This window comes from Somniosus microcephalus, chromosome 27 (genome assembly GCF_052327205.1).
Source record: "Somniosus microcephalus isolate GS21.2 chromosome 27, FLI_Smic_1.0, whole genome shotgun sequence".
NCBI classification, from domain to species: Eukaryota; Metazoa; Chordata; class Chondrichthyes; order Squaliformes; family Somniosidae; genus Somniosus; species Somniosus microcephalus.
In genome coordinates, this window is record NC_141013.1 from 24,342,269 (window position 1) to 24,404,429 (window position 62,161).

Consider the following 62,161-nt stretch of genomic DNA (forward strand, 5'->3'; position numbering starts at 1 on the left):
TCTGTAATTCTAGTCATTAGGTGAAGAAGTGAGCAACTTACGTGGGGTTTGGGAGAACTGAATCATTTTGATTTATCCTGGAAACAGTCCTTTGGGTGACTTCCTATTTCTGTATGATTTATAACCAACCAATATCTATGGAACTGTTTTATTTTTTTTGTTCAGGTGTGACAAAAATCTATTGCAAAAATAATCAAGAGAAATGTTTGGAATCAAATTTCCGTCTCCCTCAGGAAATTATGTAAAGAAGCTTCTTGGGCATAGCTGCGAAGAAGGATGACAAAATAACATCCATTTTCTAGAAGCATAAAAGAACTTTCAAATTCTAAACCAGCAGGTTTGCTCATTTGGACTGAAACCAAAACTAATTTGAACCAGTGAAGGCCACAGACATGATCAAACGTGAACGCCATTCCACGAGTGGCCAACAAAAGGAATGATTCAAACAGAGCAAGTCCAATGATAATCAATTTCTGCCCCCTCTAATCTCAGCCGTGGCTCAGTGGGCAGCACTCTTCGCCTCTGAGTCAGAAGGTTGTGAGTTCAAGTCCTACTCCAGAGACTTGAGCAGAGAATCCAGGCTGACACTGCAGAGCAGTGCTGAGGGAGTGCTGCACTGTCGGAGGTGCCGTCTTTTGGATGAGATATAGAAACATAGAAGATAGGAGCAGGAGTGGGCCATTCGGCCCCTCGAGCCTGCTCCACCATTCAATGAGATCATGGCTGATCATCCAAATTCAGTACCCTCTCCATATCCCTTGATCCCTTTAGCCTTAAGAAATATATCCAACTCCTTCTTGAATATATTTAATGAATTGGCCTCTACTGCCTTCTTTGGTAGAGAATTCCACAGGTTCACCACTCTCTGGGTGAAGAAATTCCTCCTCATCTCAGTCCTAAATGGCTTGCCCCTTATCCTTAGACTGTGACCCCTGGTTCTGGACTCCCCGACCATCGGGAACATCCTTCCAGCATCTAATCTGTCTAGTCCTGTTAGAATTTTATAAGTTTCGATGAGATCCCCTCTCATTCTTCTATACTCCAGCGAGTACAAGCCCAATCGACCCAAATATTAAACCGAGGCCCCATATGTGAAAGGTCCCACGGCACTATTTCGAAGAAAAGCAGGGGAGTTATCCCCGGTGTCCTGGCCAATATTTATCCCTCAATCAACATCACTAAAACAGATTGTCTGGTCATTATCACATTGCTGTTTGTGGGGGCTTGCTGTGTGCAAATTAGCTGCTGTGTTTCATACATTACAACAGTGACTACACGTCAAAAATACTTAATTCATTGTAAAGTGCTTTGGGACGTCCCGAGGTTGGTAATAGGTGCTATATAGAAAAGCAAGTCTTTCTTTCTTTCTCTAGGAGACCAGCCAAGAGAACCAACTGAGAAACCTCTCTCAGCCCTAAAGCTGTGAAGGGCTGGAAACTTTCCCATCCACCTCGGACTCCTCGCCTGCACGGTTCCCACCAAGAGTTAAAATCCAGCCTTTAGTCTTTTCCTCTTCTCGTGTTTATGCAGCGACTATTCTAAACAGAACTTTGAATCAACAGTGATTCCATTACCAGAAAAAGTAGGCCATCATGCTGTTTACACAGAGTGATATTGCTTCGCAAATCCCATTATTTTTATCTGACCTCTGTTTGCCAACCATTGAAGCTGCAGGTAACAGCTCACTTTCCATCTTCACCATCATTTGTATTAAATTGCAACAAAGTTGCCTTGGCTATTTTATCACAGCATTTTACATAAACACATTAGGAGAGGTATAAGCTCTACTGACAGAAACAAGCCTTCGCTATATCACAAGTCTATGGCAGGCAAAGGGTACATTTACTGATAGGACCTCTAAAACATTTGTGCTGTGTTCAAAATAGCAGACATTTAAAATGAGATCTTTACTATAGTGAAGGACAAATGGCTTTTCTTAACCATTCTGTTTACATAAAGATTAACTGTGCCTTGAACCCCCAGCTGTTGCCTTTAAGTGTGGCTGCGATTTGTATTCCCATTTTTAATTTTTAGACCTATCAGACCTTCAGAGATCACTATCCCACTGAACACCGGTGATCGCAAACTATAAGACTGCAGTATGTTGTCTGACAGGTTCAAGCCCTCTCCTTGATGAGACAGACATCTTGTGCTTTGAGATTTGCCACCAGCAAAGAGCCAGCACAGCCACGATGGGTCGAGTGGCCTCCTTCTGTGCCATAGGCTCCCACAGTTCCTCCTCTCCTCCCAGAATTCATGGTCATGTATCAGCAAAATTCTCAAATGGTTTTTAGCGCACTTTTGACCAATCCATAACCATCGGATTGCTTGAGAATGAAAAATATTCACAATGAGTGTGAATTAGTTTAACACTGTTTTTAGCGCATGAACAGGACACTCAGAAATGAGTGCAGCGACGACCATGTTTCCTTTATGCAGCAGGGAAGAGCCAACTGTTGAAATTTATAATAAAATTAAAAAGAAATACACAGCTGTTGTTTTATATTTTAAAGTTTGTAGGCGATGGGAGCTGGCACATGAGAGAAGATAGGAGTAAAGCCCACCTGAGAAAGAGAGACTCATTCCATAATAATCCCAGACAAGGTAAGGTAGGCCTTGTGTGCTCCTGCCCAACTAACTACCACCCTTCCCCCCATTACCATAGGCAAAGTAACACCCTTATCCCAAAGCAAGCAATACTGCTGTATCAGTGTGTACAACTGTCAGATGAGGAGAGATTGGGTCGACTAGGCCTGTATTCACTAGAGTTTAGAAGAATGAGAGGGGATCTCATTGAAACGTATAAAATTCTGACAGGGCTAGACAGACTGGATGCAGGGGGGATGTTTCCCCTGGCTGGGGGGTCTAGAACGAGGGGTCACAGTCTCAGGATACGGGGTAGGACATTTAGGACTGAGATGAGGAGAAATTTCTTCACTCAGAGGGTGGTAAGCCTGTGGAATTCTCTATCACAGAAGGCTGTGGAAGCCAAGTCACTGAATATATTTAAGAAGGAGATAGATTTCTAGACACAAAAGGCATCAAGGGGTACGGGGAGAGAGCGGGTATATGGTATTGAGATAAAGGATCAGCCATGATCATATTGAATGGCGGAGCAGGCTCGAAGGGCCGAATGGCCGACTCCTGCTCCTATTTTTCTATGTTCTATGTTTCCTTCACCACGACCACCAATTTTCTCCCCTTCTCTCGTGAAAGAGCTGACTATCGCTGGGCTACAGTATCATGGGTACCAGTGGCTCTCCAGTACATCGCCCAGTCCACCATTCTTCATACCTCAGCCTAAACAGTGAATGCTGGTTGGCTAATCAAGCATAAGTGCATCACATCAAAACCCATTGCTGTTCTTAACTCAATGTGGTCCAAATTCAACATTGTTGTATCTGTTTTAAGGGCCTGAAACAGGCGCAACAATAACCAATGTAGCAGGACTGAGGCCCACGCTTGATCTGCACCGCCGTTCGGGCCATTGCTAAATTTGTCGGTGCCTTTTATTTTAGGCGGGCACGTATCTCCTTTCAAAATTCAAATAAGGCTCCTGTGGCCATTTCACAGCAGAATTACTAACTCCATTTGTAACAGTCCGAGATTGCGCTGCGCAAACTCCAACTAGTACTGCTGGGCTTGAGCTGCCTAACCAGCGTGCCTTAAAGGGACTGCTGGTGGTCGCTCAACAAATGGCCCCAAAACTTACAGGAGTGGAGTTTCTTGTGGAGTCACAAGGAGCAAAACCACTGTGGGCCACTGCTGGCCTGCCCTCGCTCCCCTCCCGATCGTCTCCCACCATCCTGGACTTACCTGTGAGCTTCGGCAGAGAATGAAATTGGTAACGGCCCTGACAGGCGTGTTGCACCGAGCTGCCTGATTGGTGCACGCAACACACTTGAATTATGATGGTGAGAGCCGAGGATGAATTTAGTTTAGTCCTCGGGCCTTTCCATTCTGGCATGCCTGCCGGAATTGTGCCTGGTTTTGGGTGCTAACCGTCAGCCATGGCTCAGTGGGTAGCACCCTCGCCTCTGAGTCAGCAGGTTGTGGGTTCAACATAGAAACATAGAAACATAGAAGATAGGAGCAGGAGTAGGCCATTCAGCCCCTCGAGCCTGCTCCGACATTCAATGCGATCATGGCTGATCATCCAAATTCAGTACCCGGTCCCTGCCTTCTCCCCATATCCTTTGATCCCTTTAGCCTTAAGAAATATATCTAACTCCTTCTTGAATATATTTAATGTATTGGCCTCCACTGCCTTCTGTGGTAGAGAATTCCACAGGTTCACCACTCTCTGGGTAAAGAAATTCCTCCTCATCTCAGTCCTAAATGGCTTACCCCTTATCCTTAGACTGTGACCTCTGGTTCTGGACTCCCCGGCCATCGGGAACATCCTTCCTGCATCTAGTCTGTCTAGTCCTGTTAGAATTTTATAAGTTTCAATGAGATCCCCTCTCATTCTTCTAAACTCCAGCGAGTATAAGCCTAATCGACCCAATCTCTCCTCATACGTCATTCCTGCCATCCCAGGTATCAGTCTGGTGAATCTTCGCTACACTCCCTCCATGGCAAGAACATCCTTCCTCAGATAAGGTGACCAAAACTGCACACAATACTCAAGGTGTGGTCTCACCAAGGCCCTGTACAACTGCAGCAAGACATCCTATTCAAGTCCCACTCCAGAGACTTGAGCACAAAAATCTAGGCTGATGCTCCCAGTGCAGTGCTGAGGGAGTGCTGCACTGTCGGAGGTGCCGTCTTTCGGATGAGACATTAGACCAAGGCCCCGTCTGCTCTCTTGGGTGGCACTATTTCAAAGAAGAGCAGGGGAGTTATCCCCGGTGTCCTGGCCAATATTTATCCCTCAACCTACATAACAAAAACAGATTATCTGGTCATTATCACATTGCAGTTTGTAGGAGCTTGCTGTGCGCAAATTGGCTGTTGCATTTCCTACATTACAACAGTGACTACACTTCAAAAAGTACTTCATTGGCTGTAAAGTGCTTTGGGACGTCCTGAGGTCATGAAAGGTGCTATATAAATGCAAGTCTTTCTTTTTATTTTTTTCTAAAGAATTTACATGTTGTACACACATGCACACTTTACACCAGGAGTTAGTGGATAGCAATAGGAGCGGGAATCGCAGCTGATTTTTTCCCCCCTTGGTAGCAGAACCACCTGTAACCTCCACCACCCCCCACCCCACCCTGTCAAACTGCTGCCTCAGATCAGTGGGGATCGGGAGTTGAACTTGGGAGTTTCTAAATAGCCGAGTGCTATGCTGCATCGTTCGTTTACACACTAAGGGGGCGATTTTGTGAATGGGGGCGCGTTGGAGGCGGGACTGCTGCTTGGCGGGTTTCAGTCCCGCCTCCATCGATTTGTGGCCAACCCACGCTCTTTTCCCTTGATTGACCTTGTTAAGCCCGCCCAGCGGGCTTAGCAGGCCAATTAAGGGAAAGCCGGTTGCAGAGCACGTCAACGTATGACGTTTCATCTGTGAAAATTTTTTGACAGATGTATTGTCATCGTTTGACAGCTCTGTGAAGCTGTCAAACGCTGACATTCTCTGCAATTTGATGAGGTCTTGAATTCAAGACCTCATCAAACTTCTTTCTTTTACAGAAATGAGATGGTTGTTGCGTCTGAGAATGCAACACGGAGGTCCGAGGCTCTCCGCATACACACTGACTGAAGCCTGCAGGAAGAAACAAAGGTAAGTACACTTTTAAAAACACTTTGCACTTACCTCAGATACTCACCTCTACACTCTTGCACCCATCACTTACCTTCACAGCACACTTTTGCACCCCACCCCCCCCCGACCCCCGCAGACCCACTACTCGCCTCGGTGACCCTGGCGGGTTTTGCAGCCTTCGGGAAGCCCGCACTTGTGAGGGCAAAAATGGGATAATCCTATCTTCTGCCTGTTAACTACCTGTTAACAGGCAGTTAATAGGCTTTAATCCCTTCCCGCCTCCAAGGAGACGTGACCCAGCATGGGACGGCTACCCGCCTCCTGGGAAGATGGCACGGAGGCAAGTTGGGCACCCGCCCCCAAAATCTGCCATTTTCCCGGCAGTCCCACCTCCATACCCACCTCTCCAGGGTTGGCAAAATCGCCCCCTAGGCTTCAGCTTTTCTTTGAATCACTGTAAGGTCCTATAAAATGCCTTGCAAGCCAAATGCACAAACACGCAAAGCAATGTTAAAGTTCCAAATCTTCAGGTAAGCTTGAGTGGTTTTATCTTATCAGTGATGTGTTGCCATGTCTTGAAATCCATCGCCTCTCACTTGCCCATGAAATGCATTGGAGATTCCTCGGCTCATGCTACAGACACAGATAAGGAACATCTGATCTTACCGTACCTACTGACTCCTGAGCAGCTCAAAGCAAGTGTGGTGAGACCAGCGTTAATAGGTAATCTCACACTGATTGGGCTTTGTATGGGCGACAGAAAAAAAACACAGGCCATTGTGAAGACACATCAACAACAACAACAACAACTTGTATTTATATAGCGCCTTTAATGTAGTAAAATGGCCCAAGGCGCTTCACAGGAGCGTAATCAAACTAAATTTGACACCGGGCCACATATTAGGGCAGATGACCAAAAGCTTGGTCAACGAGAGAAGTTTTAAGGAGCAACTTAAAGGAGAAAAAAGTGGTAGAGAGGCCGAGAGGTTTAGGCAGGGAATTCCCGAGCTTAGGGCCTCGGCAGCTGAAGGCACGGCCGCCAATGGTGGAGTGATTAAAATTGGAGATGCGCAAGAGGCCAGAAGTGGAGGAGCACAGAGATCTCAGAGGGTTGTAGGGCTGGGGGAGGTTACGGCGATAGGGAGGGACGAGACCATAGAGAGGTCTGAACACAAGGATCCTAAAAATATCTCCACAGCCCATTGGAGCTGCTGGGATTTTTGTTTTAACAGAAACTTACTTTTAACTCAAATTAATGTGATGACACAACCAACATCACTCCTGCCAACACATTTTTAAACTTTAAAATTCAGCTGGCAGGAAGCAGAGCTCCACGCTTGGTCCAAGCATGGAGGCTCGTTTGTCAATCAGCTCCGTACAAGCCACAGCTGGCAGTAGAAGGCACATCTGCCGGACTCGCGTCACATTACACGGATACATGTGCTATCAGTCACTTGGCAGGTAACATCAGCTCGGCGTACGAGTTGTTATTGGTCCAACCGTTACTGTGGCAACATCACAAAACCGTTGTAACATTTTATTAATTGTAACTGGTAATAATGTTTCATGCTGTATGCTCCCCCATCATCCATCAACTTACAACTTCATGTGCCATGTGTATGTGGATTTTTAAACCTTACTAATCAGTGTGTCTGAGATCTGTAATGATAATTACAGAGCCACAAGTTAAACACTTTCTCAAACCAGAGGTGGCAGTTAAAGCAGGCATCACTATTGAGTGCTTCTAAATTGGGTTACTTGAAAAAGTGCAACATCCCCACCGACACCTGGGAATCCCTGGCCCAAGACCGCACAAAGTGGAGGAGAAGCATCCGGGAAGGCGCCGAACACCTCGAGTCTCTTCGCCAGGAGCAAGCGGAAGCCAAGCGCAAGGAGCGCACGTCAACCCAAGCACCCCACCCACCCGCCCCTTCAACCATCTGTGACAGAGACTGTAGGTCCCACATTGGACTCATCAGTCACCTGAGAACTTATTTTTAATGTGGAAGCAAGTCATCCTCAGTTCCGAGGGACTGCCTAAGAAGGAGAACCCAGTATTTAGCACAGCACCAAAGTCTCAGCTTCTGCGCTCAGTAAGCTGATCTCACTCAGGATGGTAATAGTGGCACTAGACCAGACTTTATTGGGGTAGAGTCTCTGCTGGACTGCGCTGGTATTTCCAGTGCAATTTGCCCCGAACCGGCCAAGCCAGCGTAAAAGGTTGCGACATTTCAAACGCAGGTTAGATCCAGCGCAAATCGAATTTCCGTGATCCTTCACGTTGGTTTAAAACACATTGCGCGGGAAGCAGGCCCCGCCCACAAAACTGGCCATGCCCCAAGAGCGAATTAATTACCACGGCGAGTTTCCGCTAATTGCGCCGTTTGTGGGCCTTCGAGAAGGCTCTTAAAATTAAGCTTTTTCTTTTAGGCGCAAGGACACTAATAGGCTCCTTTTAAAAGCTTTTAAATATTAAAAAACATTTAAATTTGCTAAGAAACTGACTACTGTACTCCAATAAAACTAGTAAATAGTTCGGTAGTTTGTTAAAGTCATTTTCAATCGAGGCTCAGTTGGTCGCACTCTCGCCTGCGGATCAGAAGCTTGGTCGTGAAAGGTGCTATATAAATGCAAGTCTTTCTTTTTCTTAAATCGGATTACTCACGGGTGATGGACCAGACAGCCTCATTAAAAATGCTTTTTTTTGGTGATTAACTCATTTTCAGCTGCATTCATAAAACTGCACCAGGTTACCACTCTTAAATACATCGAGGAATAGTTTCTAATGCAAATTATTTATTTTTAATTATGTTCTAAAACGCTGCCCGATAGCGCTAGTTCATGGGCGATTTTACGATTGTGATTGTGTGAGTGAGTTTGAGCCGAAATTTGAACCGTAACATTAATTAGGAAAATGAGAGCAATTTTGAGCATTATTTGTGCCCGGATTGTCGATTGCGCCCAGAGTGGAGACTCTACTCCAGAAGCATCCATTACCAAGTAAGTGCCTCTACTCTCAACATCCCTGGAATGAGACATGATCGCATTGAATGGCGGAGCAGGCTCGAGGGGCCGAATGGCCTACTCCTGCTCCTATTTCTTATGTTCTTAAAGGGGAAAGAATCGGTCAGTGGGTCTGCTCTTGATCACCATCCAGTGGCTCCTGCTGGAAGTGCAAGAGGTAATTGGTTGCGACTGCGCCAAGAGCCAAGAGCAAAGTGGTCCATCGGCAGTCAGGCAAAGTCACCATGGGATCGTATCCCAGATTGTCATCACTGTCAGGGGGCTGAGGGGAACAGGAAGGAGATAAAGATCTGATGGATTTTACAATGTGTTTCATCCTTCCAATTGGCAATAATTTACAGCAACTTAATATAAAATTGATGAGTTGGATCCACCCATAGATTGCACTGAAAAGGATGCAATAGTGATCATTCTTAGACAGCTTTATGTTTAATAAGCTTATAAGTTGGAATTGACATATATTTAACACCCTGAGTGCGGCCGTACTCATTTCCCAATGGTCACAGGCCCACAGCAGAAAACTGCCCATAATTCAGTGCTGAATCGATGATCTCACAAAGACGCCACAAGAATGTTTGGTGTGGGAAATGGAAATGTCATCCTGTGCAGAAGGGGGTGCTGCTCTGAATTGAGTAGTAAGGTGCATTTTTAGGCTCTGTACAGAAACCTTAATACGCCGGGCTGGATTGCCTTCTTGGTGGGGTGCGGGACAAATGCCATCTCTGTGGCTCACCACAAGCCCAGGCCATTTTCCTGGGTGGGAGGCTTTTTCCCTTCATTAGGAAGTACACTGCTAGTGGGGGGAATGGGAGAGGGTGGGGAGGGGATGGGGAAGAGTGGGGGGTTGGGGAGAGAGCAGGGAGGGGAAGAGGGGAGCGGGAGGGGGAGGAGGAGAGGGGGTGGGGGAGGGGGAGAGAGAGAGGGGAGGGGAGGGGTTAGGGGGAGAGGGGGGCGATAGAGGGAAGCGGAGGGGTAGGGGTAGAGAGAGGGGAAGGATAGAGGGAAGGGGAGGGGTAGGGGTAGAGAGAGAGGGGAGGGATAGAAGGGAGGGGAAGTGGAGTCACTGTTGTAATGTGGGAAACGTGGCAACCAAGTTGTGCACAGCAAGCTCCCACAAACAGCAATGTGAAAATAACCAGATAATCTGTTTTAGTGGTGTTGGTTGAGGGAGAAATATTGTCCAGGACACCAGGGATAACTCCCCTGCTCTTCTTCAAAATAGTGCCATGGGATCTTTTATGTCCACCTGAGAGAGCAGACGGGGCCTCGGTTTAACGTCTCATCCGAAAGACGACACCTCCGACAATGCAGCACTCCCTCAGCACTTCACTGGAGTGTCAGCCTAGCTTTATGCGCTCGAGGCCCTGGGGCGGGAGAGAGGGGAGGCGGGAGAGGACTCAGAAAATGTCGAATCTTGGTCAAAGAGTTAAGTTTAAGGAGCAGAAACTACAAATTACTTATGGTGTCCAGTAACCGTTATTAGTCCCTCTGAAGTCACACATTATATTCCTGGAGTTCCAGTCCTGCCTTCAGCAGTTAGAACCACATCCCCTCCCTCAGGAGTTTGATAAATGAATTCTGCAGTCAAGTCATTTTTTTTTACTAAATTCTACACAGCCTTCCAACCTGCTATTCCACCCACCATTTCATAATGCAGCCACCATGCCTGTGTCTTTTTTAAGGTATTTTCTTTGTTATGGTTTTCTCTCAGCTCAATTATAGATGGTTAAATCTATTTTTCTGGCAAGCCCCTAAAGCCTGCCTGCATTTGTTGACAAAGAGACCGTGAGGTGAATACTTTTCCAAGGTGATAGATTGGGCCATGCTGCCACCTGCTGGAAGGGAAGGAGTGCCGGCGACGAGCAGGGAGCGCCGCTGCTCGTTGTCCTCTTTTTTTAAACCCAAAAAGAAAAACCCTTAAACAAATAAACCCTTTAAATAAACCCGATAAATCAAATAAAAATTTGACCCCTTAAATCGATTATGCACTCCAGTCCCCGTGGCGCCCACCGGTCACGAAAGAGCTCGAGCTCGCCGGCGGACACCGCGTGCTCCATCTCCAGGGCCACCCGGCCGCGAACATGGCCGCGGAAGAGAGGGAGGCAATCCGGCCGGACGACCCCCTCGGCCGCCCGCTGCCTGGACCAATTAATGGCTTTCTTGGCCAGGCCCAGGAGCAGGCCCACGAGGAGGTCCTCCGACCTGCCCGCTCCCTGCTCGTTGTCCTGAGCCTGGGTTAACGACTGGAGTGAAACAGGTGCATCTTATCAATGGCAACTCCCAAAACTGCATGTCGGGTGGGAGGCTTTGTGCTGAGTGAACTGACATGAACAGGCCTTAATCTGCTTGGTATTTCTCCAGTTACAGGAGGAGTCAAATATCATTCTTTCATCTTGAAATATGTCCTGCAGATCTCCGCCAGGAAGAAGGCCAGAGCAGCAAGCAAGCCCCTCCCCTGTACAGTGCTGCAGTCCCCACAGCAATTCGGAACTACTTCCAACGCCACCTGCCTATAAAGTGACGAAACCCATAAAACATAGCGGAACAACCTTCGAAATGCCACAGCAAGGACTATCAGAAAATTATATGAGCCAAAGGTCCTTGTCATTCTAATGTGTGCATTGAACCTGAAGAAGACTGTGGGGGAAAATTTCAGTTGCTTTGCCCCTCCCGAGGGGGCGCTAACGGGGCGTAAATCCCCTAGCGCCTGGGGGCAGCGCTGCTAACGCCTCCCGCGAAGGTTAGCGGCAGCAGTAACCGGTAGCGCCCCGCGGTGTTGCGCCTCCGGTGATGACATCATTGCCGCGCACAGCACCCCACTCACGCCCCCGCCGCAAGCTTGGCTCGCGCCCGACGCTATGTCCGACAGGGTCAGGGAGGCGTTTTTGCGGCCAAGGCGGTGATAATTAAAGGGCAGGTGCCAGGCAGCCATTTTTTTGGGGCCGCCTGCCAGCACCTGCCCCCACTGGCCTCCTGCTGCGGGGTGCCGGCCGTGCTCTGTCAGCCCGGCGCTCCTCTTGAGTGCCGGGCTCTTTTTCCGGCACCCTGCTCCCCGCTGGTCCAGCAGGGCCCTGGTGCGCGCTGCGCTAGGCTCCTCCCCTTTCATCAGGGGAGAGAGGCCTGTAGTACCGCGAAGTTACGTGTCAACGCGCATGATGCTGTTGCACGTAGCGCCGCAATATTGAATGGGAGCGCCCCAAGAGGGAGTGGCAGCACTTCCGGTAGTGCCCAGCCTCCTGCTTGGGGCGCTAACATTCAATTTCGGGTGGGGGGGCGCTAACTTTTTCAGGGCGTTAAAAGTAGCGAAGTTAGCGGCCCAAAGGGGGCGAGACCCAATTTTTGCCCCATGTGTCTTTATCAAGAAGTTAATCTCATTGAAATAAATTGGTGGAAATCCACACAGGGATCAAGTATTGCATAGAATTTACAGCCCAGATACAGGCCATTCGGCCCAACTGGCCTATACTGCTGTTCATGCTCCACTCGAGCCTCCTCCCACTCTACTTCATCTCACCCTGTCCATATATCCTTTAAGACTTTTCTCCCTTGTGTACTTATCTAGCTTCCCCTTAAAAGCATTTTTGCTATTCGCCTCAACCACTCCCTGTGGTAGCGAGTTCCACAAGTCGACTGTGCACTTACCCAGCGTGCTGTTCATGGAGTCGGCTGTGACGTACGCTGTCCTCTGATTGTCAGGAATATTAAACAAAAGATAGAAATGGCCCCAAAGTAACTTACATCTAAATGCAAATACTTTCTGGAACCAACTCCAGGAGAATGAAGATTAAATCATTTATGTTTTTGGAGGTCAATTTCTGAGGATTTTAGCACGAAAGTTAAGCTGAGGCCTGTCTCGTCCTTCGGAAGAGTTTTCAAACCAAGCTCCTATTTGGCACTTCTGGAGATTAAGGTGGAACCTGAAGGTGGGCACTATTCAATAAAAGCAGGAGTTCTCCCAGCCAATAGGATTTCCCAAGACCCAGTACCACTTAAAACAAAATAGATTAATTGGTCAACAAAAGCAAAATACTGCGGATGCTGGAAATCTGAAATAAAAACAGAAAATGTTGGAAATACTCAGCAGGTCAGGCAGCATCTGTGGAGAGAGAAACAGAGTTAACGTTTCAGCTCGATGACCTTTCGTCATCGGTTAGCTGGTCGTTCATCTCACAGATGTTAATTGAAGGCTGCTGGTGGAGAATGGCCGTTGTGTTTGTCCAAATAACAGTCACGGCGCTTCAGAAAGGAATTCACTGTGTGAAGCGCTGTGGGATATTCCCATTTGAAAGCTGCTGCATATAAAGATGGAATTCTAAAAATAAATTGTGCGGCTTTATTGTTTTCCCGCTGCTTCCATTCCAGACACTTCCTAGTCCTGTTGCGGAGCACATTTCCTCTTGGTGCAAGATGCCCTTTTGCATGTCAGTGACACTATGGGCTGGATTTTTGTCAATGGGGCGCTTTTGGAGGCGGAACTCCCACTTGTCGGGTTTCAGTCCCGCCTCATCAACTTCTGGCCAATCCACGCTATTGTCCCTTGATTGACCTTGCTAAGCCCAGCAGGCTTAGCAGGCCAATTAAGGGAAAGCCGGTTACAGAGAACGTAAACGTATGACGTTTCATCTCTCAAAAATGTTTGCTCCTGTTGCACTTGATAAAGTGGAGTTCGAAACTTTGGGGTGAATTGGCACAGTCTGCGATTCTTTAAATAGGGTTTCAGTGAAACAGGTGGGCAATGGAATTTATCGAAATACATTCAGGACACGCATTGCATTTTCACTCCCATTTAAGTTTACATCCAAACATACGAAAAGAACAGGAAAAGGCCATCAGGCCCATCAAGCCTGTCCTATCCAGGCGCGACTCCACCACGATTACCACTGCCCTAATCACACCACCTGCCAGGAGAGGCGAAACAAAACTGCAGCCAATTCAGGAAAAACTCTGGGAAATTCCTCTCTGGCTCCCTAAGGCTGTATCGCCATTAATGATTTTATTCAAGAGTCAATTCAAGTCCTCGCATCCCACTGTATGCTTACAATATAGGCCTGTCAGAGCCTGTGAAATAACGCTGGCCTGTTCTGCCAAAGAGAAAAGAAAGAACTTGCATTTATATAGCGCCTTTCATGACCCCAGGACGTCGAAACGTGCTTTACAGCCAACAAAGTACTTTTTTGAAGTCACTGTTGTAATATAGGAATCTCAGCAGCCAATTTGTCCCACAAACAGCAATGTGATAATGGCCAGATAATCTGTTAGTGATATTGGTTGAGGGATAAATATTGGCCAGGACACCAGGGCAAACTTCCTTTTGAATAGTGTCCTGGAAAACTTTTACATCCACCTGAGAGAACAGAACAGGCCTTGGTTTAATGTCTCATCTGAAAGACATGACCTCTGGCAGTGCAGCACTCCCTCGGTACTGCATTGAAGTGTCAGCCTAGATTTTGTGCTCAAGTCTCTGGAGTGGGACTATGAACCCACAACCATTCTGACTCAGAAGGGAGAGTGCTACCCACTGAGCCAAGGCTCAGTGCCATAAGTTTGGATGTTCAGTTGTGGAAGGGGCTGATAATGCATGTGGGTATGTTTAGAAAACAACACAGGGGGATTAAGGAGCATTGGCAGTTAACCGCCATCTGATCATAAATCTTTTTGGTTGAAGCAAAAATCAATGACGTGCTGCACTTGAACCTTCTTGCTATCTACAAAACGTTTCATCGTGAGTGAGATGTTCACCTGCCGCAGCCACCTTGCCCTCTTGGCCTGCCCTGCTGTCTCTTTTCCTTTCACCTGGATCTCATGATGATAATAAAGAATTCACTTGCCGGCTCTATCAAGTTAATTGGAGCCACGTTCTATTCTGTTTATCGAACGTCCTGAAGTTCTGGCTCAAACATGGGAATGAAGGTCCAAGCTGTTCCGACTACCCTTCTGCTAATGTGTGGGATTCCTCAGGGCTAATGATCAACATGAATATGGAACACAGACTCTGTGAGAAACTTCAGTGAAGACAGGTTAGTAACCTTCAGAAGCAGACAACTCCAGATACAATATGAGCTGTTTCTGTGACAGGCTGGCCACTGTCGTCTCTATGGATTTCCCATACAGGTCTCTCTCTTTGGAGGCGAGAAATACTAAATTAGACCAGTCTAATGATCAGTTAGACAGCCGTGAGTGGCATCATGTACCCGCCTCACCTTACTCCAAGCTTGATGTCTAGTTATCTTCGCAAACATATTAGTTTGCACAAAGCCAAGAAGAGATCGGAATTCTGAGAATCAATTTCTGACAAAATTGGGGGAGGACAGAAATTGACAGATGTAATCCTGCACCTCACCAAACATAGCTCCGTAATGCTCTCAGCAATAAACTCACAAATATTTGTCAAGAGATAAAATTAGGGGAGTGGGCACTCATGGAAGAACTTTTCCGATGGGTTATATAATTAGAGTGTTCAAAGACATTTCAGCCACTTTGCTCCTGCACACGGAAACTGCAAAGACTCCAAAACAAACCTGTCAAACATTTTTTGTTTCTCCATCGTGACAGAATTTCCTGCTAAAGCACTTTGCACAGCACGCCTGCTCCTTTTCATTTCCTGTCAGAAACATGCAGTTGCTTCAGTTGTGAAGGAGACGACCTGCTGAGTTCAGACCGTATTCTTGTCCTACCTCCCTGCACTCCAAAACTTGTTCCTACCGCTGGCTCAACGCTGGATTAAATGTCATTAACATTTAGCTTTATTGAATCTCTATTCGGGCTTCATTACCTTAAACATAATTTGTTGTATGGGGAGATGCTTCCAATCTGTCTGCAGCCACACAGTACTGTGTACCCCTATTGTTTTTATATTAATATAAGTTAAATGCAGTTTTATGTAAAATTGGGGAATGCATTCACCACCCACTTTAGAAACTTGGTTAAATGATACGGGGACCACTTTTCTGGATGCACATTTTGTTTGGTGGGTTAGCTGGTGATATAAAAGGTTGCATAAACTAGGTAAAATATCTAAAATGTTGCTCCCAGGGCAGTGTTGGATTCAACTTGACTACCTCTCAACATTAGAAAGCCACAGGAGATTCGAGCTGTTAACTGATTCATATTTCCATACACTTGTTCTGCTATTGACTGGGTTTTTTGAAATGCGGTAATAGATGTAATAGGGTTAACAGAAACGTGTCTGCAAACAGGACAGGATTGGCAATTAAATATTACAGGCTATAATGTATTTAAAAAGATAGAGAAAGAAGAAGAAATAATGGGGTAGCTGCATTAATCAGAAATAACATAATGGCAGTAGCAAGAAAGGACGTGTTGTGTATGTACCTTTAAGAGAATAACTGGTCTCAGACTGCAGTACCGGCAGTGACCATCCCTGTATAAAAGGCGCTAGTGAGTCTCTGTTTTTTTTAGTTTCACTATTGACTTCCACCAGTAAAGACGTGTTTTGTTTAACTCCTGCTGTCCGTGTCTCAATCATTCACGGACATAATACTGGCGACGAGCAGATACGAACCTACCTACAGTCTGCACCACCTCCTGGGATCCATTTCTACAGCAAAGTGAGCAGAGGTCGAGGCCAGAAAGAAAAGAAAGTAAGAGGCAGTAGAAACGGGCGTCGACCGTGGGCATCCGCCCTGTGTTGCAGAGTTGAAGATTGCTGGAGAAGCTGTCGGATGCGGGGCCTGGTTCCTGTCGACGGTGCTTCAGCTAATCGGGCTGGTGGCAGGTAGTGCACTGATCCTTCCTGGGCTGCGGCGGTCGTGAACTCGAGCGGGTGGTTTGCAACGGGGCCGAGCAGCGTTGTCGGGAAGAAGAGAGAGAGGGTGGAGCACACAGGGCGCGACCGGTGCTACGAAGCCGGGCTGCGTATAGACCCGCAAAGAGGGAGGCAAGAGTCCCACAGGGTTGTTCCACGATGGGAAAATATTTTTTTTTTTTAATATTAAACGCGCAAGAAACCGTGGAAAGCAGCGCTAACAACAGCGGGGAAGAAGGCAAAGCGCGGGAGGCGCCATTTTGTTAAATCGGGGAAGAAGGCAAAGCACGGGAGGCGCCATTTTAGATTTGCAAGATGCCGAAGACTGGCTGTATCACTGCTTTTGATAATACAATAGAGGACTGGACCACGTATGTGGAAAGAGTCGAGGTATATTTCGAGGCAAACGAAATAGCGGAGGAGAAAAAGGCATCGATAGTGTTAAACTTAATGGGCGCTAGAACGTACGGCCTATTGCGGGACCTGATTACTCCAGCCAAACCGAAGGCGAAGAGTTTTAACGAAATTGTTGCTGTCCTACAGGAACACCTAAACCCTGCACCGCTGTTGATGGCAGAAAGATTTAAATTTCACAGGAGAACTCAGCACAAAGATGAGAGCAATGCTGAGTATCTTACGGAACTACACAAGCTATCAAAGCACTGCCAGTTTGGAGCAGGACTGGCAGATACCCTACGGGACAAATTTGTCTGTGGACTCCTGAGTGAAGGAACACAGAAGAAGTTACTCTCAGAGAAAGAGCTGACGCTAGAAAAGGCTTTCAGCGTGGCAGTATCGTATGAAGCAGCAGCCAGGGGAGCTGCAGAAATTCAACAAAAACCACAGGAATACGGCACCCACGAAATGACACGGGGATTTGCAAAATGTTATCGCTGCGGCAGAACTAACCATGACCAGAAGGACTGCTGGTCCAAAGACAAAATATGCAGGCAATGCGGGAAGATGGGACACATTGCACGAGTTTGCAGGTCTGGGAAGAAGACCAGCGACAACAAAAAGGCTACTAAGGAACCGTACAGGAAAGTACAAAAGATGACGGACAGTAGTTCCAAAGACCAGATGAGCGATAGTGAATCCGGGAACAGGAGACTAAGCTGTCTCAAACTTCACAATGTAATCGCAAAAGAGGATCACTGAACCATTTGGGTCACCCTCACGATAGCAGGGTCCCAAGTTAAAATGGAATTGGATACAGGATCAGCGCTAACCGTCATGAATCGACGAGACTACGAGCGGCTATTTTCACACATACCCTTGAGAGAGACATCCATCGTCTTGACGACGTATACGGGGCAAAAAGTATACCCCAGAGGAAAAATAAGGGTGCCTGTCGAATACAACGGCAAGAAAATACGGAAATTGTATCTCTACATACTGCCAAATGGTGGACCACCGTTATTGGGACGGGAATGGATCAGGAAGATAAACTTAGATTGGCACTCCATTCATGCAATGACGGTGGACGGTAAAAAAGATGAAGACGTCACTCCTGGACGATTGTCAACAATCTTAGCTAACGCCAAAGAGGTATTTCAACAAGAACTGGGCACGCTTAAAGGCGTAACCGCCTCGATAAAAATAGAAGAGAATGCAGTTCCCAAGTTTTTCAAAGCAAGACCGGTACCATATGCAATTCGCCCAGCCGTCGAGGCAGAGCTGGAGAATCTGGAGAAGGCGGGCGTGCTGTCTAAGGTCGACTGGAGCGAGTGGGCGACACCCATCGTTCCTGTCATGAAGAAAACGTTAAGCAATAAGTCCGGGGAGCCAAGGAAGATTCGCATCTGTGGGGATTTCAAGGTGACGGTGAACCCAGTCCTTCACACAGTACAATATCCTCTTCCAAGGATAGAAGACATCTTCGCCTCACTGTCTGGAGGGAAGCGTTTTACAAAAATTGACCTAGCACAAGCATATTTGCAGATGGAGGTTGAAGAGTCCTCTAGGAAGTATCTCACGATAAACACTCACAAAGGTCTTTACCAGTATCATCGATTGGTATTCGGAGTAGCATCGGCTCTGGCGATATGGCAAAGAGCGATGGAACAAGTCCTGCAAGGGATTCCGGGGACTCAGTGTTACTTGGACGACATCCTTGTGACAGGTGAAGATGATAGTGAACACCTTAACAACCTAGAACAGGTGCTCACTAGACTACGTGAACATGGGCTGCAAGCCAACCGCCCCAAGTGCGAATTTTCTAAGAAACAGAGATCGTATTGTGGCCACGTGATTGATGAAGAGGGGTTACATAGGTCCCCTGACAAAATTGAAGCGGTTGTTAAGGCCCCAGCGCCTGAAAATGTGTCGCAACTGAGGTCATTCCTCGGATTGGTGAATTACTATCATAAGTTTTTGCCGAATTTGTCGACAATTCTGTACCCACTGAACGCCCTGCTACGAACGGGGGTAGCATAGAAATGGAGCGATGATTGTAAGCGTGCTTTTCAGAAGAATAAGGACTTAATCACTTCAAGGGAAGTATTGGCTCACTACAACCCAGCACTGCCGATCAGACTGGTGTGTGATGCATCTCCCTACGGCATTGGGGCGGTACTGTCACATAAATTCCTTGATGGTTTAGAGAGGCCGATAGCTTTTGCGTCACGCTCGTTAACTTCAGCCGAGCGTATCTACGCCCAGATTGACAGAGAGGCCCTCAGCCTAGTGTGGGGGGTGAAGAAGTTCAATCACTACCTGCACGGTCAAAAATTTACTCTACTAACCGATCATCAACCTCTTGTCTCCATTTTCAACCCTCAGAAGGGCGTACCGATAATGACAGCACAACGGCTGCAGAGGTGGTCCCTTTTCCTAGGGGCACACCAATATGACATCGAGTACAAAGGAACTAAACAGCATGGAAATGCTGATGGATTGTCATGCCTACCGTTGCCAACGGTGGAAGAAGAAGACGTTGCAGTGGATCCAATGGAGTTATTCCACTCGACCATAGTCGAATGTCTCCCTGTGACGAATGCAAACATTGAAAAGGAAACACGGAATGACCTGACACTATCACGGGTCTATGATTTAACGGTGAAGGGATGGCCAGCACATGGCGAACCACTGCTGCCAGCATTCTCGCCGAGAAGAGAACAGCTGTCAGTGCGCAGAGGAACCTTGATGTGTGGATCCAGAGTAGTAATTCCACCTAAGTTGACGGATAGAGTGCTCAATGAGCTTCATGAGGGTCATCTGGGTGGGGTAAAAATGAAGAACTTAGCCAGAGCGTTTGTGTGGTGGCCGGGAATCGATAGAGAAATCGAAGAGATGACCAAGAGCTGTGCAGGATACCAGAAGGTCCAAAACACCCCACCACAAGCTCCTCTGCATCCATGGGAGTGGCCCTCATCTCCATGGCAAAGGGTGCACATTGATTTTGCTGGTCCCTTCATGGACTCGATGTTTTTAATTGTGGTGGTTGCACATTCAAAGTGGCCAGAGGTAATAAAAATGTCCTCAACCACCACGGAAAAAACTATCACAGTTTTACGAACCATATTCGCCAGGAATGGGCTGCCTGAACAGATTTGCTCTGACAATGGACCACAGTTTGTGTCTGAAGAGTTCTGGAGGTTCTTAAAGAACAATGGTGTTAAGCATTACACATCTGCCCCATATCATCCAGCCACTAATGGATTGGCCAAGAGGTTTGTCCAAACATTCAAGAAGGCTATCAAGGCAATGTGTAATGAAGATATACCCCTACAACACAAGGTGGACAACTTCTTGTTTGCCTACCGGAATGCGACACATGCGGTTACCAACCAAACTCCAGCCATGATGTTCTTCAATCGAAGACTATGATGCCGCTTGGATTTGGTTAAGCCAAACGTCCGAAGAGATGTGGAGAACAGGCAGTTTCAGAATATGAATGAAAGGCCGACCAGGAGTTTTAAGTTAGGTCAACCAGTTTTGGTCCGGGACTACCGCACTGAGAAATGGCAGCCAGGAACGATTTGTACACGACAAGGACCTCTCATGTATACCGTGGATGTTGGGGAGAGCATTGTAAGACGCCATGCTGACCAGATTCTAGAGTCACTGGAAAACGGCAACTCCACACCACGATCTGATACACCTGGTAATGAAATCGACGTTCCAATTGCAGCTACCGCAGAACCGGTAATATTGGAAGCAGATGAACCAAACAACGACATTGATCCCGACTCAACATTGCCAGAAGAACCTGATACCCCAAAGAGGCGTTATCCAGGCAGAATCAGGAAGCCTCCTCAAAGACTGAACTTATAATTGCTTAAACTTAACCAATGTATCTTGCAACATTAATTGTGATTGTAATTAGTTATCATTTAGTTGTTAAATGAATGTTATGTACTGTTTATCTAAAAGGGGAGGAATTGTTGTGTATGTACCTTTAAGAGAATAACTGGTCTCAGACTGCAGTACCGGCAGTGACCATCCCTGTATAAAAGGCGCTAGTGAGTCTCTTTTTTTAGTTTCACTATTGACTTCCACCAGTAAAGATGTGTTTTGTTTAACTCCTGCTGTCCGTGTCTCAATCATTCACGGACATAATAGGACGTAACTAACAAAGAGATAGAAACAGAATCCATATGGATTGAGAAAGGAATAGAAGGTTATGCTAGGATTAGATGACGAGGGGTGGGAAAAGGCTCGTGTGGAGCATAAACACTGGCATAGACCAGTTGGGCTGAATGGCCTGTTTTTGTGCTGTACATTCTATGTAATTCTATGAAAGTGTTTCACATTAGTCTGAGTTCAGATGATTGCTGCTGTTCAAGTCATAAAACAATGGTTTTAGTTCCTAAGATCGGAGGGGTTCACTTTAAGTTAAGGTGGCATTTATGTGAATCTCAAGGGTTTCATGCGGACTGAACAAACTAATAGTTTGTCCACGGTGAATGTCTGGAAGTTTGTAAATCAAATGGATCCCAACAACTATAAAAGTAGAGGGTGAAATTCAACTCCAGCGGTATTGCATCGCACAATGGCGCTTAATATGGAGCGGGGCGTATAACGGGCATTATCACAGCAGCCACGGTTAGCCCCACCCGATATTCGGTTCCACAATGTATAAAAGGAGGCTGATATGATACCGCCTGCTTTGCATCTCAACCCAAGTCGAATTTCACCCCTCTAGTTTCCCGCTGACTGGATTCTGTACGTCTGATTGAGCGAGCTCTATTTAAATATATACTCCATTTGTTTTGTTGGTTGTGGTTTTCTTTTTATAAATTGCATTATGATTAAGTTGTCTGGCAATCTGACTTCAGAAGAAGTGAGGGGTTAAAATCCGGTCCTCACTATATTAGTGGAAAAAGCAGATGTGTATTTAAAGTAGTGAAATAACACTTGATTCACATCTCCTTTGTCGCCAAAAGTAGCAGACAAGAAGCTCGCCCCCTGAGTACTTGAAAACAGGACACTGAAAAAATGTTGCAATTCTTCTGAAATTCTGATGGGAAACTCGCATGAACTTCCCATACTGGAGGAATGACGCACAATAATTGACATTGATACTGAAAGTGCTACGAGAGGACAGAAACAGTCAGAACATGTCACACAGTTAGACGTTTCTCACAACAAAATATTTCTTATACTGAATAAGTAACCCATTACTCATTGAATTTGCATTACATTATACCATTAGTATTTTGCCAAATGATTTGCGCTTTCTCTCTCTGCTTAATTGTAAATAAATATATCAGTTACTGCAGCTCGCCTGTCTGAGTTATTTCCTTATTGGCCCTGGGTTTTGGCCTCTCCCAGGAGATTACAGGGCTGCGGGGAGGGGAGAGGTGGGCGGAGGGAGGAAGTGTTTAGTCGTGATGCTCCAGCCATCATGAGTGTGGGGAAGGTTTCCTGGACCAGCTGGTCTTTTCCTGCCCGTCAATTTTGTATGTTCCTATGTTTAACATTGTTACGGTCCTGTAGCTTGAGACAGCATTTATAACCCAATAAACGGATTATGGCAAGTAAGGGTAATTGTTAAGCTTTTGGATCATGCAATGCTGCAAAGGCAGATTACATAAAAGGTACAGCTTCCAGGTCATAGGGCACATTGTCCACTTGTGGCCATTGCATTGAAACTGTACAAACTGTATTTATTGTGATAAAAATATATTAACATATAAGAGGAATAGCCTAGCTTATATTTATACGGTATGGTGCTTAAAACAAGCCTTGACCTCCAAAGAAACTACATTAATTACAAGTTTTTGGATAATTACACATACATATACTTAAATACAAAATGCAACAGCAACATCAAAATCTCAGGAAAAGATTTTGCTGCTTTATTGGCCCGGAATTTGCGGTTGTAATGACGGCAAAGCTGTCAGCCTTCACCGTCATTGTTGTGTAAAGCTGACAGCAATTTCTGGCGTCTGCACATGTGCAGTTAAATGTGGAAATCCAGAAGTTGCTGTCAGCGATACATAGAGTCATAGAGTTATACAGCTCAGAAAGAGACCCTTTGGCCCATCGTGTCCATGCTGGCCATCAAGCCCTGTCTATTCTAATCCCATTTTCCAGCACTTGGTCCGTAGCCTTGTATGCTATGGCGTTGCAAGTGCTAATCTACCTTCCTAAAATCCATGTAGACAACATCCATTGCATTCCCTTCATCAATCCTCTCTGTTACTTCATCAAAAAATTCAATTAGATTTGTCAAACACGATCTGCCTTTTACAAATCCATGTTGGCTCTCGTTAGTTAGCTTAAACCTCTCCAAGTGCCCGTTAATTTTTTCCTTGAATATTGTTTCTAAAACTTTACCCACCACTGATGTTAAACTGACTGGCCTGTAGTTACTAGGATTGTCCTTACACCCTTTCTTGAACAACGGTGTCACATTTGCCACTTTCCAATCCTCAGGCACCTCCCCCTGCATCTAGGGAAGATTGGAAAATTATGGCAAGCCCTTCCGCTCTCTCCACCCCCAATTCCCTTAGCAATGCACCTTGCTCCTCCACAGGGTGCGCTGTTGCAGTCTTCGTAGATGCAGTCAACACAGAATCAGTGATTTGACATGAACTTCAACTTATTACGCACTATTCTCGCTGTAAAAACCATTGAAAATGTTAAGCCTTGTTGATTGAGGTGTAACTAAGTTTTTAACAGCGTACTAAGTCATAATTACTGCTGAACAACCTCTCTGGCCCTGAAAAACTAATTTTACAAGTGTGAAGTGTCATTCCCTCAGAATAACATTTAAAAATTCCATGATTTTTAAAATAATAAAAAATTAATTTTTATTTTTTGTAAGTTTGTTTATTGTATTTCAGCTTCTGCCTTAATCCCATGAGTATGTCCCAATCTTTATTTTGCTTTCTGTAAAATGATTAAAAAGTGGATTATAATCCGTGCTTTTTACTTCCTGGTTTGCTGTCTGTGATAATTTTTCAATCTGATTGGCTAATCAGCCTGCCTGATGACTTCGTTGTTGCTGGACGCCACAGATCCCCAATAGATGGGGCCAGATTCAAAGTCACCCAGAATAAAGGAAATCAACGCCACAGAACCCGCTAAATCTTTGTAAGCAGCTTTTTTCAAGGTCAGTGGCGAGCACCGTCCATTCACCGCTGACCGCATAATCCAGGCCATTGAGGTTTTGGCTACCTTTCAGTTTTGATCCTTATGATGCAGATGTAAATTCTTCCAATCAGGTATTTCTCAGGAATGAAGGCCATTCAAAATGAAGTAAATCATATTTTAGCAAATTTAAGATTTCAGCGACTGGCGATTAGAGCAATAACACAAAAGATTAACAATTGCAAAAAGGCTTTGACACAATAGCTGTCATCAGTCTATTGCTTACTGAGAGATGGATTTTATCACTCAAAGTCTGACTCATTCATTGAGGGTAACATTCTTGTACAAGATCCAAAAATAACAATGTTTGGATTTCTCCAGATATTCGTAGATTGAAGATACTATTAGCCATTCTGTATCAGTGAAACAAAGAGCCCCAAGTATCAGAATCAAAGAACATAAAAACACAGTAGAAAAGGACAGAAAGGCAACTGCAGCATGCAGTAACTATAAAGACCACATTCAATTGAAGGATTGGCTAAGTTATTGATCATGGTAAATTTAAATAATCCCTTTCCAAGTAAGCAGGAAAGAAAAGGTCCTTAACTCAAAATAATGTATACAACAAAGGAAATCAAGGCACTTATAACTGAGCAGAGGCACCATGGTATTAGGCAAATTTTACTCACATAAAGTTAAAATAGTTGCTTATCACCACTTTTGAAATAAAGATTCACATACAGTAATGTTGGATTTTCAAGCTTTTGTGTCCATGAGTCACATAGATGTACCACAGCGCATCAGGCTGACATATAAAAGTCAAATCCGAGCTGCCATTCATTTGCACATGTCTCTGGTTGCTGCTATTAACAGATTTTGGCCTTCTAACTTAGGATTTATCTGCCAATTAGCCCTTTCCAACCTCCTGGTCATAATATTCAAACAGGACAAAGCAGCAAATAAGAACTAACTGCAATTAGCACTAAACTATCTGGGTTTCGAGGACAAGGTTTTCAGGGCTTGTGGTCTGTGTGTGTGGGCCTCGGAGCACAGAATGGACACCCCTGTATTATACATTTTGATTAAATTCCTTAATCTACCAGTGGAGGCGCTAACCCATTTCACTACATTTAGTAATTGTTAATCTTCACACGGCAATGTGTCAAAGCCAGAGTGTCACCAACATGCACGTGTGTGCCTCAGTATATAATGGTAGAAGAATCTGTCAGAACCTACTCCTAGAAACATGATTCCATGGACGCCAGATGCAGCTTGTTCAAGTGGCCATTTTTCATGTGAGCTGAGACGGTGGGTGTTGCCCAGCTATTCAGTCATGGCGGGCATCACAACTGAGCCAGATGCTTTTCTCACTTGGCGTCCACACGTGTACACAGCACAGGTCCATGTCTAACTATCAGGAGTGGGAGCCTGGATGCCAATTATTGCAGCTCAAGAGCAGCCCCAACTGCGTTCAATGAAACCAACCCAGGCTGGGCACAATCTTGGGACCTCTGAATCTCTAAGGTTCAGTACTACACCAGTCAGTGCCCATACCTAGCAGGCCTTTGGGAAGCTCATTATCTTAAGTTGATGAGTTTTATAATAATCAAATTAGATACACTAAACATAGAACTTCTCAGTAATTAACTGTGCAATATTTCCTGATAAACCTGCAGTGATCACATTGTAACAGCTTCAGGCAGTAGTAGACCATTGGTCCATCCACTGAACTCCACACAAGATTTCCTGGATACATTGCTGAAGCTAACAACGCTAAATACAATTTGTTGACAGAAACTTGTCCAATCCCTTTTTGAATCTTGCTGATAGTCTATTCCATTTCTCTAAGACTCTTATTGGCAATGTCTATGCTGCATGACTCTGCATTATTCTACTGTTGCATGATAACTGCCATTGTTTTATTGCTGTTTGATAGTGGCTGCTGTTATATTTCTGTGTAATACTCAGCACTGTTGCTCTATTGCTGTGTAGTACTTTGCACTAATCCACTGCACTGTGATACTCTGCACAGTTTTGTCACTGTGTGAAACTCAGCATCTTTCTATTTTTTTAATTCATTCTTCGGGATGTGGGTGTCACTGGCAAGGCCAGCATTTATTGCCCATCCTGAGCTGCCCTTGAGAAGGTGGTGGTGAGCCGCCTTTTTGAACTGCTGGAGTCCGTGTGGTGAAGGTACTCCCACAGTGCTGTTAGGGAGGGAGTTCCAGGATTTTGACCCAGCGACGATGAAGCAACGGCGATATATGTCCAAGTCAGGATGGTGTGTGACTTGGAGGGGAAATGGTGGTGATGATGTTCCCATGCACCTGCTGGCCTTGTCCTTCTAGGTGGTAGAGGTCGCAGGTTTGGGAAGTGCTGTCGAAGAAGCCTTGGCGAGTTGCTGCAGTGCATCCTGTGGATTGTAGACACTGCAGCCACGGTACGCCAGTGGTGGAGGGAGTGGCCTTTTAAAGTGGTGGATGGGGTGCCAATCAAGTGGACTGCTTTGTCCTGGATGGTGTTGAGCTTCTTGAGTGCTGTTGTAGCTGTACCTATCCAAGCAAGTATAAAGTATTCCATCACACTCCTGACTTGTGCCTTGTAGGTGGTGGAGAGGCATTGGGGAGTCAGGAGGTGAGACACTCGCCGCAGAATACCCAGCCTCTGACCTCTTCTAGCCACAGTATTTATGTGGCTGGTCCAATTGAGTTTCTGGTTAATGGTGACCCCAGGATGTTGATGATGGGGAATTTGGCGATGGTAATGCCATTGAATGTCAAGGGGCGGTGGTTAGACTCTCTCTTGTTGGAGATGGTCATTGCCTGGCACTTGTGTGGCGCGAATGTTACCTGCCACTTATCAGCCCAAGCCTGAATGTCGTCCAGGTCTTGTTGCATGTTGGCATGGACTGCTTAATTATCTGAGGAGTTGCGAATGGAGCTGAACACTGCAATCATCAGTGAACATCCCCACTTCTAACCTTTTGATGGAGGAAAAGTCATTTTTGAAGCAGCTAAAGATGGTTGGGGCTAGGACACTGCCCTGAGCAACTTCTGCAGCGATGTCCTGGGGCTGTAGATGATTGGCCTCCAACCACCACAACCATCTTCCTTTGTGCTAGAAATAACAACAGAAAATGCTGGAAAAACTCAGCAGGCCAGGCAACATCCATGGAGAGAGAAATAGAGTCAACGTTTCAGGGTTTCGACTCTATTTCTCTCTCCACAGATGTTGCCTGGCCTGCTGAGTTTTTCCAGCATTTTCTGTTGCTATTTCGGATTTCCAGCATGTGTAGTATTTTGCTATCATTCCTTTGTGCTAGGTTTGACTCCAGCCACAGGAGATATTCCCCCCAATCCCCATTGACACCAGTTTTACTAGGGCACCTTGGTGCCACACTCGGTCAAATGCTGCCTTGATGTCACTCTCACCTCACCTCTGGAATTCATGCTTGGACCAAGGCTGTAATGACGTCTGGAGCTGAGTGGTCCTGGCTGAACTGAATCTGAGCATCGGTGAGCAGGTTATTGGTGAGCAAGTGCCACTTTATAGCACTGTTGACGATATTACTGGGTGATACTCGGCACCGTTCCATTACTGAGTGATATTTGGCACTGTTCCATTATTGTATGATACTCCACACTGCTCCCTTGCTGTGTATAACTCAGCACTGTTCCATTACAGTGTGATACTTGGCACTATTCCAATACTGTGTGATACTTGGCATTGTTCCATCACTGTGTGATGTTTTGCACTGTCCTACAGCCGATGAACAAAATAATTTTTTTTAAATCACCGGTGAAGGGAAAATTGGACCTGGGGCGAAAGCAGCATTATCATTGACAAAACTGTCAGTAAATCGTAGCCCTGGTCTCATCAGGGGCAAGTATCAATCTTTCATCACCAAACCTGTTGAATCGGACTGCAAGGGGGCTGGGAAAGAGTTGAAAATGGACAAAATGAATGTGTAACTTCTAAGTAATTGCATTTGGAGCACTTAGTTTATGTGCAACATGTGTGCGTTTTTCAATCTATATGGACATTAAAATTCACTTCATCTTACTATACCTATTGATTCATAACTCTGATTTAAATTGCTGTCAAGAAAAAATGTGGAAAGATGTAACTTAAAATAATCAATACCAGATTAAAAGCTTTTTGAAATGTAGCATATTGATTACTGGGAGCGAGCTGGTATTTTAACAAAGAAAAACATCAAAAGTTCAAAAGAAATCCAAATATTCTGCAGTAAAGATAGACAGTGATGGTCTTTGATAACCTCCTAATAAATTACATTGAAATTGTGTGGGAGTTGTTACAGAGACATCTGGACATAGTGCATCGAGATCTTCCGTGACAAAATCCAGAGAGACCCTTTCAACCAGTCACAACAAAAATTCATTACAGTTTGGAGTTCACAAAATCTTTGAACCCATTTATTCTTTTACCCCATGAAGACCTTGTTGGGAACGTTTATTCATACTAAACCTAATCTTTCCTAAAAGATTAGATATTCCTTATCTGGGTCCAAATTTTTACTTACAGCTTTCAGAATGTTCAAGTATTTACAAAGGATACACTCATTACAACACAATGGACAATATTATGGAAGAGAGCATTACTAGTCGAGTTAGGAATATAAGTTTAAAATTCTCCCCTTGCTAGTTCCCCTCCCCCTTGCAGATTGACGCCCAGGTAAATAACTTGCTCCCGTCTCCTGCTAGTTCAGTCCTATAGCCTGCTGCTGCCTACCAGAAGCTGAGGGAGGACAGACTGAGCTTAGATGTGCTGCAGTTCAACTCCCTCTCCCACTTCTAGATTCCTCTACTGACATTTAGAGTTCACAGTGCAGGGATTTGTAAACACACCTTCTACCATGGCAAGGTGCACCCAAACTGATCCCATTAGTGACTGGTTTTTAATTGAATCTAATTGATCGTACAACATATTTCTCGAGTTTGTGTGAGGGAGGTAGCATCCCGCCTTGTTTTATTCTCTTATTCGGTGTCTCTGGGCCTCCTTTTGCTTCTTCACAGGTTCTTCACCATAAGAACATAAGAAATAGGAGCAGGAATAGGCCACTTGGCCCCTCGAGCCTGCTCCGCCATTCAATAAGATCATGGCTGATCTTGGGCTCAAAGCTACTTTCCTGCCCACTCCACATAACCCTTCACTCCCTTATCTTGCAAAAATCTGTCTATCTCCACCTTAAATGTATTTAACGACCCAGCCTCCACGGCTCTCTGGGGCAGAGAATTCCACAGATTTACGACCCTCTGAGAGAAGAATTTCCTCCTCATCTCAGTTCTAAAAGGGCGACCCTTTATTCTAAAACTATGCCCCGGCGTTCTCGAATTCCCCACGAGGGGAAACATCCTCTCTGCATCTACCTTGTCGAGGCCCCTCAGTATCTTATATGAGGATCTATCCAATGGCAGAAGTTCTTGCCCCTCTGAGTGGTGCTGTGAAAAGTGCTCCATCTGGTTGGAGCGGTGATCTACCATGTCCCTATACTGAAAGCAGCAGTGACAGAAAAGAGATAAGGTTGGTTATGAAAGAGGAAAAGAAAGGAAGAGAAAGAAAGGTGCGGGCACAGAAGGAGGAAGGCGGAAGGAGGCTGCTGATCATGCTGTCAAGGAAACTGCACCAGATGTAGGATTTCCAGCTTCTGTTGCTCAGATGGCCCAATGCTAAGCCTTCCAAATTGCTAAAAGAAATTCTTATAAAGTTCAGTTTATTGGTGAAAATATAGTTCTTTATTTTTTACCAAAGATGTCGGTCTTAAGCCAAACCAGAAAAACGTAATTTTCCGATGAGTAAAACATGCTGTATGAGAGGGGCAGAATCCCATTATTACAGCACCCATTCACTGTTAACATAACTCCCTACGCGAGCAGAAATGCTCTCACACAGGAATGGTCACTTGGTCAATAACATCTGAAACTTGGAGGCCAAAATTTACAGGGGCGGGGGCAGAAATACTTGTTATATGCAATACCTGTGACTCTGAACTGGCAACTTACAATCAATAATTTATGTTCTCAATAAGTGATCACTGCCGCAACAAAGTGGCCAAGCATTTTCACAGTTTCCATGGACAATGGAAATCCAATAGGTCTGGCAATTGCAGAAATTCACTAATCCCACTGAGATCCCTGTGAAATGTTGGAATCTATCTAGAGCTGCCAGTACCATCTCCAGCCACTTCCTCATTTCTCTCACTTGCTTATAGGTCAGGTTTCGCCCCGCATTTTTAATGTTTACAAACGATACAAACATTAACAGCATTCCATCATGAGGTAATTTTGACGGAGATCATGATTGCCCGTAGGAATGCAAAAGTCAACACTTAAAATCCATGTTGCGGTTGGTACGAATCGAGAGCAAATATGGCTGCAGCACACATTAATTGCAAAAAAAAACAGATTGTGCAACATTTGTGAAATGAGCAAACAGTAATATTCAATCAATTTTGCAAAGGTTGATTTCATTACTCTGTCAGTGTAGTGGTGCCAAACCTGGTGTACAACATTCCCAAGATTCCATGACGTAACTACCACAATTTAAGCAAACAAAGCAATCACTAGTGGGAATACATAACCAAACTTTGCATTTCATCTCCTAAATAATAATGGCCCAGAAATTCGGGTCGGGGGCTTCCCGCGGGTGCAAGCCCCCGACCTACACTTACATATCGCGCTGACATTTGAAGACTGGGCCTGCGTGGATTTCCGGTCTGTGGCCCGGTTCAGCTCCCGGCGCGCTGTGCGTGCGTGATCCAGCGGCGTATTTAGTGCGATGAGCCGGCTGGGATCACGTGAGCACTGGGCAACCAGTGGGAGTTTACAAAAGTCCATTCATGAGTTAGACATAAGATCTGTCAAACTCATGAAAACTCCGGGCGGCCAAAACACTACTTAAACTTTAAATAAAAGTTAAAAAAACATTCCAATAATTAAATTAACTATTAATAACTTTTAAAAAACTAATTTAAACAATTATTCAAATTTCTGCCAAAATTTTTTTTTCAAGAAATCAGGTCCAAAAATACACTTACCTTACTGTAAATTCTTTAAAAATAATAAACCTGTGGAAAAAAATTTCTAACTTTAATTATTAGACCACTTACCTTATAAAACTAAGTCCTTACGTCTGCTTTTTACATTCGTAAAAAGTGGAGGCCTTCACGCACGGGCAAACCTGTCAAAAAAAACGAAGTTCAACATGTACGCGCTGCCTCAAATGTCGCTAGGGAACCGCCTCTTAACCCCTTGGTTCAGGGGAGAGGAAATGCCAGTTTTCCGCGCATGCGCTGTGCATGCTGAAATCCAGCACTTCCAACGGGCCCACGCGTGAGTACCCCGTCCGTACTCACGCGTTGGGACCGGAATTACTGGGCCAATATAACTTCTGATGGACCTGCAGCCTCATTCAGTACTTGCACAACTAAATTTAAGATATACAGGGGGGAGGTTACCGCTAGTTTTGCGCCCAGATTCCAGCGTAATCTTGGTGGAATCAGCTGAACCAGCGCAAAAGTTCAGGGAATTTAAAGCGTAAGTGAGTTATGCCCAAAACCACTTGTGCTCGTGTTTACTATGATCTTTTATGCTCATTCAAGATTCAATTTGCCTGAATCAGGCCCCGCCCACAAAATTGGCCCCACCCCCCAGGTGGAAATTCTGAGATTCCGCCAATTGCACTGGTTCAGGAAGACTATTCAAATTGCGCTCATTTTCTTAGGTGCACAGGCACTACTAGGCATGTTTTAAAAGTTTTTCATATCAAAAAATATTGGCCCGGAATTTGCGGTCGGGGTAACAGCGAACTGGCAGCATTCGCCGTCATTTCGTCTTTGAAACTGACCATAACTTCAGGATATAGAGCCGGCACAGCCTTATGCGGAAATCCTGAAGCTGCGGTCTGTCAGTCACTGCTCCGCCACAGGCTGCGCTGTGGACCCCCCTCCCTGCCGACAGAGCCAACAATCAGTGAAATCGCTCAACTCATGGAAACTGACGAAAACTTCGGCTCTTCCTTTTTTTATTCGTTCCTGGGATTTGATCATCGCTGGCAAGGCCACCATTTATTGCCCTAATTGCCCTTGAGCAGGTGGTACTGAGCCGCCTTCTTCAACTGCTGCAGTCCGTGTGGTGAAGGTACTTCCACAGTGCTGCTAGGGAGGGAGTTCCAGGATTTTGACCCAGTGACGATGAAGGATCAGCGATATACTTCCAAGTCAGGATGGTGTGTGACTTGGAGGGGAACTTGGAGGTGGGGGTGTTCCCATGCACCTGCTGCCCTTGTCCTTCTAGGTGGCAGAGGTCGCAGGTTTGGGAGGTGCTGCCAAAGAAGCCTTGGCGAATTGCTACAATGCATCTTGTAGATGGTACATACTGCAGCCACGGTACGCAGGTGGTGGAGGGAGTGAATGTTTAAGGGGGTGCCAATCAAGTGGGCTGCTTTGTTTTGAATGGTGTTGAGCTTCTTGAGTGTTGTTGGAGCTGCACTTATCCAAGCAAGTGGAGAGTATTCCATCACACTCCTTACTTGTGCCTTGTAGATGGTGGAAAGGCTTTGGGGAGTCAGGAGGTGAGGCACTCGCCACAGAATACCCAGCCTCTGCTCTTGTAGCCACAGTATTTATGTGGCTGGTCCAGTTAAGTTTCTGGTCAATGGTGACCCCCAGGATGTTTATGGCGGGGGATTCAGCGATGGTAATGCTGTTGAATGTCATGGGGCGGTGGCTAGACTCTCGCTTGTTGGAGATCGTCATTGCCTGGCACCTGTGTGGTGCGAATGTTACTTGCCACTTATCAGCCCTAGCCTAAATGTCGTCCAGGTCTTGCTGCTTGTGGGCATGGACTGCTTCATTATCTGAAGAGTAGCGAATGGCACTGAACACTGTGCAGTCTTCAGTGAACATCCCCACTTCTGACCTTATGATGGAGGGAAGGTCATTGATGAAGCAGCTGAGGATGGTTGGGCCTAGGACACTGCTCTGAGGAACTCCTGCAGACATGTCCTGGGCTTGTGATGATTGACCTCCAACAACCACCTTCCTTTGTGCTAGGTATGACACCAGCCAGTGGAGAGTTTTCTCCCTGATTCCCATTGACTTCAGTTTTACTAGGGCTCCTTATGCCACACTCAGTCAAATGCTGCATTGATGTCAAGGGCAGTTTCTCTCACCTCACTCTGGAATTCAGCTCCTTTGTCCATGTTTGGACCAAGGCTGTAATGAGGTCTGGAGCTAAGTGGTTCTGGCGGAACGCTCAGTGAGCAGGTTATTGGTAAGTGCCACGTGATAGCACTGTCGACAGCACCTTCCATCACTTTGCTGATGATTGAGAGTAGACTGATGGGGTGGTAATTGGCCGGATTGGATTTGTCCTGCTTTTTGTGGACAGGACATACCTGGGCAGTTTTCCACATTACCGGATAGATGCCAATGTTGTAGCTGTACTGGAACAGCTTGGCTAGAGGCGTGGCTAGTTCTGGAGCACAAATCTTCAGCACGACAGCTGGGATGTTGTCAGGGCCCAGAGCCTTTGCTGTATCCAGTGCATTTCTGGATATCATGTGGAATGAATCAAATTGGCTGAAGACTGTCTTCTGTGATGGTGGGGACCTCAGGAGGAGGCCACAGTAATTACGCTGTTAAATACCCCATTAAAAGTTAGACCCAAAGAGATTAGGTGTAGCTGGAGTTTTAACAGCGTATTGACTGCTAAACATAGGTTATGGTCCTGAAAAACTAATTTCAATTTTGTGCAGTATCAAATTTATCCATTTTAACAATTTTTTTAAAGTTTGTGTAAGTTTTTTCTTCAAGATTTGCCTTTTCCCCATGTGATAGCCCCAATCTTTGTTTTGCTCTCTCCAACATTTTTAATAAGTTATAATTTTAAGAGCTTGCTCACTTCTTTGTTCGCTGTCTGAGAATTTTGCATTTTGATTGGCTGCTTTGATAGCTTGTTGACGTCACAGCAGCTCACACTATGGGATTCCCACTATACTACATTGATTTGAATTACATGTCGGAAAACCCAAACTTCTCGACATAAGAGATCACGAATTCCGGACCAGTTCATTTACAAGGAAACTGACTAGTGTACACCAATGAACCTATTAAATGGTTCAGTAGAGTTTGAAGTCATTTTCAGCACTTTTAAATCGGGTTACTCACAGGTGGAGGACTGGACACCCTTATTTAAAACGTTTATTTTTGGTGATAAGCCCATTTTCAGCTGTAGTAATTAAACTGTGCCAGGTTACCACTCTCATATACATCAGGGATATTTGTTAATGGAAAGAAAAGTATAAACGGTTATGTTCTAGTGCGCTGCCCAATTGCGCTGGTGATGGAGATTTTACATTTGTGATTATGCAAATGTATTTGGGTGGAAACTTGAAGCGTAACCTAACCAGCGCAATTTCAAGTGGATTTTAGGTGCAATTTCCCGATTGCACCCAAAGCGCAAACTCTACCCCATATGATTTGTTGCTCTGTGGTTAAGGTGTGCTGCTGAGCCAAACAGACCAGGAAGTGTCAATCCCCGGGCTATCCTGACACAAAATTGTCTCATTCTGTTACAGGACTGGCCCGAAAACAACAGGTGAGTCTTCACGTGTGAGTTTACTAATCTCACTGAAGGCTGTAGTGGGAGTGTTACAATTAACATCAACATCCCTGGAATTGGATGGGCAAAAATCTGTTAGGGTCCCCAGCCGTTATTTTGAATGACTAGATTGCACTCGATTGTGTCACCCCGCCTGGAGAATAACCTGATAACACAGGGTTCACACATGAAAAATGTCTCAGGTTCTGGAAGGTTACCAGTGCAATGGAACCAAATCCCAGTATAAGCTATCACCTGGAGAGGAGGAAAATTGAAGGAATAAACACAAAGTTGTTCCAGGATTGCGTGAAATCAATACATGAGTTTTCCATGTGTGTCTTTGCTGAAGCCCATCCGTGAGTCAATCTTTAGATCATACTTCCGCTCATTTTATCCACTGGATATGGATTTTTTAATGGTGTTCCCAATCCGCATATAGATATCGCTTCTGTAAACTTATTGAACTGAAATAACGCCATGAGACACTCAATCACAACCCAGGGCACCCAACGACTAAAAATAACAAATATCCAATCAACATATTTCCATGTTATCTAAACCTGCCACCGCATCCCCTCAGACGATGCGTTCAGGAGTCATTGATTTGGAAACACATTCTTACACCATAGGTAGAGCCAACATTAATAACATTTATGACTCGAGCACTATTCTATCACCCCAACTGTGTACAAAGTGTCCCCTGCAGGATTCTGGCATTCTCTTTTAATGCATTGTATTGCCTTTATCATGAAATCCACTGGCAGCCACTCTCTCAGCACTTCTCACACATAAAGACCAGGAGGTTCACAATGCAAAACACCAGCCCAATATTGTTTTTTCTAAAAATTCCTATCTAAGCTTAAAATTCCTGAGCAAAGTAGTTGTGTGTTTATGACGATTCAACTGTTGCAATTAATCTGGATGGCATTTTTTCATAACCAACATTGAAATAAAATCTAAAGCAAAAGAGTGCAAGAAATAAAATATGTTTATCATAAAGTAGGGAAGAAGCAGAATCATGTAGCTGTCAGTGTGGATTGATATCCTTTCATTTAATAAACTATATGGCCAAAGATGTTTGAAGAGTTTATAAATATTACTGTACACATGGAAAACAGATGTGCTTGCTGGTTTTTTGTCCTGTTCGTATTCTATCTCCTGCAGAGGTTCACAAGTACTTATATCTGAAATTGTCCTCTACCTAAATATTCAACACATTATACTTTTATAGTTGCCGATCAAGCATTTACTTTTGACGTTTTATATTTTATCCAATACTGCTGTTGAAGAACGTATACATCTAAATTTAGGATACAAGGGCTCTACGCCCTCTCCTCCAGCCCTACTATCCTCTCGCCATCATCTTATCAATTTTTGAAAGGTTGTTATAAATTTTAAACACAAGGTGCATCATGCCAGGTTCTATCAAAGTTCTCACTGTGTTAAAATAAACAACAGTAACAAAGGGCTAAATAAATGATAAGATCTCATTTTATTCCATACACTGCAGCCATATTACACCTTTTAAACGCACCTACAAAGTAGGCTACTCACAGAAGTTTTTAAAAATAGTTTTGTTGCTTTAAAATTATTTAACTAGATCAAACTTAATTTTTCACCTCCAAATGTTTAAATTTAATACGCTACAAACAGAATACATTATGACGATGAGTGCAATGCAATTTATATCCCACTCATGATAATCGTCACTCATACATTTAAATAATCTTGTGGGTCTTCTACCATATCTGTGTTTTCTCAGCAAAGAAAAGCTATACTTCATGCAGAAGCTGTTTGTCACCATGCATCCACTCGGTCGAGAAAGATTCTAGGTCGTTGATTTTCAATTACTATTAGCACTACATGATGATTAGCCAATGTGTGGTATGCTCTTCGCAACCTTGTCTCTGGAATCGTAGCACAAGCAAACAGGAGAGAGTTTCCATGTTGCAGTGAAGCCATATCCCAGGAACGTTTATATTCCAGACTTCCTGATGCACTTACCCAGATAGGATTCACTCTGGAATAAAGTGCCCAGTGCCCATCACTGACTGCCACACCCTAAACTAACATACACCACACAGTGCCCATCACTGACTGCCACACCCTAAACTAACATACACCACACAGTGCCCATCACTGACTGCCACACCCTAAACTAACATACACCACACAGTGCCCATCACTGACGGCCACACCCTAAACTAACATACACCACACCCTAAACTAACATACACCACACAGTGCACATCACTGACTGCCACACCCTAAACTAACATACACCACAGTGCACATCACTGACTGCCACACCCTAAACTAACATACACCACAGTGCACATCACTGTCACACCCTAAACTAACATACACCACAGTGCACATCACTGACTGCCACACCCTAAACTAACATACACCACAGTGCACATCACTGACTGCCACACCCTAAACTAACATACACCACAGTGCACATCACTGTCACACCCTAAACTAACATACACCACAGTGCACATCACTGACTGTCACACCCTAAACTAACATACACCACACAGTGCACATCACTGACTGCCACACCCTAAACTAACATACACCACACAGTGCACATCACTGACTGCCACACCCTAAACTAACATACACCACAGTGCACATCACTGACTGTCACACCCTAAACTAACATACACCACACAGTGCACATCACTGACTGTCACACCCTAAACTAACATACACCAGTGCACATCACTGTCACACCCTAAACTAACATACACCACAGTGCACATCACTGACTGCCACACCCTAAACTAACATACACCACAGTGCACATCACTGTCACACCCTAAACTAACATACACCACAGTGCACATCACTGACTGTCACACCCTAAACTAACATACACCACACAGTGCACATCACTGACTGCCACACCCTAAACTAACATACACCAGTGCACATCACTGACTGCCACACCCTAAACTAACATACACCACACAGTGCCCATCACTGACTGCCACACCCTAAACTAACATACACCACACAGTGCACATCACTGACTGTCACACCCTAAACTAACATACACCACAGTGCCCATCACTGACTGCCACACCCTAAACTAACATACACCACACAGTGCACATCACTGACTGCCACACCCTAAACTAACATACACCACAGTGCACATCACTGTCACACCCTAAACTAACATACACCACAGTGCACATCACTGACTGCCACACCCTAAACTAACATACACCACACAGTGCACATCACTGACTGCCACACCCTAAACTAACATACACCACACAGTGCACATCACTGACTGTCACACCCTAAACTAACATACACCACAGTTTAAAAGAAATTAATGTGAAGATTTGGTATTTTTTACTCTGGTTTAAATGTGTAAGAATTTGACGAGGCTCAATTTTCTATCTCATTGTAAATTATTTTAAAAAGCTGGTTACATTCAGCTTTGCAAAGAGGTAGACAATAAAACTGTTTGAGATACAAATTATCTGCTGCCATATGAAACCAAAGTGGTGTCTAGAAACCTCTGTGGAGAATCTTGTGCTGAATATGTCTGCAGCACCGTGTGCTCTCTTCTATATCTGGCTCCACTGATCCAGAGATTATTTTTTTTATAACTAGGGCTTGCTTCCAAACTGCACAAGACAATCAGGAAATTGCAGCTGTGGGCCATCTGGTATCCAAATCAATTCAATGCCAGCTCCTGTCTTAGCTTTGTAAATTTTATATTAAAACATAGAGAAGGAAAGAACAGAAACCATGAGCACAGTCTCCTAAAATCCCAGGGTTCAAGCAACCACCTAGGGCAAGGATTGGTGGAGAGATTAAGGCATAGCTTTCGCACTCACATTTACTCCTAAGCATTGTAAATGTACTGATTAAGGGGGTACCAGATCTCCACAAAAGTGTATGTGCCTCGCACTCTTTCAATTATCTTCTCAAGCATATTGATCTTTAAGGCAAGAAAAGTCCAAAGTAAATGAGGGCTTGGACTTTATTAGATATAAGCAATTAAGTTTCTTTGAATTTGTCAAATTTTAGATTCCTCCAAGATAAGGATGAGTTTATACCATTCCAGATCTATCTTAAAAGGTAAGTGCTCCAATGTCTTAGGTTCTTATACATTGTCCCCAAATCTAGGGCCTGGGTGAAATTTTAAGGCTTTGAGTTCAACAGGCAGAATTTATAAATTTCTGAATAAAATTAAATTGTGAAATTATATTTTTATCGCAGTCACTCAAGAGCCAATAGATGTCTTGATGTAGAGATGTTAAACCATTTAATTGAGTCTCACCACCCATCATATGGGGGGCACGGTGGCATAGTGGTTAGCACTGTTGCCTCATCAGCGCCAGGGACCCGGGTTCAAATCCGGCCTCGGGTGACTGTCTGTGTGGAGTTTGCACATTCTCCCTGTGTCTGCGTGGGTTTTCTCCGGGTGTTCCGGTTTCCTCCCACAGTCCAAAGATGTGCAGGTTAGGTTGATTTGGCTATGATAAATTGACCCTTAGTGTTAGGGGATTAAATACGTGGGGTTACGGGGATAGGGTGGGATATGTGTCGGTGCAGGCTCGATGGGCCGAAATGGCCTCTATCTGCACTGTAGATTCTGTGATATGAACATCACAGTGGTTCACCCTATTGTATTTACTTAATTGTTGCACAGTGAAGCCCTAGACTATTTGAACATGTTCCTCTTTTCAATCCTCCCATGGAGCCTGAGTGTCTCCCTTTCATATCTAATATCAGAGAAGCCAACACTAAAACCTTGCAGTACAGGTAGACTATCCTTTATCCGAAAACCTTGGGACCAGCCGTGCTTCGGTTTTCGGAAAATTTCGGATTTCGGAAGGTATTTTATAAGACTGGGAAATTTGTCGGCGGGGGTCCGGGTCGGCGGGGGGGGGGGTCGGGGTCGTGCGCCACTCTGGTCATGTCGTGCGCACGACTTACGCTGAACGAAAAAACCTTCGGTTTTTAGAGGGTTTCGGTTTTCGGAAGTTCAGATAAAAGGTAGTCTACCTGTATATACTCAGGAAATATGTCCACTCAACTCCGACAATAATTTCTCAACCTCTGTGGTTCTCTCTTACCATAGCTGATCCTCTTCCTCAAGCTGTTTCTAAACAACCCAAGAGGGTTTCAGTTGACTCAGATGGTAAGGAAAGACTTGGTTAGTATACTCCCATGCTCCAGCACTAACATCCCTCACTCCAACAAGCACAAATTTTTTTTTCATAAGATTGTCCATCTGCATCACTGCCCAAATGCATCAGGCACACTATGTTTAGATGAGCAAAGGATGGACTACATTCAACAGTTAAGGGAGACCATGGACGCAGCAGAAAATCTTACTACCCTCTTCATTTATTTAACCATGGCATGCATCAGGATTACATCACAGTAATGCTAAAAAAAAGTGGGCTAGTTATGCTTAGATATTGAAAGGGAAATGTATTCTGCTGGCATCATAAAATTCTAAGTACTATAAAGGCAGATCCTTATATTTTTAGTGCCATCCCTCACTATTGTGTTTTTATGCTATAAAACTACCAGTTAGCCTTGGAGCCAATATTTTGGGTCAAGCATCCCCAATGCAACATTGTGAATCAGAACAGTTGGCTTTAAACAGCGCTCCCCATTTACAGCACAGAAAGAGAACAGTGTCACAACAGGGGAAGAGTGTCCACTTGCAGACTAAAACTACCAGTTTTAGAAGGATAAACAGAGACCAACTGGGACAGTTGTATTGTGTTAACTTGAATTAACCAGCTGCTCAGCAAAATGCACTTTGACTTTAAGGTAAATGCACAAAAAGTACCTTCTTTGGAAGAAACATTAAACAATGTTTAGTAAACAGAATCCAAAACAACTCCACAATGGAGCATGAGGGGGCCACAGCCTAAATGCAACAAGCCTTCACTTTATCACTTTGGGTTGCGATACTGCTAATACATAGCATGAAGATATAACGGCCCGGAATTTGCAGTCAGCGGCGAAGCAAAGGCACTTGCCACTGGCCCTGAAATAAGCTTCGCACAAAGATCGCACGATCTCTGTGGCGAGATGTTCAGGTTTTCCAACATGTAATTCAAATCTACAGAGTATGGTGGGAACGCACTAGTGCGATGCTGCTGTGACATCAACAAGCTGTCTAAACAGCTAATTAAAATGCAGAATTCTCACAGTGAACCAGGAAGTGGATAAACTCTTCAAATTCTAACTTTTTAAAAGTGTTAGAGAGAGCAAAACAAAGATTGGGGCTCTCACATTGGGGAAAAGGAAAATCTGAAATAAAGATGAACAAACTTAACATTTTTTTTAAGTTTCTTAAAAATTTTGATTTTTATTAGAATGGATAATTTTGACACTCCACAAGATTAAAATTAGTTTTTCAGGGCCATCACCTTTGTTTTAGTAGTCAATACACTGTTAAAACCCCAGTTACACCTATTCCCTTTGGGTCTAACTTTTAATGGGGTATTTAACAGTGTAATTACTGCGGAAGAGTCGACTTTATTGTCAGTTTCCATGATTTCAGAGATTATACCGATCGCCGGCTGTGTGGGGGGACAGGGACGGGGGGGGAGGTGCACAGTGCAGCCTGTGGAGAAGCAGTGAATGACAGACCGCAACTTCAGGATTTCCGCATTAGGCTGTGCATGTGCTAAATGCTGAAGTTGCGGTCAGTTTCAAAGGTGAAATGACGGTGAACGCCGCCAGTTCACCGTCCTCAAGACCGCAAATTCTGGGCCAATGTATACTGTAAATTAACTGGCAAAGCTATGCTTGATGAGGGTGGGAGGGGGAGGAAAAAAAGAGGTAAAATTCCTCTAGTAATGAAAATCAGATGATCAATTTTCTTCTGAAGTGAATGACTCGCTGGCAACATTGCAAAAATGCACAACTTTGAAAGATTTCAATTCAAATGCAGTCACTAATTATAGAGATTGCCAGTCTCCCGTTTACCTTTAAGAAAATGACTTAAGGATAGCTTTTTTCTTCCCCCTCCTCCAATTTTCTTCTCTCCTCTCCCGAAGTTGCCAATTCTCTTAACGGGATGTGGTTCCAAACGCTAGATGAAGACTAAATCATCCAAATAAAATAGGCTGGTGCTGGTACAAGAGAATGACTCAACCTGTCCAAACCGGTCATGAGCATGATTGTTTCAAGTACAAATAACATAGGTGGAACAAGACAGTGTCAAAGCTCAGACGCACTTCCCTCCAATCTCCTGGATTAATTTACATTGTACTGTGAATGAAAGGTGGCTAAAATGTGTCAGCTGACTCCTGAAGTAATTTAAATGGAGCCGCTGCTAGCAATAGCATAAAAAAGACTTGCATCAAATCTCTAATTCACTCCTACATATCTTTCCAACCCATACATTGGTATGACAATAGGGGAAGTTTCCACTTTGGCCGCAATTGCCGATTCCGGCGCAAATTGGATCCGTTTTGAAAGTGTTCTCTCTCTTCCCCACCCCACCACCCCCAACCCCGAGTTTCCACTCAAATATATCATCGAATGCAAAATATGCCATGAACCAGTGCAATCGGGCAACGTTCTAATACGTAATTTGACTTTTAAATTGTTTTTTTTTTAATTTCCTTCATATATTTAAGTGGTAACTTAGTGAAGTTTGATTAAAACAGCTGAAAATAAGGTTTATCACAAAAAATAAGCATTTTTAAACACAGTGTCAATCCGCCACTTCTGAGTAACCCGGTATTAAATTACTGAAATTCACTTTTAGAAAATCTATAAAACTATTTTCTAGTTATATTGGGATACATTAGTCAGTTTCTTAGTAAATGAAAACAAAAGTTGCACTTTAAAATGTACCCTTTAGTGGCCGTGCGCCCAAAAGAACCAGCTTCATTTTTGGAGCCTCCTCCAAGGCCTGCAAACGAGCGCAATTAGCGGAAGCTCCCAATGTTGACTAATTCACCCTGGGGGGCCTGGCCATTTTTGCAGGCAGAGCCTACTTCCAGCACAATGTTTTTAAAACTACCGCAAAAGATCGTGGAAACTCGAGTTGCGCTGATTGCAAATTGCACTTAAAATTGAGATTTTTTTTCACCGGTTTTGGTTGAATTGCGCCGAAAAAAACAGCGCCATTGAGCGGAAACTGCAGGCCAATATATCACAGGTCAGTAAGCAGCTACTAAACACTTCTTACAAAAGTAATCCTTTGAATGTTGCAATTTACTAATCCCACATTCTTTTATATATAACACTGTTTTAGTGACAGAATTTAACACCAATATTCAGTGATGGAAATAATTTCCCCAACTTTCAGATCCTTCTCCACAGAATTCTCATAATAGCTTAAGTTAAAACAGTTGAAGCAACAAAGCATATAAAATACTTCCAACTGATCAGTATTTTCAACTATAATTTTACCCGGTTGTAAAATATAAAAATAGCTTCCACAAAGAGGCTTCTGCTTGAATTAACAAAAATGCACAGTGCAGCAAGGTACACGTTGGTGCAAACCATGTTGGTGCAAACTGAACGTACTCAACACAATTACCATTTTTTGGACTAATGCCTTTTCAATTGCATAAACCACACACCATCATGGCTAAGATTTCTCATCAAAGCCATTTACAGAAAGAAATATACTTACGCTGGTGCAATTCACTTAAAATGTTAAAAATAGAAAAAACCAGTGTTAGCCTCTGTAAGGTTGTGCATGAAAACCCTCGATCACAATGTTGTATCAATAAGCATCAGTACAGCAATAAGAGTATTTGCATGGATAGGCCATCTTGTTAAAGGAAAACATGTTTCCAGCCTCTAAAGTGTCACTACTGGAGCACAGCTGTCAATCTTCAAGTTAAATCATCTTCTTCTGAAGAATTGCTGTCTCCCTGATCCCTATATTCTCGGTACGTTGTAGCAGCTGCACGTTCCGGGTTAAAGTTCATTATTTTAATGTTCAACCTTTGTGTTAGTTTTTCTGCTGCTAGCTTGGCCTGTATGGCCTGTAAAAGAGAATGTTTCTATTAATTTGAAGGTCAAGGCAAAAAGAATCCAAGTTTCCTTTTATTACGTAACTAGTTTACTTACTGGACGTACCCATGTATAAAATAACAAACGTCTAATAGTTCACCACTTTTGAACAAAACCTTGTTTGATACTAGCAATGAGAAGCTAACAGGAGCAACGGAGATGCCAAGCTCAATTACATTACTGTCTTAGAATCACTATTTCTCAGGTTGAAGTATAGTGTGAAACTTAAATAGTCTTCTTACAGGTTCAATTTCAAAACTGAATGAATCCTGAACTGGAATTACTTTTTTTTGAAGTATTAGAGAGATTTGGTTTCCATGCAGACAGATTAAGAGATTGATCGCTAAAGACACAGTTTGCATTTCCCTTATGGATTAAATAATAAAAGATTAGAGCTCAGATTTTCATTACAAGCAAACAATTTCATCCATTTAGTTCCACGTGTGAACTGGAATACTGAACATTTTCCATGATGAGCAGTTTCCCCATACCCTAAGTTCTTTAGAAGCAGGTTCTACTACATTACTGTCTTCAAGCACACAAAAGATATTTAAACAGTATGGAATCAAGAGTTTAAATTCTGCGGTAGTGAAAGGAAACAAGGCAATATTATAAATTAGGGTTAAAAATGGAAATATATATGCATACATTGTAATTTTATATAACTAGTGCTTTGTCAGTTGTAAATGTTAACGGCAAGCACATGTTTATTGCATGTGTTTTGCTCATACCTCATACTTTTGCTTCTGTGATACTTGTAGTTCTCCAGACTCTTCTAGAGACAGTAATTGAGCAGGAGAGTGGTAAAGTGGGGGCAGTCTAGCAGCCGTGATCTCATCAAGATGTTTCCGGTCCCTTAGCCTCTGTTCTGCTGGAGACAGTTTCAGCGCAGATCTGCCAGGTGACTGGGCTGGAGGTGAACCAGAGGATCCAGATATTGGCCTGACGTAAAAAAAAAAAAAAAATACTCACACTGAAAGTCCATCTAACCCGTGAAAATCACTATCACGTGTAATGCGAACCTTACAAAGGCAATATTTTACAGCTTACTTTTCTGGGGTTGCATAACATTACGGTATTTAAAAGGACTTCATATAGCACTACTGGCAGAAGAACTAGCAACATGGATTCTACTAAAATCTTTCATCTTTAATTGTAAGCAAAACATAAGCAGTAACAAAGCAAGCTACAATATAGTAACAATTATCTGAATATAAAACTCTGAAATTAGAGGCCCAAACCTCCCCCCCAATATTTTGGATCTAAATTGCAAGATCTAACAATGCACAGAAAATTCAGTCAGCAGATAGCCAGATCCATGCACAGTACCTCAAACCAGAGGTAAAACTTACTGGTTGGTTTTAAATTGTCTTTTTTTCACCACTGGGTTCTTGGCTCTCTGCTCCAGTATGTCAACGTAATGAGGAGTTTTCTTTACTTGGTGGTGCCGAGTTTGAAAGGGATTAACGTTGAACTTTACATTGCTGCTTAAAGTTGGTTCTTCCTGCATTTCATGACGTACTTTTCTGTGCCCATTATCTGTCAGAGTCACTTCGTCCAGTCTATCACTAAGCAAGTCAGTTCTGCTGACAAAATCTGCTTCCAGGTCATTTGCGGTGTTATGTGAATGGATGGGATTGTTTTTTTCCTGCTTTATACCTACGGTTCTCTGGCTGCCCACCACAGAATCAAGCGAGTTCTCACTATTGACTGTGTAGCTTCCTGAAGTTGCTTGCTTTTTCTCCAATACTCTGTGTTTCTCATGACTTAATTCTTGATTCTTAACGCATACTTTGGAGCTTTCTTTGGTTATAGTTCCTTCGACACCAACCTTTGACAAAACATATCGATCTTTCTCAGCCTCATCGCAATCCTTCAATTTGTTTCTAATAACTTGCCCTGTTGTTAGAGTTGAAGTTGCATTCTCATTACTGAGGACCGCCTCGTCCGAAGTGTTCTCCCTCTGCTGCTTTTGAAACTCCAGTTTAACTGCTGAAAGCAGATCAGCTGCTCGCTCCACTTCCTCATGCTGAGCAATTGCTGCTTCTAGTTTCTCTATAAACTCAGTGATTCGTTTACCCTTGTCTGGCAGGCTCTGGATAAATTTCCTGAACAAATAAAAGACAATTAGATAGTGTTAGATTACAAAGTTGTTGGCTAAGGAAGCAGATACATATTGAGAGAGAGGCAGGTCCATTTAATCTGGACTTTCAATAACCTAATTTAAGTATACTTCTTTTGAATTTACTTTCCATCTCACATTTTCACCCACAGGATTTTTAATAGGATTCATTAATGGAGTCCCATACAAGAGAGTCCACTCAGAAACCAGACTGTATAACTCAAACCATGATGGTTGGCATTTGGGAAGCACTGCATGCATGGATTAAGGTCTATTGGCTCTTTCCTTTACACCACCACTACCGATGGCACCTCCTACTTTATCAGCAGTAGTGTAAGGTAAACAAGACTGGCACCAGAATCTGGCCATTGCACAGTTGAGGCACTTTTACATTTGGTGCATCTGTAGTTTGGATCACAGGACAGCAAAGACGTGAGTCTATAAAGCTGGAGCCAGCATACAGACATCGCTCCCCACAATGCTAAAATGAGCACCCTTCCCTATTGACCTGATCTCTCTCTGTTCAGTGCTGGTAGACCCAATGACCCGGAATTTGCGGTAGGTAATGACGGCGAACTGTCAGCATTCACTGTCATTACCCCTCTGAAACTGACCGCAACTTCAGGATTTAGCGCATGCGCAGCTAAACATTGAAATCCTGAAGTTGCGATCAGTCATTCACTGCTCTGTCTAATTTAAGACATGACATGTGGTAAGTGTAGCAAGCTTGGGAGGAAAAATTAGACTTTGGACCTATGGTTCCGAAAGCTGCCCATCACGGGTTTCTGTTTCATGTCTGGGTCTATTGTAGACTAATTGATAGAGAACAATTGCTATGATTCGTCAACAACTCCATTATCATTGTATCATGGGACTACCAGAATGATAGGTGAACTATATGGAACGAGGTCTTTTATTGTCAAGCAATTCCTATGATGTTGCCCAAGTTGCCTATGCTTTTCATTGCTCCCATTTTCTCACTTTTCCTTAGGCCTACCACTGCCATAGCAATTCACGCATCCTTTATTTAATGTCTTTTATTTCTTTAATGCTTCTGTCAATGACTTGAACACGCTGATTGTCACATCATTTATCATTCAACAGATACGTCCTCCGTTATCTGCTTGTCCTTCCCTTTTTCTGAACCAATTGTTCATTTCTGAAGGGGACAAAGTCAAAATATTAACTATCTGTTCCTTGCACAGATGCTGACTGATTTGCTATATTTCTAGGTCTTTTGCACTTTGGTTCCAAAATAGATTAGAACTTTGATAGAACACAAATGCCAAATATAAAAGCACTTTTGTCTATTTGTATTGTGGAATTCACCCTGTAATACCAGAGATAGTGGTAACTGTTCGTTCATCTCATTGCTGTTTGTGGCAGCTTGCTGTCTGCAAATTGGTTGCTGTATTTGCCCTCAAAACAAGTGACTACGCTTCTCAATTTAATTCATTGGCAGTGAAGCGCTTTGGGACATGGTACATAAACACAAGGTTGTTCTTTAGGCGCCATCATATGAAGAGCTCAGCCAACCCACTTGTACTCTTGACTATATATCGCCTCTCATACTGAATGCCTTCACGAAAAATGCAGGGAGGTTGGAAATCGTTTAGCAGGTTCTCCTTGGCCTGCATAGATCTGCCACAGATAATTCTTTCAATAGAAGTGAGTAGGAGAGCTCAGTAAGTACCAAGTTAAAGCCACACCACCAGCAGTTGTCCCTCTGAGCTCTGCTGAAATGTCACTGCTGGTCACAACAGGCATCAGACCGCTTTCATTCCCCTCAGTGATCCCATGGCACTATTTCGAAGAAGAGCAGGTGAGTTATCCCTGGTGTCCTGGCCAATATGTCTCCCTCAACCAACATAACAAAAACAGATGATCTGGTCATTTTCACATTGCTGTTTGTGGGAGCTTGCTGTGCGTGCGTAAAGATCGCATGGATGAACTACAGAATTTGTTCATCCCTGTCTGGCATAAAAATAAAACAAAAAAGGTGGCGCAACCATGGCTAACAAGGGAAATTAGGGATAGCATAAGATCCAAGGAGAGGACATATAAATTGGTCAGAAAAAGCAGCAAACCTGAGGATTGGCAGCAGTTTATGATTCAGCAAAGGACAAAAGGATTAATTAAGAGGGGAGAAATAAGAGTATGAGAGTAAGCTTGCAGGGAACATAAAACTGACTGTAAAAGCTTCTATAGATATGTGAAGAGAAAAAGATTGGTGAAGTCAAGCGTAGATCCCTTGCAGTCAGAATCAGGGGAATTTATAATGGGGAACAAAGAAATGGCTGACCAATTAAATACATACTTTGGTTCTGTCTTCACAAAGGAGGACACAAATAACCTTCCAGAGATGTCGGGGAACATAGGGTCCAATGAGAGGGAGGAACTGAATCAAATCAGTATTTGTAGGGAAATGGTGTTAGGGAAATTGACGGCATTGAAGGCCGATAAATCCCCAGGGCCTGATAATCTACATCCGAGGGTACTTAAGGAAGTGGCCCTAGAAATAGTAGATGCATTGCTGGTCATCTTCCAAAATTCTATAGACTCTGGCACAGTTCCCATGGATTGGAGGGTAGCTAATGTAACCCCACTATTTAAAAAAGGTGGTAGAGGGAAAATGGGGAATTATAGACCAGTAAGCCTGACATCGGTAGTGGGGAAAATGCTAGAGTCCATTATAAAAGATGTAATAGCAGAGCACTTGGAAAACAGTGACCGGATCAGACAGTCAACATGGATTTACAAAAGGTAAATCGTGCTTGACTAATCTACTGGAATTTTGAGGATGTAACTGGTAGAATAGATAAGGGAGAACCAGTGGATGTGGTGTATTTGGACTTTCAGAAGGCTTTTGATAAGGTCCCGCATAGGAGATTAGCGTGCAAAGTTAAAGCCCATGGGATTGGGGGTAAGGTACTGACTTGGATAGAGAACTGGTTGGCAGACAGGAAGCAAAGAGCTGGAATAAACGGGTCTTTTTCCGAGTGGCAGGCAGTGACGAGTGGGGTACCGCAGGGATCGGTGCTAGGACCCCAGCTATTCACAATATATATTAATGATCTAGACGAGGGAACTAGATGTAATATCTCCAAGTTTGCAGATGACACAAAGCTGGGTGGGCGTGTGTGTTGTGAAGAGGATGCAGAGAAACTCCAGTATGATTTGGACAGGTTGGGTGATTGGGCAGATGCACAGCAGATGCAGTATAATGTGGTTAAATGAGAGGTTATCCACTTTGGTGGCAAAAACAGGAAGGCAGATTATTATCTGAATGGCAATAGATTGGGCGAAGGGGAAGTGCAACGAGACCTGGGTGTCCTTGTGCACCAGTCGCTGAAGGTAAGCATGCAGGTGCAGCAGGCGGTTAAGGCAGCAAATGGCATGTTGGCCTTCATAGCGAGAGGATTAGAGTACAGGAGCAAGGATGTCTTGCTGCAGTTGTACAGGGCTTTGGTGAGACCACACCTTGAGTATTGTGTGCAGTTTTGGTCACCTTATCTGAAGAAGGATGTTCTTGCCATGGAGGGAGTGCAGCGAAGATTCACCAGACCGATACCTGGGATGGCAGGAATGACGTACGAGGAGAGATTGGGTCGATTGGGCTTATATTCGCAGGAGTTTAGAAGAATGAGAGGGGATCTCATTGAAACTTATAAAATTTTTAACAGGATTAGACAGGCTAGATGCTGGAAGGATGTTCCCGATGGTCAGGGAGTCCAGAACCAGGGGTCACAGTCTAAAGATAAGGGGTAAGCCATTTAGGACAGAGATGAGGAGGAATTTCTTCACCCAGAGAGTGGTGAACCTGTGGAATTCTCTACCACAGAAGGCAGTTGAGGCCAATGCATTAAATATTTTCAAGAAGGAGTTAGATATATTTAAGGCTAAAGGGATCAAGGGATATGGGGGGAAAGCAGTGACAGGGTACTGAATTTGGATGATTAGCCATGATCTCATTAAATGGCAGAGTTTATTACATTACAACAGCAACTACACTTCAAAAGTACTTCATTGGCTGTGAAGCATTTCAGACGTCCCGTGGTCGTGAAAGACTCTATATAAAGAGGTCTTTCAGTGAGCCGGGCCCCGCTCCTTTCCCCCCCTCAGTGAGCCGGGCCCCGCTCCATACCCCCCTCAGTGAGCCGGGCCCCGCTCCATTCCCCCCTCAGTGAGCCGGGCCCCGCTCCATTCCCCCCTCAGTGAGCCGGGCCCCGCTCCATTCCCCCCTCAGTGAACAGGGCCCCGCTCCATTCCCCCCTCAGTGAACAGGGCCCCGCTCCATTCCCCCCTCAGTGAACAGGGCCCCGCTCCATTCCCCCCTCAGTGAACAGGGCCCCGCTCCATTCCCCCCTCAGTGAACAGGGCCCCGCTCCATTCCCCCCTCAGTGAGCAGGGCCCCGCTCCATTCCCCCCTCAGTGAGCAGGGCCCCGCTCCATTCCCCCCTCAGTGAGCAGGGCCCCGCTCCATTCCCCCCTCAGTGAGCAGGGCCCCGCTCCATTCCCCCCTCAGTGAGCAGGGCCCCGCTCCATTCCCCCCTCAGTGAGCAGGGCCCCGCTCCATTCCCCCCTCAGTGAGCCGGGCCCCGCTCCATTCCCCCCTCAGTGAGCCGGGCCCCGCTCCATTCCCCCCTCAGTGAGCCGGGCCCCGCTCCATTCCCCCCTCAGTGAGCCGGGCCCCGCTCCATTCCCCCCTCAGTGAACAGGGCCCCGCTCCATTCCCCCCTCAGTGAACAGGGCCCCGCTCCATTCCCCCCTCAGTGAACAGGGCCCCGCTCCATTCCCCCCTCAGTGAACAGGGCCCCGCTCCATTCCCCCCTCAGTGAACAGGGCCCCGCTCCATTCCCCCCTCAGTGAACAGGGCCCCGCTCCATTCCCCCCTCAGTGAACAGGGCCCCGCTCCATTCCCCCCTCAGTGAACAGGGCCCCGCTCCATTCCCCCCTCAGTGAACAGGGCCCCGCTCCATTCCCCCCTCAGTGAACAGGGCCCCGCTCCATTCCCCCCTCAGTGAACAGGGCCCCGCTCCATTCCCCCCTCAGTGAACAGGGCCCCGCTCCATTCCCCCCTCAGTGAACAGGGCCCCGCTCCATTCCCCCCTCAGTGAACAGGGCCCCGCTCCATTCCCCCCTCAGTGAACAGGGCCCCGCTCCATTCCCCCCTCAGTGAACAGGGCCCCGCTCCATTCCCCCCTCAGTGAACAGGGCCCCGCTCCATTCCCCCCTCAGTGAACAGGGCCCCGCTCCATTCCCCCCTCAGTGAACAGGGCCCCGCTCCATTCCCCCCTCAGTGAACAGGGCCCCGCTCCATTCCCCCCTCAGTGAACAGGGCCCCGCTCCATTCCCCCCTCAGTGAACAGGGCCCCGCTCCATTCCCCCCTCAGTGAACAGGGCCCCGCTCCATTCCCCCCTCAGTGAACAGGGCCCCGCTCCATTCCCCCCTCAGTGAACAGGGCCCCGCTCCATTCCCCCCTCAGTGAACAGGGCCCCGCTCTATTCCCCCCTCAGTGAGCCGGGCCCCGTTCCATTCCCCCTCAGTGAGCCGGGCCCCGGTCCATTCCCCCCTCAGTGAGCCGGGCCCCGGCGCTTACTTATTTGCCAGAAGTTTCAGCTGCCGCCTCAGCAGCTCCACCAGCTCCCCCCTGGATTTCTGGTGCAAGGCCCCCACGGCACCCTGGCGCTCATTGGGCCCCGCGGACATCATTGTCGAAGCCAACACGGACTCAACCGCCGCTCGGGCCCGGCTCCAACCACCCGCGACAGGGCGCCGCCATCACACCGGAAGTTGCCGCCTTCAACCATTCCAACTTTATTGTTCCAGTGATTCCCAGAGGCAGCAGCAAGAATGCAAATCTACTCAGAACCAGCTGCCTTTTTATAATCTACAACATGCTAAATTCACTAGTGTACTCTTTTATTGGGGTGATTAAACAAAATTGACTGTAAGTTAATAAAACTTTAAAGGAACCTTAACAAATTAAATTAAAATTTGGTTGGCCGGGGTGATGATGCACTCCAGTCCCCGCGGTGCCCACCGGTCGCGGAAGGCCTCAAGCGTGCGATTCACTAATGTACTACTGAGTAACGCAATAAGTCTAATGGGATCAAGGGATATGGGGAGAAGACAGGGACAGGGTACTGAATTTGGATGATCAGCCATGATCTCATTGAATGGCAGAGCAGGCTCGAGGGGCCAAATGGCCTACTCCTGTTCCTATCTTCTATATAAGTGAACGACAAAGCCTTTTTATATGTGAACAAAATAGAATCATAAGAATGTATGATGGTAAAGTAGTAAAAGGGGTAAAAACAGGAATAAATTGTCAGAAAACATATTTGAAAGTTCTTTATCTGAATGCACGCAGCATTCGTAACAAAATAGACGAGTTGACGGTACAAATAACTACACATGGGTATGATCTGGTGGCCATTACGGAAAAATGGCTGCAAGATGGTCATGACTGGGAACTAAACATACAAGGGTATTTGACAATTAGGATGGACAGACAGGAAGGAAAGGGAGATGGGGTTGCTATGTTAATTATTATGTCCGTGTATAATTGAGACACGGACTGCAGGAGTTGATTATAACAAGTCTTTAATGAATGGAGACAACCTGGAAACTGAAACTACAGAAGCCTGCTAGGGCCTTTTATACAGGGGTGGTCACTGCCGGTACTGCAGTCTGAGACCAGTTATTCCCTTAAAGGTACATACACAACAATTCCTCCCCTTTTAGATAAACAGTACATAACATTCATTTAACAACTAAATAATAACTAATTACAATTACGGCTGCTAGATACATTGGTTGAAGTTAAGCAATTATAAGTTCAGTCTTTGAGGAGGCTTCCTGATTCTGTCTGGATAACGCCTCTTTGGGATATCAGGTTCTTCTGGCAAGGTTGAGTCGGGATCAATGTTGTTGTTTGGTTTGTCTGCTTCCAATATCACCGATTCTGCGGTCGATGCAATTGGTACTTCGGTTTCATCGCCAGGTGTATCAGATCGTGGTGTGGAGTTGACGTTTTCCAGTGACTCTAGAATCTGGTCAGCATGGCGTCTTACAATGCTCTCTCCAACGTCCACGGTATACATTAGAGGTCCTTGCCGTGTACAGATCGTTCCTGGCTGCCATTTCTCAGTGCGGTAGTCCCGGGCTAAAACTGGTTGACCTATCTTAAAACTCCTGGTCGGCCTTTCATTCATATTCTGAAACTGCCTGTTCTCCACATCTCTTCTGACGTTTGGCTTAACCAAATCCAAGCGGCATCGTAGTCTTCGATTGAAGAACATCATGGCTGGAGTTTGGTTGGTAACCGCATGTGTCGCATTCCGGTAGGCAAACAAGAAGTTATCCACCTTGTGTTGTAGGGGTATATCTTCATTACACATTGCCTTGATAGCCTTCTTGAATGTTTGAACAAACCTCTCGGCCAATCCATCAGTGGCTGGATGATATGGGGCGGATGTGTAATGCTTAACACCATTGTTCTTTAAGAACCTCCGGAACTCTTCAGACACAAACTGTGGTCCATTGTCAGAGCAAATCTGTTCAGGCAGCCCATTCCTGGCGAATATGGTTCGTAAGACTGTGATAGTTTTTTCTGTGGTGGTTGAGGACATTTTTATTACCTCTGGCCACTTTGAATGTGCATCCACCGCAATTAAAAACATCGGGCCTGATTTTCGGCTTGTGTGGGAAATGGTCGGATTTCCCCGAATGTGGGGTTTCTGACACACATAAAAAAGTGTCAGCCAGCCCCACACAATTTTCCCTCAATTGGCCAATTAATTCCCAGCATGTGGGAAGCCTTGCTAATTGTCTAAATCGAGTCAGAAATCCCCACAGTATGATGTCATCATTCGTGGTGCTTTCAAGGTCCATGGCAAGCACTGCATCCTCTGAAGGCTCCCAAATGAACCATACAGGATGGCATAAGGAGCCTGCAGCAGCTGTGGCCAGTGCCAGACCCCGAGCTGCCTTCAAATTCGACGAGGCTTCACTGCAGGCATTATTGGATGGGGTTAGGGCCCACAGGGAGGTCCTGTTCCCTAGGTCAGGGAGGAAGAGGCCTCCCACTGAGACCAAAGCTGCATGGATGCAGGTGTCAGCAGATGCCAACTCGCTGGGAGTCACCAGAGGAACCTTGACATTATATCTCTAACTCCTTCCTTTACTCCCCCAGAGTACCATCCAGAGCCCCCGTCCTCACTGTGGAGGAGGAAGAGGCTGCGCAGCCAGACTCCTCAGAGGAAGCTCCAACCTCTGAGGGTGCAGCGTCAGCAGAAGTAAGCGCACCCAGCACCAGCGCAGACACTCACACCTCGGGGGGACCTTTGGGACATAGAGTAGTGTTGTCACCTGGTGTTTCACAGCTGACAAATGAGCCTCAGCAGATTCTGGAGACAGGGACAGCAGTGGAGAGTCCTCGTCGGAGGGCGCAGGGCTCTGCCAGTTCAGCTCTGCTGCGCTGCATCTCGACCCTCTGCCTCTGGGTCCATCCGCAAGAGAAGAGGTGATGGATCTCCACGCACAGATGCAGGAGTCTCTGGCAGGTTTTGTCTCCAGGGTCGCTGCGAGTGTGGAGCGAATGGAGGAGTCCATAGCGACCATGAGCAGAGCCTTTGTGGAGTCATTGGTGCATGAACGCAGCACCATGGAAAGGTTGGCATCCTCCATGGAGGAGATAACTGGCCAGCATACGGAAAACATGGTGAGTGCTCATAAGAGAATCACATCTCTTGAGGAGCGTTGGCCATCTGTTGAACAGAGAAACCAGATCTTCATGGAAGTCCTTCTGAGTAGGACTGCCAGTGCAGAAACGGGTCCCACTGGCCCCCTAAAGCGCAGCAAGGTGCTCTCAAGCCACTTCCAAGCGCTGGCCCCTTCTGGCTTGTGCAGCTTCAAGTGAGTGAGCAGCAGCCTGGTGCTCCTGGTAATCATCCTGCTGTTCCTGGTTCTGCTGCTGCCACCTCTGCTGTTGGAGATCCTCTAATGCCAGGAAGGGAAGGTGCCAAAGGCCTCCCATGCTTCTAGCAGATGCCTCGGTTGAGGAGGTTCTGAGTTAGGTTGGTGAGAGGGGCTTCCCAGGAGCTCACACTGAAGAAGTGTGTGAGGCTCCAACTTTCTGCAGCTGCTCCTAAGGCTTCAAATAGTTCCCCCAAGCCTTGATCAACAAGGTCCTGCAGCCTGCAAATGCTGCCTCTTTAAATATCTTCAGCCCTCAGCGACCTGCTGCTGCAAGCAAGCAAGCCAGCTGTTTTCACGCCAGCTCTCATCGGCGGGGTTCCCCGCAGGTGTGTTTCAGGTGGGGAAAGCCCCAAAGTCGCAACGGCACGGGAAAATCCACTTCAACAAGCAGATAATTGCTTGTTAGTGCTCCGACGACCAGTCCCGCCAGCGGCGGGCGGGACTGAAGCGGGGCGCGTGAAAACGGCAGTCCGAAAGTCGGACGGGGCGGGGAATCAGGCGGGGGGGGTCCCGACCCGCTTTTTCCGTGATTTTTGGACAACGGCCGCATGAAAAGCCGCCCGAAAGCTGCCCGAAAATCGGGGCCATCGAGCCCATAAAGGGACCAGCAAAATCAATGTGCACCCGTTGCCATGGAGATAAGGGCCACTCCCATGGATGTAGAGCGGCTTGTGGTGGGGCGTTTTGGACCTTCTGGCATCATGTACAGCTCTTGGTCATCTCTTCGATTTCTCTATCGATTCCCGGCCACCACACAAACGCTCTGGCTAAGTTCTTCATTTTTACCCCTCCCAGATGACCCTCATGAAGCTCATTGAGCACTCTATCCTTCAATTTGGGTGGAATTACTACTCTGGATCCACACATCAAGGTTCCTCTGCACACTGACAGCTGTTCTCTTCTCGGCGAGAATGCTGGCAGCAGTGGTTCGCCATGTGCTGGCCATCCCTTCACCGTTAAATCATAGACCTAGGAGAGTGTCGGGTCATTTCGTGTTTCCTTTTCTATGTTTGCATTCGTCACAGGGAGACATTCGACTATCGTCGAGTGGAATAACTCCACTGGATCCACCGCCAGTTCTTCTTCCACCATCGGCAACAGTAGGCGCGACAATCCATCAGTATTCCCATGCTGTTTAGTTCCTTTGTACTCGATGTCATATTGGTGTGCCCCTAGGAAAAGGGACTACCTCTGTAGCCGTTGTGCCGTCATTATCGGTACGCCCTTCTGAGGGTTGAAAATGGAGACGAGAGGTTGATGATCAGTTAGTAGAGTAAATTTCTGACCGTGCAGGTAGTGATTGAACTTCTTCACCCCCCACACCAGGCTGAGGGCCTCTCTGTCAATCTGGGCGTAGTTACGCTCGGCTGAAGTTAACAAGCGTGACGCAAAAGCTATCGGCCTCTCTGAGCCATCAAGGAATTTATGTGACAGTACCGCCCCAATGCCGTAGGGAGATGCATCACACGCCAGTCTTATCGGTAGTGATGGGTTGTAGTGAGCCAATACTTCTCTTGAAGTGATTAGGTCCTTACTCTTCTGAAAGGCCCGCTTACATTCATCGCTCCATTTCCATGCTACTCCCGTTCGTAGTAGGGCGTTCAGTGGATGCAGAATTGTGGACAAATTCGGCAAAAACTTATGGTAGTAATTCACCAATCCGAGGAATGACCTCAGTTGCGACACATTTTCAGGCGCTGGAGCCTTAACTACCGCTTCAATTTTGTCAGGGGACTTATGCAACCCCTCTTCATCAATCGTGTGGCCACAATACGATATCTGTTTCTTAAAAAACTCGCACTTGGGGCGATTGGCTCGTAGCCCATGTTCACGTAGTCTAGTGAGCACCTGCTCTAGGTTGGCAAGGTGTTCACTGTCGTCTTCACCTGTCACTAGGATGTCGTCCAAGTAACACTGAGTCCCCGGAATCCCTTGCAGGACTTGTTCCATCGCTCTTTGCCATATCACCGGAGCTGATGCTACTCCGAATACCAGTCGATTATACTGGTAAAGACCTTTGTGAGTGTTTATCGTGAGATACTTCCTGGAGGATTCTTCAACCTCCATCTGCAAATATGCTTGTGCTAGGTCAATTTTTGTAAAACGCTTCCCTCCAGATAGTGAGGCGAAGATATCTTCTATCCTTGGCAGAGGATATTGTACTGTGTGAAGGACTGGGTTCACCGTCACCTTGAAGTCCCCACAGATGCGAACCTTCCTTGGCTCCTCAGACTTATTGTTTAACGTTTTCTTCATGACAGGAACGATGGGTGTCACCCACTCGCTCCAGTCTACCTTAGATAACACGCCTGCATTCTCCAGATTCTCCAGCTCTGCCTCGACGGCTGGGCGAATTGCATATGGTACCGGTCTTGCTTTGAAAAGCTTGGGAATTGCATTCTCCTCTATTTTTATCGAGGCGGTTACGCCTTTAAGAGTGCCCAGTTCTTGTTGAAATACCTCTTTGGCGTCAGCTAAGATTGTTGACAATTGTCCAGGAGTGATGTCGTCATCCTTTTTACCAGCCAACGTCAGTGCCTGAATGGAGTGCCAGTCTAAACTTATCTTTCTGATCCATTCACGTCCCAATAACGGTGGTCCACCATCTTGCAGAATGTAGAGATACAATTTCCGTATTTTCTTGCCGTTGTATTCAACAGGCACCCTTATTTTTCCTCTTGGGTATACTTTTTGCCCTGTATACGTCCTCAAGACAATGGATGTCTCTCTCAAGGGTATGTGTGAGAATAGCCGCTCGTAGTCTCGTCGATTCATGACGGTTAGAGCTGATCCGGTATCCAATTCCATTTTGACTTGGGACCCTGCTATCGTGAGGGTGACCCAAATGGTTCGGCGATCCTCTTTTGCGATTACGTTGTGAAGTTTGAGACAGCTTAGTCTCTTGTTCCCGGATTCACTATCGCTCATCTGGTCTTCGGAACTACTGTCCGTCATCTTTTGTACTTTCCTGTACGGTTCCTTAGTAGCCTTTTTGTTGTCGTTGGTCTTCTTCACAGACCTGCAAACTCGTGCAATGTGTCCCATCTTTCCGCATTGCCTGCATATTTTGTCCTTGGACCAGCAGTCCTTCTGGTCATGGTTAGTTCTGCCGCAGCGATAACATTTTGCAAATCCCCGTGTCATTTCGTGGGTGCCGCATTCCTGTGGCTTTTGTTGTATTTCCGCAGCTCCCCTTGCTGCTGCTTCGTACGATACTGCCACGCTGAAAGCCTTATCTAGCGTCAGCTCTTTCTCTGAGAGTAACCTCTTCTGGGTTCCTTCACTCAGGAGTCCACAGACAAATTTGTCCCGTAAGGTATCTGCCAGTCCTGCTCCGAACTGGCAGTGCTTTGATAGCTTGCATAGTTCCGTAAGGTAATCAGCATTGCTCTCATTTTTATGCTGATTTCTCCTGTGGAATTTAAATCTTTCTGCTATCAGCAGCGGTGTAGGATTTAGGTGTTCCTGTAGGATAGCAACAATTTCGTTAAAACTCTTCGCCTTCAGTTTGGCTGGAGTAATCAGGTCCCGCAATAGGCCGTACGTTCTTGCGCCCATTAAATTTAGCAATACCGATGCCTTTTTCTCATCGGCTATTTCGTTTGCCTCGCAATATACCTCGACTCTTTCCACATACGTGGTCCAGTCTTCTATTGCATTATCGAAGGCAGTGATATCGCCAGTCTTTGGCATCTTGAAAATCTAAGATGGCGCCTCCCGCGCTTTGCCTTCGTCCCCGATGGATCAAAATGGCGCCTCCCGCGCTTTTCCTTCTTCCCCGCCGAGTTAAGATGGCGCCTCCCGCGCTTTCCCGCCGCTGCCGCTGCTGCCAACGCTGTTGCTGGCGATTATATTTATTTTACTATCCTGTAATGGCGACGCCCTATGGTCTTCGCGCCTCCCCGATCGCTGCTGCCAACGCCGCTCTCCGCGGTATTTTTATTTTTCTATCGCGCTTCAATATTTGCTCCGTTAATTGAAGAACCGTTCCCGTCGTGGAGCGGACCCTCTGAGACACTTCCCTCCCTCTTCTTAGGTCCGAACACTGCCCGGCTTCGAAGCACCGGCCGCGCCCTATGTGCTCCACCCTCTCTCCCTCTCTCTTTGCTTCCCGACTCGCTGCCCAGCCCCGTTGCAGAGCCACCCGATCGAGCTCTAGCCCGCCGCAGCCCAGGAAGGATCAGTGCACTACCTGCCACCAGCCCGATTAGCTGGGAAACCACAGACTGGAGAACCAAGCCTGGCTCTCGACAGTCTCTCCTGCACTTTTCAATTCGATGATTTGGAGGGCGGTTGCCCATGGTCGACGCCCGTTTCTCGAGTTTCTTTGGATTTTTTTTTTTCTTTCTTCTGGCTTCGACCTTCAATAACGTCATCTGAGGTGCTGCCGAGTTGCAGGTAAGTTCGTTTCTTACTCGTCGCCAGTATTATGTCCGTGTATAATTGAGACACGGACTGCAGGAGTTGATTATAACAAGTCTTTACTGAATGGAGACAACCTGGAAACTGAAACTACAGAAGCCTGCTAGGGCCTTTTATGCAGGGGTGGTCACTGCCGGTACTGCAGTCTGAGACCAGTTATTCCCTTAAAGGTACATACACAACATTAATCAAGGATGGAATCACTGCAATAGTCAGAAATGATATTGGGTCAAAGGATCAGGATAGTGAAACAGTTTGGGTGGAGATAAGGAATAATAAGGGGAAAAAGTCACTAGTGGGCGTAGCCTATAGGCCTCCTAACAGTTGCAACTCTGTTGTTCGGAGTATAACTCAAGAAATAGTTACACAACACCAGGTTATAGTCCAACAGCTTTATTTGAAAGTTGTTGTGTGGTGTGGTGTTGTGTGACTTCTTACATTTGTCCACCCCAGTCCAACTCCGGCATCTCCACACCAAGAAATAGTTGGGGCTTGTAATAAGGGAACAGCTATAATCATGGGGGATTTTAACTTTCATATTGACTGGACTAATCAAATTGGGCATGGCAGCCTTGAGGAAGAGTTCATAGAGTGTATTAGGGACGGGTTCCTTGAGCAGTATGTAACTGAACCAACCAGGGGGCAGGCAATCTTAGATCTGGTCCTGTGTAATGAGACAGGATTAATAAAAAATGTCCTAGTAAAGGATCCCCTTGGAATGAGTGACCATAATATGGTTGAATTCCAAATTCAGTTTGAGGGTGAGAGAATTGGATCTCAAACCAGCGTACTGAGCTTAAATAAAGGAGACTATGAAGGTATGAGAGTAGAATTGACTAAAGTGGACTGGGAAAACAGATTAAAGTGTAAGACGGTACATCTGGGAGACGCTACAGATGCATTCGCACCCGTACGACCAGATTTAGGAACAGCTTCTTTCCCAGGGCTGTCATCCTACTGAACTCCACAAATAAACTCTAAAGCCTGCACATCTGCCAATGCACTTTATTATGGTTATGTTTATGTTAATGTATTACAAGCCAAATGTATGTTGAATGTTTAAATGTCTTAATCTAAATGTACACTCTCAGGAGCCGCAAGCCTACATTTCGTTGTACTGCACTTGTGCACTAACAATGACAATAAAGTTGATTATTATTATTATTATTAAGAGCAGTGGTCTACATTCAAGGAGATATTTCACATCTTTCAAGAAAAATATATTCCACTGAGGAAAAAGGGGAGTAAAAGAAAAGACAGCCATCCGTGGCTTAGTAAAGTAATAAAGGATAGTATCCGACTGAAAACAAGGGCATATAAAGTAGCCAAATCTAGTGGGAGGATAGAAGATTGGGAAGCATTTAAAAGCCAGCAAAGAATAACTAAAAGATTAATTAAGAAAGGGAAGATAGATTATGAAAGTAAACTAGCAAAAAATATAAAAACAGATAGCAAGAGTTTTTACAGCTATATAAAAAGAAAAAGGGTGGCTAAAGTGAACGTTGGTCCCTTAGAGGATGGGACCGGGAAACTAGTGGTGGGGAACATGGAGATGGCAAAGACACTGAACAAATATTTTGTATCAGTCTTTACAGTAGAGGACACTAAAAATATCCCAACACTGGATAAACAGGGGGTAATGGGGGGTGAGGAGCTAAACACGATTAAAATCACTAAGGAGGTGGTACTCGGTAAAATAATGGGACTTAAGGTGGATAAATCCCCCGGACCTGATGGCCTACATCCTAGGGTCTTGAGAGAAGTAGCGGTAGGGATTGTGGATGCATTGGTGATTATTTTCCAAAACTCCCTGGACTCAGGAAAGGTCCCGGCAGATTGGAAAACTGCTAATGTAACACCCTTATTTAAGAAGGGAAGTAGACAAAAAGCTGGAAACTATAGACCAGTTAGCCTAACATCTGTGGTTGGTAAAATGTTGGAGTCCATTATTAAGGAAACAGTAACAGAGCATTTGGATAAACATAATTTAATAGGACAGAGTCAGCATGGTTTTATGTTTGACAAATTTGCTCAAATTCTTTGAGGATGTAACATACAGGGTGGACAAAGGGGAACCAGTGGATGTAGTGTATTTGGACTTCCAAAAGGCATTTGACAAGGTGCCACACAAAAGATTACTGATCAAGATAAAAAATCACGGGATTGGGGGTAATATACTGGCATGAGTGGAAGATTGGCTATCTAACAGAAAACAAAGAGTTGAGATAAATGGTTCGTTCTCGGGCTGGCAATCAGTAACTAGTGGTGTTACGCAGGGGTCAGTGCTGGGACCCCAACTCTTTACAATCTATATTAATGATTTGGAGGAAGGGACCGAGTGCAACATATCCAAGTTTGCCGACGATACAAAGATGGGAGGGAAAGCAGTGCGTGAGGAGGACATAAAAAACCTGCAAAAGGACATAGACAGGCTGAGTGAGTGGGCAGAGATTTGGCAGATGGAATATAATATTGGAAAGTGTGAGGTTATGCACTTTGGCAGAAAAAATCAAAGAGCTAGTTATTATCTAAATGGAGAGAAACTGCAAAGTGCTACAGTACAAAGGGATCTGGGGGTCCTGGTGCATGAAACACAAAAAGTTAGTATGCAGGTGCAGCAGGTGATCAGGAAGGCCAATGGAATCTTGGCTTTTATTGCAAGGGGGATGGAGTATAAAAACAGGGAAGTCTTGCTGCAGTTATACAGGGTATTGGTGAGGCCACACCTGGAATACTGCGTGCAGTTTTGGTTTCCATATTTAAGAAAAGATATACTTACTCTCGAAGCGGTTCAGAGAAGGTTCACTCGGTTGATTCCGGAGATGAGGGAGTTGACGTATGAGGAAAGGTTGAGTAGGTTGGGCCTCTACTCATTGGAGTTCAGAAGAATGAGAGGCGATCTTATCGAAACATATAAGATTGTGAGGGGGATTGATTGGGT

General features: G+C 45.3%; 1 protein-coding gene across 1 annotated transcript; it reads right to left on the reverse strand.

Moving 5' to 3' along the window:
• Positions 1-36,129: 36,129 nt before the first annotated feature.
• Positions 36,130-51,649, reverse strand: polr2m (RNA polymerase II subunit M). Its single transcript, XM_085968722.1, has 4 exons — positions 51,416-51,649; positions 45,046-45,801; positions 44,425-44,635; positions 36,130-43,665 (listed from the first exon to the last, which is right to left on the reverse strand). The coding sequence occupies exons 1-4, from the start codon at positions 51,526-51,528 to the stop codon at positions 43,513-43,515; spliced, it is 1,233 nt and encodes a 410-aa protein (XP_085824848.1). The 5' UTR covers positions 51,529-51,649; the 3' UTR covers positions 36,130-43,512.
• Positions 51,650-62,161: the final 10,512 nt, after the last annotated feature.

Bases quoted from the DNA above. Each gene is read 5' to 3' on its own strand.
- polr2m (XM_085968722.1), bottom strand. From the start codon at position 51,528: ATGATGTCCGCGGGGCCCAATGAGCGCCAGGGTGCCGTGGGGGCCTTG. The intron at 44,636-45,045 runs GTAAGTTTTACC...TTTTTACGTCAG, and splicing joins AGACAATTTAAAACCAACCA to GCCAATATCTGGATCCTCTG. The intron at 43,666-44,424 runs GTATGAGCAAAA...TCTCTTTTACAG, and splicing joins CACAGAAGCAAAAGTATGAG to GCCATACAGGCCAAGCTAGC.